The sequence below is a fragment of the Symsagittifera roscoffensis genome, chromosome 5 (assembly GCF_963678635.1).
Source record: "Symsagittifera roscoffensis chromosome 5, txSymRosc1.1, whole genome shotgun sequence".
NCBI lineage: Eukaryota > Metazoa > Xenacoelomorpha > Acoela > Convolutidae > Symsagittifera > Symsagittifera roscoffensis.
In genome coordinates, this window is record NC_087066.1 from 48,323,809 (window position 1) to 48,395,897 (window position 72,089).

The 72,089-nt window shown below is 39.1% G+C and overlaps 2 protein-coding genes across 4 annotated transcripts; both read right to left on the reverse strand.

Annotated features, from left to right (window-relative positions):
- Positions 1–2,071: 2,071 nt before the first annotated feature.
- Positions 2,072–24,603, reverse strand: LOC134845576 (uncharacterized). Of its 3 annotated transcripts, none has more exons than XM_063862527.1 (13): positions 24,133–24,603; positions 23,666–23,961; positions 22,980–23,105; positions 22,331–22,667; positions 20,871–21,035; positions 20,141–20,309; positions 16,630–16,834; positions 16,122–16,229; positions 14,883–15,023; positions 13,220–13,569; positions 11,372–12,925; positions 9,881–10,311; positions 2,072–3,440 (listed from the first exon to the last, which is right to left on the reverse strand). In XM_063862527.1, the coding sequence occupies exons 1-13, from the start codon at positions 24,554–24,556 to the stop codon at positions 2,911–2,913; spliced, it is 4,836 nt and encodes a 1,611-aa protein (XP_063718597.1). In that variant the 5' UTR covers positions 24,557–24,603; the 3' UTR covers positions 2,072–2,910. The 3 variants fall into 3 exon arrangements, with proteins under 3 accessions (XP_063718597.1, XP_063718598.1, XP_063718599.1); XM_063862528.1 differs by lacking the exon at positions 2,072–3,440 and adding an exon at positions 11,141–11,162 and having other exon boundaries at positions 10,130–10,311; XM_063862529.1 differs by lacking the exon at positions 2,072–3,440 and adding an exon at positions 11,025–11,087 and having other exon boundaries at positions 10,196–10,311.
- A 2,560-nt stretch (positions 24,604–27,163) lies between these two features.
- LOC134846165 (uncharacterized) lies at positions 27,164–33,646 on the reverse strand. Its single transcript, XM_063863405.1, has 2 exons — positions 32,777–33,646; positions 27,164–28,174 (listed from the first exon to the last, which is right to left on the reverse strand). The coding sequence occupies exons 1-2, from the start codon at positions 33,333–33,335 to the stop codon at positions 27,282–27,284; spliced, it is 1,452 nt and encodes a 483-aa protein (XP_063719475.1). The 5' UTR covers positions 33,336–33,646; the 3' UTR covers positions 27,164–27,281.
- Positions 33,647–72,089: the final 38,443 nt, after the last annotated feature.

A 72,089-nucleotide genomic window follows, 5' to 3' on the forward strand; every position in this document is an offset into this window, starting at 1 on the left:
CACTATTTTTTGATTTAACTTACAAAATTTTCAGTTTGTTTGAAAACATTATGATTCGGATTCAAAAAGGCATAGGACTAGCTTCAATACAATTTTCGTAGAACTTAAAACTTTTGGAAAAACAAGTACAAATTATGCGGTCAAAACTTTGTCAGTAAAATAAGTATTGATTTCAACGCAATTTTTTGTACATACGAAAATTGAAAAGTCACTGAAATGAAAAACTTTGGTATCCCAAATTTATTTGTATCAATTCGAGTTCTGAGACTTTTCATTCTACAAAATTATTGAACTCATCAATAAAAGTCATTGCTGGAGATCTCATTGCTGGAGATCTTAGACATCATAAGCTTAAAAGGCTCTCGCTGAAACATATGGTTCTAGATAAACAACTCACCTCAAGTGCCAACAGAAACATCGACAATAGACAGGTGGAAAACAGGTAAAAGTAAACAGATAAAAATACGAATATATATTTTTCAAAAATCTACATTTTCGAAGTTAGGGAAAAAAAACAGGTCTTTTTTTATAAAGCTCTTTGGTTTTGGAAAAATTTATGACTCTTTTTTGACAAAATTAACCAAATTTGAGAAAACTGATTTAATAGGTAAAATTCAAAATTTGCTGAAAAATTCGATAATTGAGGCGCACTTTCGAAATTAAAGTCAATCGCGTTTCTTGTGACCTTTACAGTTCAACTTTTTGATGGTGGAGTTTGCCTGATGAACTGCCTGACTTAGCAAAAATCAAACCGCTAATAAGAAAATTTGAGCCTAAACAATTTTTAGACTTTTCCTGGAAAAAAACGATAAAAAATTCATCGCGACACATATAAAGTGAGAACAACAATCATCGAATCCAAGTCAATTACTGAATTAACTCGAACAAAAACTTGAAAGATGCAAAATTATCTGTTTACGCCCCCAAAAAAATTAAAATAATTTTAAAGCTTTTAATATCTTTCACTTTACATTCAAATCGAACTTAAAGCATTTTTCTACCGTAAAAAATGTATGCAATCCATAGTAAATCCAATAATCAAATGGGTTATCGTAAATTGGTTTTTATACTTTACAAAAATCATTTCAAATCTAATCCAATCATCAATACGGGTGATAGGTACAGATAAAAAAAGTTATGCATTTAAATCATTTTGCTTCGATACCAATGAACTGACACGAAAACCACTTAGTTCTTCAGCGCTTAATAAACAGTTTATGTTAGTGTTGAATTAAATTAACCGTACAAACTGATCAAAATTAAAACTTCAAACGCGTTTTTCTCAAATTAGGTTAAGATTAGACAAAATTGAAGCGAACAAAAGAAGCTTAAAATTTAAGTTTTACCAGAACTATCATAGTGCAGTTTATTTTGTTAACTTCGGGGCTAAAAATGTCTCCCAAAAAACGTTTTTTTTTGTTTTTTTTTGCAGTTTATCAAGAATTACGCTAAGACTACCAAGTTAATTGATGACAAAATTTTATCAAAACAAGTCAACCAATTTCTAGAAGAGCATGATAGCAATAAAAGGTCAATTTTTGTAAATATAACTCAAAATCTTTGCCTAAAAACAATTTTTACACATTTTGCCCAAATTTTTGAAAAATTTACTTTAGTTGGACTCTAAAAAGCTTCTTTTGATAAAAATTTGTCATCAATTAACTTAGTAGTCTTAGCGTAATTCTTGACAAACTAAAAAAAAAATGACACATTTTTGGGGTACAATTTTGGTTCCGAATTTAACAAAATAAATTGCGCCATAATAATTCTGGTAACCAATCAAATTTTGTTATCTTCACTTTTTGTCCAATCTTAACCCAGTTTGAGAAGTTTCCTTTGTTGCTCGTTTTGCCCGGTTAGTTTAAATCAGCACTGTATAAATAGTCCGAAATAAGCTTTTGTGGTCATGCGTCCTGATTTACTTAACATTTATTTCCTAAGTTTGCTTTATGTTCTCGACTCTAATTGCTTAATATAGTATTTGTATACTTTTTGAACAGTACAAAATGAAGTTTGTCTATTTTTTGACCACCATCCATCTAAAATGCTAGTGTTTGACCGATTAAACTGCCCAAGGTCACCGATATTGCCAACAATTCGTCATTAACTGTACAATAACACAGGTCACAGTGAAAATGAATTCATCATTATTTGAAATAAATACACATAAGGAAGTAGGAATTTCAAACTCATCAGAATTTAGAACAAAATAGTTATCAAAACTACAGGTCTAAAATGAGTAATCTATACGCAAGGCGGGTAAGACTAAAAAACTAGAATTATATTGAGAGTGAAACTAAAATGAACTGCTAGCTGTGCATCAGAACTTAAGCAGCAATTTTTAAGCGGTTAAAACTATTTACAGATATTTCTTAGCAATTTATCTACTAAAAGGTTAGAAATAAATATAGAAACAGCTTGTTTCTAGCACTTTGAAAAACTCAACAGTGAGATGGTAGAAAACATCAAATTTGCACTCATCTTTTAGTTAATTTAGAATATATAAGTTGACAGCAACGGAAACAGCGAAACAAAATAACTGCATGGAAAATGCATCTGAAAAGAAGGCGACTTTTTCCCATTCAACATGTTCGCCATAGCACAAAAAGGACTATTCTAATTAGGAAAAGTATCAAACAAAAAAAACGCAGGTGAAGTGAATTAACGAGGAAGGTATTTTATTTACAAACTATGTGCGAATGTGACACGGTAAATTGACGATGAAGGTGGAAAAATATTTACACTCGGTTAACAGTATACTACAAAGTACAGAGGGCAACAGAGGTGTACATTTAGGCACAGAATTATTGCAGAAACTTATTTTTATCAAAACGCAACTGAAGTTGAAGGTAATATACAAAACATCCTCTCGTACAAAAAATTGGCGAACAAAACAACAATCCCGAGAATTTAAAGAACATGTTTGGCTCTAGATCTATGTTCATAGTTTCTTGAATGAGTAGTAGTTTGATTAGTATTAGCAGTTCCATTATTAGAGCTAGTTTTAGCGAGCTGTTTTCCATTATGGAAATCATTTGCTGATTTGCCTTCGGTGTAATACACATTTGAAAGCGTGTCCAAAGTCTGTGAAGATCTCATATGTCCGGGTGTCAAATTATTCGGATTACAAACGCCCTTGTTGAAACTTTGACTATGCTGATTTACACTAGAGTTTCCATTGCGAGACATTTCGTAGTGGTTTGAGGAGTTTGCGATTTGTTCAAACGCTTTCGAACGTGCCTGGACGAGTCCTTGCGGCACACTCTCCATGTGGTCGTTTGAACAGGTGAATGAATTGTCGCCAGGGTATGGGATGGCGTCATCATTGTGGATGAGTTGGGTTGTGATGTTGTTCTGCATTGAGATGGGTCGGAAGTGTGTTGGGGTGCGAGGCACACGCTGCTTCACTGCAAAATTTGGAAGGTTCGCAACAGGCGCAACTGGAATAAAAACATGAAACTTCTTAAGCATAGAATCATGAGCAAATTAAAAAAGAGCGGCCTTGCTCGAGCTGGTAAGGCGCGCCGCTCTTAAAATGAGGATAAAATATTGTTAATGAACGTTTCTGGGTTTTGAAAAGAGTAGGAGCCTAAGGTGGAGCAATAAAGCTGCTGCATTAGAGTTGAGCTTTTTGATTTTTTTTCGGTCGAAAAAACCAAAAATATCTTTGCCTTCAATAAATCTCTTTGTGTATGTGCGTAATACTCAATTCGCTTGCTACCCTAATCCTTATATAACGGCTGAACTAAAGGATTTTCATAAGTTGAAAAAAAAATCCGAAACATTAAGGGCAAAACGTAAAGACTCTAAAACAAGGCCAGTAAGGATAAAACATAGCCAACAGACAGTTGGAAAAGAGTCAATGAACGCAAAGAAAAAAAACTAACATGGACATTGAAAAAACTTCAACTTGCGAATTTTAAAAATATCCAATGCCCTTAAAGCTCTCTAAAAATATATGCCCTTAGATAAAATTTTCATTTTGCTGAGTGATCTGATAATTAATTCAATTTTCGAAATAAGAAGTCCATAAAATTTTTCGTTGACCGAGCTGTTTCGTCCCCCCCAAAAAAAAACAGATCACCTAGACATCAGAAAAAAATATTTAACCTCTAGCTCTTTGAAATTCAAGAAACACTCGTGATTTACGTTGTTTTCGATACAATTAACTCAATTTGAGACGACAATATCTATGGGTAAAGTTTCATTCCGCCGGTAAATCTGAAAATTGAAGTCCATTTTCGAAATTAAAAGTCGATCAACTTTTACAGGACAGTAACCTTCGTTTGCTTTCATTTTAACAAACAAAATGAACTGAACTTGAAATAAAAAAACCGCAAAAAAGGAAAAATTAGATTGCCTTAAATCTCTTTGATTTTGTAGAAAAATTTATGATTGACACTTTTATACAAAAATTACACAATTTGAGAAAACTGGATCAATAGGTAAAACTTTTACTTTGCTGGGAAACCTGATATTTATTTTCCATTTTCGAAATTAGAAGTCGATCAGGTTTTTCGTGACCTTTTCATTCTTGCTGTTTGATAGTAGAGTTTGCATTCCTTTTAACAAAACAAATGAAGTGAACTGAAAAAAAATCAGAAGTCAAACAGCGAAAAATCCAAATTTAGCGTGAACAAATTTTAAAACACTTTCCTGAAAAAAAAACACCAAGAATTATATAAGAGTACACACTACAATCACACTAAATGTAACAGTATTTGAAGAAACTGTATCAATGGATAAATAAGTAGTATTTTTTGTTGTGAAATACCGGAATCAGAAAAATCTTACTTATCGATCCAGTTTTCTGTGAAATACCTCTATAAGTTTTAAAAAAAAGTATCTGCCAAAAATCTTGAACCTCATTTACCTGCATATTACCTAACAAAATAAGATGGTTTTCAATTTTTGTAAAAACTGCTGAAACTATAACCACAGTCCTTGCGGTGGCAACTAAGCTGAGAATTCTCAGCAAAAAAACGATAGTGCGACAATCATGTTTTCAAGTTCAAGTTGTTGCGGTCAAAAAAATGTGTTCCGATTTACTAACGCATGCTAATCGCATTTGGGCACTTGCTAAAAACTAAATCGGGCCCAATTACTTACTGCACTTTTTTTGGACAGTCATTAACTATTTTACACAGAGGCAAAGCGGAGCTTCACGCCACCTGAGATAAAACCTATAAAAACTGAAAATACAACTGGAAACATCACTAAATTAGTTGACAGTTTTCACTACATAAGTTGACTGTCAATATCACCAAAATTAGGATTAACTATCCCATTAAAAAACAAAAAATATATATATTGAGATCCGAAATGATGACGCTTTCAGAAAAACGTCAGAATTTTAATTCACCACTCGCTACGCACGTTATCTACAAAGTTTTCGTTCATTAAGACATATACAAGAGCGTCAGTATTAGGGCAGAATTCTGAATGTTGACTGCACTATGACGCCCTTGGAATAATTTTCAAAACAAAAAATGATGAAAATTTACCGAACAAGAAAAAATTTTTCGTTGATACTTTTTAAAAATCATCCCTCTCGTATATTCAATTTGAAGCAACATTTGAGCCAAATTTTCCACGTTTTGTTCCAATTAACAATTTCAAACCGCCATAACCTTACAAAACATCAGAAGTACAATATAAACTGATGACATCACAACCAAAAAAAATAGCAAAACGCAGCCAATCAAAGATTGGAAAAGAGTAATGAACGTAAGTAAACATAAAAAAACACTGACTTAGTTGAAAAAATCTCAACTTTCGAATTTCAAAGAAAAAAAAATAGATGCCCTTTAGGCTCTTTGATTTTTAGAAAAATTTATGATTGGCACTTTTTTGCTAACATGAACCCAACTTGATAAAACTGGGCCAATAGGTATAGTTTTTATTGCGCTGGGAAATCTTAAAAGAAAATCCACTTTCGAAACTAGAAATCGTTCACGTTTTTTTGCGCCATTTCCACGTTCGTATTTGGAGAGTGCTCTTTACGTCACTTTCAGCAGATGAATTTCAATTGAACTCAAAAAGTGCATTATACCTAAGTGCATTAATATTTTAGGACTTTTTCCTGAAACAAAAAAAAATCAGCAAGGCCTACAAAAGAGACCTCACTACGTTCATTACTCTTAAAAAAAATAGATGCCCTTTAAGCTCTAATTTCTAGTCCAATTTGGGATGTACACTAAAATTAACAGTATTTGAAGAAACTGTATCAATAGATAAATAAGTAGTATTTTTTGTCGGAAATACCGGAATCAGAAAAATCTTACTTATCGATCCAGTTTTCTGTGAAATACCTCTTTAAGTTTTAAAAAAAAGTATCTGCCAAAAATCATGGACCTCATTTACCTGCATATTACATAACAAAATAAGATGGTTTTCAATTTTTGTGAAAACTGCTGAAACTATAACCACAGTCCTTGCGGTGGCAACTAAGCTGAGAATTCTCAGCAATAAAACGATAGTCCGACAATCATGTTTTCAAGTTCAAGTTGTTGCGGTCAAAAAAAATTTGTTCCGATTTACTAACGCAAGCTAATCGCATTTGGACACTTGCTAAAAACTAAATCGGGCCCAATTACTTACTGCACTTTTTTTGGACAGTCATTAACTATTTTACACAGAGGCAAAGCGGAGCTTCACGCCACCTGAGATAAAACCTGTAAAAACTGAAAATACAACTGGAAACATCACTAAATTAGTTGACAGTTTTCACTACATAAGTTGACTGTCAATATCACCAAAATTAGGATTAACTATCCCATTAAAAAACAAAAAATATATATTGAGATCCGAAATGATGACGCTTTCAGAAAAACGTTGGCGCAGTCAGAATTTTAATTCACCACTCGCTACGCACGTTATCTACAAAGTTTTTCGTTCATTAAGACATAAACAAGAGCGTCAGTATTAGGGCAGAACTCTGAATGTTGACTGCACTATGACGCCCTTGGAAATATTTTCAAAACAAAAAATGATGAAAATTAATCAAACAAGAATATTTTTTTCGTTGATACTTTTTAAAAATCATCCCTGTCGTTTATTCAATTTGAAGCAACATTTGAGCCAAATTTTCCACGTTGTGTTCCAATTAACAATTTCAAACCGCCATAACCTTACAAAAACATCAGAAGTACAATATAAACTGATGACATCACAACCAAAAAAAATAGCAAAACGCAGCCAATCGAAGATTGGAAAAGAGTAATGAACGTAAGTAAACAAAAAACACTGACTTAGTTGAAAAAAATCTCAACTTTCGAATTTCAAAGAAAAAAATAGACGCCCTTTAAGCTCTTTGATTTTTAGAAAAATTTATGATTGGCACTTTTTTGCTAACATGAACCCAACTAGATAAAACTGGGCTTATAGGTATAGTTTTTATTGCGCTGGGAAATCTTAAAAGAAAATCCACTTTCGAAACTAGAAATCGTTCACATTTTTTGCGCCATTTCCACGTTCGTATTTGGAGAGTGCTCTTTACGTCACTTTCAGCAGATGAATTTCAATTGAACTCAAAAAGAGCATTATACCTAAGTGCATTAATATTTCAGGACTTTTTCCTGAAAAAAAAACAAAAAAAATCAGCAAGGCCTACATAAGAGACCTCACTACGTTCATTACTCTTAAAAAAATAGATGCCCTTTAAGCTCTAATTTCTAGTACAATTTGGGATGTGCACTTTAAAACAATTTGTGATGTGCTCTAATTTCTAATACAATTTGTGATGTGCACTAATACAATTTGTGATGTGCAAAAAAATAGATGCCCTTTAAGCTCTATTTTCTAATACAATTTGTGATATGCAAAGAAAGTAAAAATAATCTAATACAATTTGTGATATGCAAAGAAAGTAAAAATAACACAAGTTCAAAATCAAATTTGAACAAAATTCAAGACTTTTCCTGAGTTAAGAAACGTAGTCAACAGACAGTTGGAAGATTTACTGAACGCATGTAAACAAAATACAGATTTGATTTTAGAAAAAATCTCAATTTTCAAAGAAAAAACATAGCCAACTGACAGTTGGAAAAAAGTAAAAAACACTTAGAAACTTAAAAAAACTGACTTGTTTTATTAAAAACCTTCCAATTTTGAATTTCAAAGAAAAATTAGATTGCCTCAAAGCTCCTTGAATTTGTAGAACAATTTAAAATTGACACTTTATACAAGTTAAACCCAATTTGAGAAAACTGGATCAATAGGTAAAACTTTTACTTTCCAGGGAAATCTGATAATTATTTTCCATTTTTGAAATAAGAAGTCGATCACGTTTTTCTTGACCTTTACACTTTTGCTGTTCAATAGTGGAGTTTGACTTCCTTTTAACAAAAGAAATGAACTGAACTTGAAAAGAAATGAAAAATCAAACCGCCAAAAATTAAATTTGAACCTGAAAACTTTTCCGGAGAAAAAAAGAAAAAATCATCGCGACCTAAATAAGAATCTAAACTAAGTTCATCAATTCTTGAATGTATGCCCTTAGAGCTCTTTGAATTTTGACACTTCTTTGATAAAAAATCAACCCAATTTGAGAGAAAACAAGCTCGAAAGGTAAAATTTTTAGGTCAAGTACCCGGTTGAGACACAGTAGTTATCGCAAGTGTAACGCAGAGGCGAAGTTGCACTTCGCATACACAAGCAAAAAATAAGACCAACAACGCTACTGGGAAAAACTGAATGAGTAAAACTTTGAGTCTACAAAATTTCTGAAGTGACGCACGCCAATTATGAGTCTACATAATTGCTAACTGACGCAAGCCAATTATGACGCATTAGCAGTACCAGTCAATTTGAAAAGAAATTTACCAACTAACATGCCTCAATTTATAGAGCAGACACATTTTAACTAGTATACGAAAAAATTCATTAAAAACATGCGACCCTGCTGAGGTTAGAACCCTCTTATTTTGCTGCAGTTCTCCTTCCCTACCTCTACGCTACAGAACCATAACACCTTGAAGCTAAAGTGCTATTTGTAATACAATAGTGTGTGTTAATATCCTTAGCATTTGCTGTACTTAATCGCTGGCTATTGATCCTATGCATATACTGCAGAAGAGCACTTCAAAAAGAGCACTAATATTTGCGACTTAGGTTGAAAAAAAAGAGAGTTCGTAATATCACAAAAGCTTTGCTTGTGTAAATATCAGAGAATTAGGCATCGAAAATATATATGTATTTCTCTGGTAACTGCATGTGCGTGATTTCATTTGTTACCATACTCCTGCTTAATTAAAAGGCCGAGTTGCTTTTCCAGTAAAAACAACAGGCGGCGAGCAGGTTCCATGGTACAATTTTTAAAATTAGGGCAAATATCTACAGAGACAATGGCAAAACATAGCCAACATACAGTTGGAAAAGAGTCAATGAACTCAAGAAAACTGAAAATACTGACTTTTTTAAATTTCAACTTTCGAAAGTCAAGAAGAAAAAAGATATGTCCTTAAAGATCTTGGAATTTCTAGAAAATTTTATGATTGACTTTTTTCATAAAATTAACCCAATTCGAGAAAACTGGATCAATAGGTGTTCCACTCGGAAACCTGAAAAATAATTTCCACTTTCGAAACTAGAAGTCGATGATCACGTTATTCGCGATCTTTACTTTTTCACAGTTCGATAGTGGAACTTGCTTTCCTTTTAACAAAGGAAACGCACTGAGCTTTAAAAGAAATCAAATTTCAAACCGCAAAATTAAATTTGAGCCTTAACAAATTTCATGACTTCCTGGAAAAAAATCACCACGACATTTATAAGAGACTGAACTAGCTTCATCGACTCCTAATAACTGCTTGTTAAAAGCATACATGTTAGAATAAAACATTTTGCTGCAACTCTGCTGCAGTAATGCTGTTTAACTCACTGTCATATCTAGCTACTATGGCCGTCCGTTTACTCCTGTTAGTTGACTTCATACTCGCAGGAGACAACGGGGCCACCGCAATATCCCACTCCTCCTCCTCCCCTTCTGCACCGCCTAAGGTGTGATCACTCCCACTGTACATTGAAAGACTTGTCTGGGACGCCGACCTCCCGGATGACAATGAGTTCAACCGATGTCTCTCTTTAGCCATTGTATTGTAAGTATTCGGATTACTGGTTCGACTTCGTGACTGTCTCGCTGTTTCTACAGCTACGGATGATAAGGATGCAATGTAATCTACGGTGTGTTTGTTTATATCATGTACATTCGGAGTTGAACAGTCTGTTCTGCTGAGTTTTCTATCTAAAGTGGAAGCGTTGCTTTCGCTGCCTCGGCTGTGCGTTGAGGCAGAATCGCTTTTCGTCTGTTTCCTGTAAATTAAAACTGAATTATTACTTTTCCATTTTCATGAACAGTTTATGATCTAAAGATGGTGATTCTTCAGTTTACTAGCCTAACGATCCAAATTTTGTTTCAAATAAGCGGTGCTGTGTATCTGAATATTAGCCCAGTTTATAAAGCGTCGTTTCCTACAGTTCATTCAAAAAAGCATTTTGTTAAATACACCATTGACATCGAATTAAAGACCAGACTTGAAGTTAAGAAGTAAAAACAGTCAGCCTTGAGGGGTTATGATGGTATGAATGATTGACAAAAAGACAGTTACACGATTTCAATGTGAGTCCTTTTTTCATCGCAAAGAACCTAAAAATCTAGTGAGCCTTTAATACAAGTAGACAAACACTCTCAGACTCTTTCTTAAACAAGAATACGATGTCAAAAATTATGACCCGATTCGAAGAAAAAAAACGAGCACGATTAATCATCATGAACTGATTAAAAACATTTGTTTTCCCCTGAAAAAAAACCTAATACTGCTCAGCTCAAAAAGTAGGTGCTCATGATTAGCAATTGACTCTGCAATCAAACAGCCAGATGTTACGATGAATTTTCAGCTTTTATATTTCAAAATGGACATTTCGCTAGTTGATGCACGTTTATCTGCAATTGAAAATGGTAATTTATGCGTGAAGTTAATTGGGTCTAGTTCAAATGGACGAAGGACACTTTAATGTCAACTTACTTGCTGCAATATCACAATTAGGAAAACAAATTGTGTTTTCCCTTAGAGGATAGACGGACCGAGCTAAAATTGAAGGCATGAGAAAACAAAAAATGGAATAACAGAAAATGATTAACCTGCATTTCACTCATCGGTCGGCTGTAAATTAATTACTAATCATATTATGAATACTCAAAAAATTATTCTTGCTCTTGAAAAAATGCATGTAAAAAGACTATCACTCTCAATGTGTTTTCATGAAAGGATTTTTTTAGATTCTTTGCTCATTCAAGACATCCTTGACTGTAATCACAATTAGGCAGATAGTAATTATAAAACGATACAGTATTTGTAAAATATTTAGATACCGTTTGTCTCGAGATTTCATTCCGAACAGGTTTTTCAGAGACTTGCTCCTCGTCTTTCGCTCCTCAGTTCGCCCATTGGCAAGAGGGGTTAACTCACACCCACTTGGGACCCTGTTACTCGAACCCGAAACTACTACCGTCCCGCTTCTTCTGTATTTGGGAGAACTCTTCGTATAGGGCAAGCTATCATTATCTTCACCATTCTGTAACTCATACATCCCTTCCATTTCATCTGGTGCTCTGCCATGTTCTCGTGAATCCGAATCATGATTTTGAACTAAGTATCCGTAAGTATGTGCCAAGTTCTGTTCTGATTTAGACATCCCTGAATCCTTTTGACCGGACTTGAACCCGCCACCACTCATGTTGTAATAATCTCGCAGATCTGAATTATCAGCAGACAGAAGCCCTCCGCAAAGATCGCTTTTGAGCGATGGTGTTCGAGATCTAACTTTATTCCATGTTGCTGACAAGCTACTTGTTCTTTGTTCATAACTCTCCAAATTAGTCGAATCGTCAACAATCAGTGCCTGAGACGTCGAACTCTTCTTCGCTTTACTTTTACTTCTACTTTGACTTGAAGTTTTCTTCTTCTTTGCTGTATCGTCGTCTTTTTGAGGCGGCTCGGCGACGTTTCTTGCTTTTTGATAAGGCATTATGTACCTGTGATAATACATTTTTGCATCTGTCAAATTTTTCTGCCCAGCTGAATTAGTATTTGCTGGAACTACATGGTTTAAATCATCCATCCATTGTTCGTTTGTGATATCTGTAATCTGATAGGCGTGCTCTGAAACGGGTTCTTTTTCGGGTTCAATTGACCGTTTTTCTTCAGGCAGTTTCTGATGAATTACCAATTGATCTCCCGTTTCTTTAATTAGTATGTCTTCATTGTTCATAACAGTATGGTCATTGCGAATCATGTCCTTTAGATCTTTAAATGGCAACAGACATTTTACAGTCATTTCAGCATTGAGGCAAATATTTTCCAAATCCTCGAACAACTGCTCTGAAGTAGCAGATTTAGTTTTAGCTTGCATTTCAGCCTGAATTTTCTTAGATTTTTCGAGCTCGTATTGTTCGAATTCGACCAAATTGTTTTCATACAACATGCTTGGCACTAATTGGTTATCCCTGCGATCTCGGTCAAAGCAAAGTTCGCATTTACAATTTGCGTAATGATCGTTCGGAAATAAGTCTCTTGGAATAGTTTTTAGCTCACGTTTTAGAGATTTGTTCAGGAACTCAGAGGAGGACGAGTGCATTAGCTTGTTTGTCGGTGTAGCGCAGTTGCTTACTTGAACCTGAGCGAAGTCCTGGATTGTTTGAGATTTCGGGATCCCTCTATTGGACATTTGCACGTCTTCCGATACCACAGTATCTGTACTCATTTGACTGTTTAGTATCTTGTTCAAATTTAAGTAAGAATTCATTATGTCTTCGTTTTGATATTTTTCACTGGATCCGTTTTGAACAAAGTTTAAGTTTTGAGAAGAAATGCCAAGTGGCATTTTTGCGTCTGGTAGAAGAGGCGAGGATTCAGAAGATAGACAGCTGAAAGAAAAGATTTAAAAATTGAAAGATCTGCACTAGCTTACCATTGCTTATCATTCGTGTAGTTTAAGTTGAGAATTGCCAACGAAAGCAGATTCAAGTACCTTAAATATATTTTCAAGCTAAATCCTATATCCGACCCTTTAATTTACCTTCTGTAAAAAAACTCTTCATTATGTTTGAAATGATTCTCAAAATCTTGATAAAAATCACGTGAGACATTCGAAGTTTTTATATTTAAGTGCGATTTGAAAATAATTAAATTGGGTTCTTGAGTTATTGTATAGAACTTACTTGTAAGGCTCTCCCCAGAACTCAGACGACAAATCACATTCAACATCTCTACAATTAATCAACACAGTCTCCGCATCTCGCATGCACTTCGAAATCTGAGTAGACACCTCGTGAATCATCCGAAGCACAGGCGTGAATCTCATTGCCGACTCACTGCAAATAAGACTCGCATTATCATCCACCCCGTTTGGCGTGCTATGCATGATATTTCCATTTTCTGTCGACGATATTGAAACCGCCTTGTGGGGTTGTCTGGACTCGCGTTGTGGCTGAGCGTCGTCACGTTCAGCGACTTCTTCGTGGTGCAAGTGTGATGGACAGGTACATTTTGTGAGGAAATTTGAGGCAGTCTGAAATGAAGCTCATTGTAGTGACGTGTTATCACGTAAATTATCATTACTTCACCTTCTATGACATTTAGATAAATAAGATTAAGGTATCGTTTTAATACTGAGCCCATAAAAGTTGGCCACACTATCCAAAAAATCGCTGGCACTTTTTTCTTTCCTTCTGAACTTTAAGCAGAATTAAAAGCACATTCCGAAAATTACATCATCAGAACAATGTTTCATTGATTTATCAGAACAATGATTTAAAAACTATACGGGGCGAAGTTGCACTTCGCATACACAAGCAAAAATATGACCGATAACGCTACTGGGAAAAACTGAATGAGTAACACTTTGAGTCCACAAAATTTTTAAGTCTGCATAATTGCTAAGTGACGCAAGCCAAATATGATGCCTTAGCAGTACCAGTCAAATTGAAAAAACAAATTAACAACTAACATGCCTCAATTTATAGAGCGGACGCATTTCAACTAGTATACGAAAAAGGTCATTAAAAACATGCGACCCTGCCCAGGTTCGAACCCTTTTATTTTGTTGCAGGTCTTATTCCCTACCTCTACGCTACAGATCCATGGGCCATTCCCCCGGACTGGCACAGTCGAACCCGCCGATTCATGTAAAATAAAACTTTGAAGGCGTTAGCACCGGAATGCTAATGAAAAGGAGGCTCAGAATGTTCTAGAATTTAAAATTTTTAAAATTTCGATTTGAGCTAGAACATTTCTGAGAAATGCAAGAAACGGGCATTTTGACCAAAAATTAGAAAAACAACACAACCAGACACACAACCGGATTTACAAGACGGAAATTAGTCGGAAGAAAATAAGAGAAAAACGAAGCCTCTTATCGAGATAGCAAGATTAGGCGCTTATCGGAAGAAAACTGAACAGAAGGAAGGTCCAGTGGGACACCCGGAACGGATCCGAACCCTCCTGTGCCACGAAATCGGAGAGATAACGACGTTATCTCCGGGAGAGTACGAAATTAGAGGCCCTATACCCAGAGACTGTGAGAGACTTGCTTGTACTTCATCTAATTATCTTTTTTCTCATTCAACATTTTGCGGGTGAGCCCAAAGATGAGCAATATTTTGGCCTTCTCAAGTACTTTTCAAAATCTTCCAAGAAGCCCTAAAACGATGCGTTCCCCCTGTTTTTTTTCCGAAAATTTGCCTGCGAAGCAAAAAATTTTGGTAAAATAGGGTTTTTGAGATCTTGGAAAAAAAATTTATTCGGCTTATAAAAGGTCGATTGAAAAATTCTACACAAAATCCGGAAACCGCCGCCTCAGGCAAAAAAATATACACTACGTACATCCAGGAAGGACTGATCCAACTTGAGCATGCGGTAGGGCAACATCATCATCCAGTGCATGACTTCTGTGTGACCTTGACTCTGACTAGGATCCCAGTGGGACAGCTTAGTCAGTCTAATTCTTGTACTCCTCGCTTGATCCTGAAAATATTCCAATTCTAATTTTGCCCATTTCAAATTGCAAGGCTTCCAACTGAAATGAGTGCACTTTACTCTTCAGGCAAACAAAAATTCAAAACCAAGAATAAAATAGAAAACGGTGTTAGAAAACCCTGCCAAAACGAAAATATGTAAGTCGACCATTTAAAATTAAATTAGAACCAGGAGAGCCGGTTGCTGTGCAAGTAGCACAGAAAATTCCGACCACGTAATAAAAAAAACTAAAATACCTCACCATGGATGTAACAAACTTAGATGCACGCCAATTATGACGCATTAGTAGTACCAGTCAATTTGAAAAAAAAAATCAATTAACGAGCCTCAATTCATAGAGCAGTCTATGGAGCAGCAATAATCTGAAAAAACTTAAATGTAATAAAAACAAAAATAATTTTTTTATTAAATTTGAGAATTTTTCTGAAATGGGTGCAAAAATCACCCATAAAAACAAAAATCGAGATCTATATAGGTGAAAATCACTTGGTCTTTTACTTTTAAACACACATGATGACAAATTTCCTATACCGCTTTCAGTGATCGAAACAATTAGCATTTAAGTTAATTAACTTCTGCAAGGTATTATTAAGGAGGGTAAGTGAAACTGCTGCATTTTAGTTTAGTTCATTCGAGTCATGTTAGTAATTGTTGTAACTTTACCATGTAACATTCAGTTGACATCAACCGCTCCAGACTAAACGTATTTAGAAGATAGAGACATTTAATACAATGCGATTTAAAGAAGAATGAAACATCTAAGTCTCATTTGAACTCATGACTTCGTCATACTTCAGAGATCCTGACAATCTCAAATTTTGTTTGATTATTGGTTTGCGCATAATGGACATTTATTTGAAAAAATTTTGTAAAATATTAAAGCAAAACAATGACACATACAATAGTATTTTAATTCTTTTGTGTAGGTAAGAATTCGCAACAATGAAAAATACAGGCAACTAAACTTTTATTGTGAAAAACATCTTTAACTTTTATTGGCTATGCTATAAGAAATATAAAATTTCGTTATCTTGTAGTAATTTATTAAGTTCTTCATGTTTTTGGAGTACTTTGAATTAGACTAACCTCGATGTAATTTGCGAACGTTGCACTGTTCTGAATTGATAGCTTGAGTTGAGAAACTGAGGTAGGAATCGATTCGAAGTAGCTGCGACACCCGTTGATGTAAATTTTCTAAAATTTACCAGAAACATTTTAAAATCATCTATCGTGCCAAAACATCTCGGCTTGTGTTTAGAAATTTGGTTTCATGACCTGAAATGAGTTCATTGTTTTGAGGAATCCTTTTCTACGTGGGAAAATATCGCCATTCTAGCTTGTATTATGACTCGACAATAAAACATCTAGTTTAGAAAAGCCGTAACTAGTAACATTTACTGAGGTCCAGTAGTCGATGATTCGTGAAAACTAATATAAGGTTGTTTTTAAAACAATTTGTCTTGAATAGATTTCAGTTTATTTTGCTTAAGTTGATTTTCAGTCAAATGTCGCATGCTACCAATAGTTTTTTTTTGAGATGACACGTGACCTGATCCCTCAAAAGTGCTTGTAACATTAACAGCTGTATACTTACTTCTAGATCATTGTCCATGAATAGTCTCAGTGCCGACAGCAAATTCTCGGCGAATGTCTCTCGTAAAACAATCCGTGAATTACCACCAGATACACTCGAGCAACTATTTCTATCTTGTAGACACTCAACACATGCATTCCAGCTCTTCCACAATTGCTGGTTGCACTCCTTAATAGCACGCAGGACACTCGGGAAAGTCAAGCGCCTACAAACGAAACCTATATGACTGAACCGAAAAAACAATTATTTACACAGAGGCAAAGTTGCACTTCGCATACACAAGCAAATCAAAGAGTGATTTGAACAATGTCAATAATGAAAAACTTGAACAAAAACCCGACGGATTGTTGCGACTGCGCTTAAACACTATGAACTAGTTTTTGGAACAGAAGATTTGATAAATTTTCACAGAGGCGAAGCGGAGCTTCGCATCACTTGCGATACAACGAAAGTGTACCATTGCAAGCTACTAAATGGTCAAAGAGATGGAATAACTAAGTGGAAAAAACTGGAATTACCAAAATTTCGATCAAAAAAACACAGATGACAAACACAACCACTAGCAATAAGCACGCTTTTAGTATTTTCCGAGCGTCCACTAAGCCACAACACGTGGTTAGACGCCAATTGATCGGAAAACAAAAAACCAAAGGAATTGATTGTCATAAAAAATCAATAAATCAAGAAAGACGAAAAATCAATCTCTGAAAACGACGAAAACCCAGCCACTAGCATAAAACAAGCTTCTAGTACATTTCAAGCGTTCAATAAGCCAATAACTCGTAGTGAGAAGCCAATAATTCCGAAAACGAAAAATGTCATTCTTCGAGAAATGTCGAAAAATTATTCTCAAAAAATAGAGCGATTAAAAAATTTAACTTTCATGTTACCAGCCGAGCTGCTTTACTAAAAATATGAACAATCACTTTTTATTCTGATACCGATGCAAAATAATTTCACTAACCGGACAAAAGAAGAGTCGGAATCATTTAAACCGACAAAACAGGAGCCGATATCATTTAGGCCTAACAAAATTTCTAAGCGAAAAGAACACCGGGAAATATACCAGTCAGTGATAGAAAATTTGAAATATTACAGGAGTTTATGAACGATACTTGAGACTTTGTGAGAACTGGTTACAGCGCAAATAAAAACTAGTGGGGTGGCAACTAAGCAGACAAAACATAAGCCGACCAACTAAAACCCGACTGACCAATATTGAACTTTCAACCAAAATTTCAACTTGAAACACTAAAAAAACACGTCCAACCGGGATTCAAACCCTCGACCTTCGGTTTCAAAAGCAACTGCATTACCTCCAGAGTCCAGACCAAGAGCGATGAGGCCTTGAAGTTGCTAAGGTTCGATAATAAAGCAACATCGATTTCAATTACAAATGTGTAAGAAAACTTGTTTACGGGGGAAATGAAAATACACTTTAAGTTACAAAAAAAATCTTAAGAAATGTGGCAAAATGTGGCAACTAAGCCGACAAACCATAAGCAGACAACCCATAGGCCGATCATTTTTGATATTAAATATTTTAGGTTTAAAAAGCAGGCGCTGACCGGATTCGAGCGTAGTACTTTAGCCGTCTACTGGTACCTTTCGCATCCAGTAGTTAAATTTGAATTTTCAAGAAATTACGCATGTTTGGTTGCTGCAGAATTGAATGCTGCAGAAATGATTCAGTGATTTTGTTAAACTTGTTGTAAACTATAAAAAGTCTATATTCAAGTTTGATAACGCTTGCTAAATGAAAGCATAAAAAAGAAATCAAAAATGTTTCAAATTTTTTAGTTCCCCTCATACTGATAGAAATTGATAAGTTTCAGGCTTAGTAACGCATCAATAAGACCAAACAGCTTGCCTCATATCAATTTGGAATGATTTCTGAACCGTATTGATTCATCGCCTACGCTCTGCGATGATTGAAAAGGGGTAGTTAGCATGCATTAATTATCTAACTTGTCCATTTTCATTTCCAGCTCAAGAAAACCGTATCTTTCGGATATACGAAAATCGCTCCAAAAGTTTTCAGACAGTAGGTGTCAGTAAAAAATGTCAATGAATGAGCTCCAGCAGACTTAAAAGATAGCCAACCACCAGCTGACTTAGCGGGTGCAGGGGGGCGGAGCGGATGCTCCCCTCAGGGATTCGACCCCTGCCGACCCAAAGGGACCCCCTTTGTACTATTTTGAGACATCCATTTTTGGCTGACTGACCCCAAAGTTTTTCTAAAGGCGCCAAAATATACTAATAGAGGAGCGCGCGCCAAAAAATTAAGATTTTTTTACCAAAAATTTCAAAGTGCCTGAAAATGCCCTTTTTCAAAAATTTGCCTGCTTCACAGACAGTTTGGTCAACATGGGGTCTTTATAGTGATTTGAGAGAGCCCAGAAAATCAATTTGGTCGACTTAAACAAAAGCCTTCCAGAAAATTCTAGATCCACCCCTGTACTTCGAATTTCAAAGGAACGTGACACTTTTCCTAAAATTATACAATTAAGAGAAAACTCGCACAAAAAGTTTTTTATTCCGCTGCGGATTCAGAAAATTGAAGTCCGTTTTTGAAACGTTTTTTGTGCCCTTCACAATTTTGCAGTTCGATAGCGGATTTTGCCTCCACTTTAACAAAGGAAATGAAATGCTCTTAAAAAGAAATCGAAAGTCAAACCCACAAACAGAACAATTTTGAGCGTGACAACAAAACGAGCAAACAAAAAAATCGTAAAACGAACGTAAAACTCTTTGAGATCTCATTTCAACAATTTTTGATAAAACTAACCAAGGAGAAAACACGTACAAAATAGCAAAGGGAAGCTTCAAATTGCAAGAAAATGCCAAAGTAATTTAATAAGCTTTGAAAAAGAAGAATTTGCCGCCTATAGGGTTAAAACTTTCACCCTAGAGATTTTGGGTTTAAAGTCCTTTATCTTGCACTATATGACCTTGCTGTTTTCCTATTAACAACCTATTTTTTTTTTGGTAATTGCGCAGAAGCCGACTCTGCTGGTCTTGATGACTTCGATCTGAGTTTTATTTTCGGATAAGATCGGACTATCTGTACCATTTGAACAGCAAGCGGCTATTCTTATGACACTTTAATTGATTAGGAACCATTTACATTTTTATTCCCTTCGTAGTTTCAGCAGAAACGAAAGCAAGCAAGAGACAATACAACGTTCGCGACAAAACTAAAATACAAATACTCAGTCTGAAAAAAATTCTTTGGAAAAAAAGTAAAGCAGACAAATCTTCACATGCAAAACCTGAATGAAAATGCCAAATAAAAAAATGAATTAAAAAGCAACAAAACTCTCTTGAACGTCGAAATTTAAGTACCTTGACAGAAATTGGACATCTCGCCCTGACTTTTACTAGAATAAAATGATATTTTGAGCAAAGTGATATTTTGATAATACCGGGGTAATTTTTTCTTTGCTTTCGGAAAAAATGAATATATTTTTGAGCTAAAAACTACAAGGGTTAAGAAAGACTGATTACTCACGCGTTGAACTGTGAGTACTCTGACTTCTGGATACAGCTCTCCATCTTGCGAGAAGTCTTCAGGTAATGTCCGATATAATGATGGAGTAGCTCATACAGTTCAGTGTGCATCGAAGCAGACTTCATAAAGCTCTCCTTGATCGACTTATCGAAATTCTCTGCTGCATTAACTAACACAAACAGTTCAATTTTAGCTCAGTACCATTCATACATTGTTCGACACCATAAATATTATCATATGCTCAAATCTATTACCCATGAGAAAAATATTTTTGACCGAGGCTAATACATTTCTACCTAGTAGCAATAACCCAGAATCATTCCACTCCATAAGCTTTAATTATCAACCTAAGAATTCCAAAACGCCCTCTGACCATGAAAAAGCTGGTTTCAAGCACGATGTTAAATGATTGAAATAAATTTGAGTGTTAGAATGCAGCTAAATTTAGAGGGCGTGAAGTGCAAACACATTGGGTTAGGCGAATTTAGAGGGTAGGAAGGAAGGAAATATGCCAGGCGTTATATCGTATGGTACCATTTTTCATAACTCAATAGAAAGATCTAGACAACAAAATACCTCAACTGAACATCAGTCTCAAATTAGTCTAGCAGGTCTAACAAGCCTTAGTATGAAATTTAAACGGTAAATACTTCCAAAAAATTTCTGTCGTATTTTCCTTAGTTCTATTCAAGAGAAATGAGTTTATTATATCTTAAAGAAAACAACTTACTATAGTCTGCCCTGGTGATTGTGTTTGTGAGGTGTGATGAGCTGCTGTGAGTGGATGCTGAACTGGGATAGGCACCACAGTTGTCCATGTTAGTAGTAGAGCCCCCAGCACCAGCAGCATGCATTGTGGATGACTTATGAGTTGCCGAGGTAAAACTGACGGTGTCTGAAGGAAAAGATTATAAAGCCAAACTGTATTAAAATAGACTGGTCAATAAAGCAAAATTTCTTTGAAAAAGGCAATGTCTACTTCAGAAAACTTCAGTGTAAGCCAGGAGTGGTCATCATTTTTGCCTTAGTGTATCCCCTGCAGTATCGCACAGTTGATGTATTTATTTGAACAAAAATTTAAAATCTTTTTTCACAATCGCCCAAAAAAAATAATTTTCAATTCCAGAAAAGGGATTTTTAGAAACTGCATCCCGTTGAGTTACTATCCCTAGGTGCTTTTGTGGTGTTTCAACAGCAGTGTGCAAGTTTCATCTACAGTCATTTCAAAAGACATTGCTGTTTAAACCAATGAAAATGGGAGGAACTTTGTATTCGGGTGTTTTAGTTTTTTCTTTTTGTTTTCCACGCACAATCAAGTACCACAAACAATCATCGGAGTGTGCTGAGTGATATATATATATTAAAGCCCTTTCTGTCGTAATTTGAACGACAAAAAATCCAAAAAAAATCCCAGTGTCGAGAAAAACCGTTTGGAAATTTTCGGTTTTTCGTCTTGTTTAATTGATCATTTAGGCTTAACAAGTAATTGATTCTTCCAAACGGAAACTAGTTTTGAAAGCTCAATTTTGCACTCCCATGGCAAAAAAACTAACTTTAAAAACTATTGTTCAAAAACAATTAAAATTTCGAGTTTTTTGAAATTTAGTTTCTTATTCTTTTGTGGAGACAACTATTGTCGATTATGCTTAAATTACTAGCTATAGTGTTACACAGAGGCAAAAATTTGCAAACACTAGCGCGAAAACGAAAAAAATCAGCTCTATAAAGTGCAATATAAAGTAGAAATAAAAAGACACAAGACTCGAATTAGTAAAAATTCGGCAACGCCGCGGATTCGATCTGCAACCTTGAAATTTTGCGTCTCACGCACTAACCACTCAGCCAAGGATATTTAAGGATTCACAAACACTAGCCACAAATGAGGCAGAGAACAAATGCTATGAAATTTCCAATGCTAGAGATCGTGATTATAGCAATGGTGTCACCAAATAAGTGAACAATTTTAATAAACACTTTTGTTTGCGCCTTAGATTAGAAAAAAAGGTTCGCAGCAATACACTATGCTCGAAGCTCTTTAGTGTGATCATTACACCACGTATGAAAAGCAACACTAATTTTGAGAACTTAATAATTTGAAGATTTGAAGAGTAGTTTTTTATGAATATGGTCGGAACATTCTGTGCTACGTGCACAGCAACCGGCGATTCTTGTTATCAACTGTTGACGTACCATTATTATCTGCAACAGACGCCTTTGACAGCGTTTTGAAACTTCGGATTGAAGACAATCGTGAGTTCGCACAATTATACTTCGGAGACAATGCTCGATTCATATCTTTATTCACTCCACTACCACCCATAGCATTATCCAGACATCCAGAAGAGGCTCCGTCGCCTTGTCTCCGAGTGATGCTATTTGTGCTTGGTGGGACAAGCGAACTTTCGCTGGCTGTTGAGTAGCGGATACCCAGTTCCATCTTCAGGTCTTTCATTTCACTTTCGAGACGCTCTTGGCGAGAAGTCAGAGTGGACATATCGCTCCGAAGACCAACAGCCAGTCGACACACCTGGAAAAAACGTTCAAAAATATTGTCAATCGTGCTTTAAAAATTGACGTGACAACCTTTGTTGATTATCAATGCGAATAGGAATCGTCAAAAGCTATATCTCGACGAACTGAAACGGACATATTCCTGTCAACGACAATTAACTTGCATCTCAATTCTATCTAAACTGTAATGCTTAAATTTGAATAACAAAAATGATAAAATTTCGCTGAGTCAATTCTATCCAAACAATTTGTCCCCATTATTAGTCAACCTTGCGACATATAGTTTCAACGAAACAATGATGAAATTGTTGCATCAGATATTACTCACTTCAGCCAGCTCTGCTCTATGCGAGTCTAACTGTTTGGCCAGACTGGTGTCCCCGTCCACTATTTTGTTCAGCTGTTCGAACACCAGACCCAGACCCTGTCTCAACTCACCAGCCACCGCTTCCAACTAAAAAAATCAAGATTAGAAAAAAAAACAATTTTATTTGGATTTAACCGAATTCTAAATGCCATTGACAGAATAAGACAAGCATTTAGGAGCTGATATTGACCTGTCTACTCTATAACTTGCTGATTACTCATTTAAAAAATATATATATTTTTTATGACCTACAAAAATCCTCGTTCTAAAAATCGGGTCTAAAACAGTTTTAAATCAACACATTAAACATCCAAAAAATTGTCAAGGTAATTTGAAACTTGCCAGGATGACTTTATAGCACCGGTAACAATGTTCTAACTGGTCAGAAAAGACTTTCACAATTACGAGTTCCAATCGCCATTTTTTCTTTCTAGAAAATCTGAATGTCTTGAAAATTCCTGCTAAAATAAGCCCCAGAAGAAAAAGGCCAAGCTTTGAGAGAAACCAGATCTACACTCACCACATTGAGATTGGCAGTTGCAATCACCTAACCAGAAATAAAAATAATCAAATAGCACTGAACAAATAATTAAAACATTGAATTAGTATACCATAAGCCCACTGAGATCAGACAAATGGAAGATTACCTCTTCCGCGTTTCTTTTCACTCCACTTTCCACGTCTGAAATTGCGGCTTGATCTCCCTTCCTAGCTGAAATGTTGTCGCCAGCTACATTAGTTCCACCACAAAGTTCATCATTCAATGATACCGCAGTCTGTCTAGCCGAGTCCATTCGTGATGATCTTTTGGTCGATGTAGTTCTGACGTTTACTTGGGGTTCGACTCTCGCGAGATTCCGTTCACTGTTGCTTAAAGGCGTGGCAGACTGGTTTGCGTGGGTTTTTAAGGCGGGCAGAAGTGTGTTTAAGCTTGCTGATTCATCTAAGGCAAGCCTCACAAAATTTTTAACCTATCCAATAAATTTGCAAAAAAACGAAGTCAAATTTACTATAAATTCCCTAAAACCGTATAATTAGTTTGATATTTTTAACTGAGACAAAACTTAAGCAAACAAAATTCTTAGCTTAAAAACTCGATAAAGGAGATACCTACCAGGATACTGAGACAGAACACCATTAGCCAGCATTGGCCATTCTGAATGATGAATATCTTTACTCTCCGTTACAGTTTTGTTATCTACAGAAGCCAAACCATCAGTTGCGCTTTCGAACTCCGAATGATCACTGCGTTCTGACTGCAGCAGGTCAACGTCATTGTCGTTTTTGTTCACATCAAACGAGGCACTGTTTTCATCTTTGTTCAGGTCGAAAGAGATACTGACGTCATAATCGGCCATGAGGCCGGAAGGAGCGCTTCGCGTTGACACATCGCCTTCGTCCTCATCATCGTCGGCAGGAATTTCAGAGTCAACAAATAGAAAATCGGCATCTCTCAGATCCTCTTTGGGGTAGTTAGTTTCCCTCGCTGAGTTAAGAAGCAACAATGAGTCGGTGGAGGTATCGCTAGGTGCAGCCATGCTTCAAATAGTTATCCTGAAGTTGCCATTTTCATGTTTGTTAATCATTATCTGAAAGAAAAAAGACTTTCTTAATGTTAATTTGGTGCAAAATTGGGCACCTCATACTAGTATGTGTAGAAGCAAAGAACATCGAATTGTATGTAAACTCTGATCATGATTTTCGGACCACTGAAAGTGGGAAGGCATTTTCATTCAAAAGTTTCAGTTTTTTCGTTTTCAACTTTTTTCATGCAAAACGTCAGTTGTGCAAGCCGACAGATGCGTTTGAGTTATATATCATAATATAGCTGTCAAGAAAAACTTTTTTGAAATTTTTGATTTGTAACCCAATGAGTGAAAACGGCAAGCAAGTAAGAGCAAAAATTAATTCAATAAACCATATAAACTAATTTTTTGCTTTTATGAAGATGCATTATGCGCTTTCCATGCGCAAAAAAGAGAATTTTTTGTGAGTTTTTTCCGTTTTGGTTATGAACTTTGCATTTCGCAAAGATAAGATTGGCTCTCGCTTATTTACAGACCGCATCAAAAATGAAAATTTTAGCAAATGCGAAGCTGAGCTTCGCACCACTTGCTATACAAATTTAAATACAAATTTTGAAATTCGAAAAAATTAAATGCGAAAAAAGAATTATGTTAAAATTGTCCACTGAAATTCCTTATTGCCACTTTTATATTAAAAAAATAGTTAAAATATACAAATGATTCATGCTCCACAAACTACATTTATTTCGTTCTCATCGCTATAAAAGATGAAAATGAAAAAAAAACTGATGTTGTGGTCAAAAAATACAAATCCAAAAAATCAGCTAAAACTCTTCGAGCCAACCAAAACACACCAACGGGATCATATTAAAACATTATCAGAAATTTTCTGCGAACTAAAAACAAAACAACAACAAAAGTGATGAATGAAGCTCATAGCTGAACATAGCCGACACAGCCAAAAGACAGAAAAAAACTGCCTTTTTTCGAAAAATCCCAATTTTCGATTTCAAGACAAAAACAGAGCTCTTGAAACTTCTAGAACAAATTAAGATTGACACTTTTTGATATAATAAAACAAATTTGAGAAAACTAGATCACTAACTTTCGAAACTAGAAGTCGATGAAGTTTTTGTAACCATTACACTTTTGCTGTTCGATAGTGCAGTTTGCCTTTTTTCAACCAAGAAAATGAAGTGAACTTAAACTATCAGAAGTCAAACCGCGAAAAGCGAACTTGATTCTAAAAAACTTTAAGACTTTCCGATCTATACGAGAGTCTGAATTATTTAACTACTCTTTATAACTTGAAGACAAAAGTGAAGAAAAATTCCCAAATAAATGAATTTCTAGAAAAGAAATTATTATTAATTGAATTTCTAGAACATTGAAAAGAAAATTGTACCTGTAAAATGTATCAAACGAAAATTATTATATCAATATTATTAAATATCAAGTTAAAACGCAACAACAAAGATGAATCACAACAGAAAAAAAAGATAACGAGAAAAGACGCGCGAATGGAAAAACAGCAATTAAAAAAAAAAAAAAAGCAACAATTTTCAAACAAACCAAATATCTTGAATCATGTGCATCACTACCAAAAAACTTCGTAGCTAAAAGAGTCAAAATTGCAACCAAAAATTTTCAGAAAAAGAGTTTTATAGCGGATCTGAGGAGGCGTCCATGGTTGATCTCTACTTCGCACAATCTTACTATTCCATCTGAACCGGGAAACGTACAAAGCACCCGTCACAGGGGCCAAAGGCAGCGGGCTTAGTCCATTTTCGTCGTTGATTGAGTGTAGGCAAGTATTCGCGTAGAAGTCGTTTCCAGAATTGTTCAGTGAAAGCTTGTGCATTCTTCCATGAAGTCATGTTTCTTATATATCGCGGCTGAAAAAAAAACAGTTGGCAGCTTCACAGATGGTCGTCCAAGCAGGAAATGGTTGGCCGTGAGGGGTTCGGAATGAGAGAGAGAAAGAGAGAATCAGCAGACAAAAATTGGGACGAAATCCAAAAATATATTCAACTCTCAAAACTGTTTCAGCTTTAGAACCAAAACTTTTATAAAGGCTGTTAAAAATTTTTTTTAAAAACTGTTTATAAAAGCTTGTCTAGAAGTGGGGATCCTCTGAAATTTGAGATCCTGTTAACAAAGTTGTTTAAGGGAAAAGTCTAGTACGCGATTGCAATACCCTTGCTTATCGCAAGGGTAAACAAAGAATTTTTAAAAATCGTTTTTTTCCCAAATTGTCCAATTGTTTTGGTCAGCACCTTCTAAGCTTCTAACCGGCTACACTTGCTCGAAGAAATTTTTTTTTTGCAAAAATTGAACATTTTCCAGGCACCACTATAAGCAAAAAAAAAAGTAAGTACAGCTAAAAGTTTATTAGTTTTCCTTTGATAGGTCGACTTAATTCCCGTGGATCACAGAAATTGCCGAAAAACTGCAAGGTGGTCTACGAAAGACTATTTTTCATTATTTCCCACCTATTAAAGCAAAAACTATTTATTGTATAAAGAACTTCCACGAAGTACAACTATTTTGCCGATATTATAGTAATTTTCCCTCCTAAGCTTATCTAATGTCTAATAACGCGAAAACTTAGAAAAAAAACAATGATATAGGTCAAATTTGAAAGATCATCACTTTAAATGAAGAACACTAAACTACAGTGAACAATGGAAAAGATAGACTAAGAATACTGTACTCGGTGATAATAAAATATACATTTCTAAAGTGGATGAGCGGCTTTTGCTTTTGAAGGTACACTCGTATTTTGATTGGCAGTAGCTGAACTGCTTTGCTTTGAGCTATGTCCATTTTCCTTAATTACTACTGCATCAAATTTAGCACCATTACTTAATCTATTTTTACTAGCACTGTTTATATTCGCAGGAGGGGTTTGATTCATCGCCTTACTGTTATTACAATGCATCTGACTAATTTGTTCTTGAAGCTCCAAAATTATTGCTTCGTAGTCATGGCGTTCATTACTTGCACTACTTTCCGCCATTTTGATTACGTGCTTCAATCTTTCGTTCTCTGCTTTCAGAATCTCAACTTGGTTTGTCTTCTGAGATAGCATTTCTTCCAGGAAACTCTTTTGGTTCACGAGATCAGCAAACACACTAGAGTTCAATGAAATAGCTGAGACGCTTCGAGATATCGCGCCTGATCCATTGTTGGACGGAGGGTGCGGACTATGAACTCTTACAGTTTTCGACCTATGTAACTCATCATTCGCAATTGTTGGGGACCCCTGATCACCATGCAGCCTCAAATTGATGCCTAGTGGCACATTTTGCATACCACCAGATGCTCCGTCATTTCCACTGTCAGGCCCGAAGAAAGTTTCGGGATCCAACAAGCTATCATCTTCATAATCTGGCTGAGAAATATCCTCGGAAGCTATTGACTCACTGATCCGAACATCACTGGACCTTCTGTTATTACCATTCAATCGAAGCCGACTCAGTTCAAGGTCATCAATCTGTTGGCTTTCAGGGCATTGCGAGAAGTTAAGATATGGCGAATAGTCAATGACGAACAGGTAGTCGAGATAGTTCTCGTCTTTCAATTGAAAAGTAAAATCAAGTGCATTCAAGCCCATCAGATCGTCGCACACTAAAACAAGGATAGCCGGTTACTGTGCAAGTAGCACAGAATGTTCCGACCAGTCTTACAAAATTATTATGATTTTTTTCAAATTGGTGTAGTTTTTTCGGCGTGGTGTGATAAAAAACTCTGAGCAAAAAAATAGAGCTTAGGCAGTTTCGTCTGTCATTGTAAAATATGCAAATTCGAAAACAATTTTTGAAGACAAATAACGAGAAAAAAATTTTTTTAAGATGAAGATAAAAACTCCAAAAACAAAATTTGAGTAACGAAACTTCATTCGAGTAAAACTAAATTTTCAAGGCTTAAATTAAGCATGAATAAGCTAGTGTAAGCCTGCTCACTCGCTCGAAATTAGACGAAAAATCAAAAATTTCAAACCGGTTTTTCTCGACTGAAAGGGCTTTAAAATGATATATCACTTCAAAACAGTCCGATGATTATTTGTGGTAGATGATTTTGCGTGGAAAACAAAAAAAACTAACCACAAAATAGCATTGCAAGCAAGCAGACAGGAAAGGAAGCAACTAAGTCCAAAGAAAAATAAGTTTAAAAACTTCAAAATGTTGTCTAGAATGATGTTCTAATTGCTGAAAACACTTCCAGAACCACATTCGATGGCGTTTAAAAAAATTCAAAAACAATTTCCGACCGAAAAAACGTTGTCATCAAAAAAATGTGAACTATAAATTCTATTCTGAGAGTTTTAACGTTTTGTTCGATCCGGAGGAAAGCATACAAATTATGGTTCCCTCGAACGGTCAAATTAGGTTAGTAAGCCGATAAAAAATAAGCCGAAATCATATAAGCCTAGAAATTTTTTAAGCAATAAAAAATTAAAAATACGAAGTCAAGGCTAGAAAATTCCAAATGAAGCATAAAGCAAAAAATTTCTAGGATGAGGCAACCAAGCCGACAAGACAGTAGCCGCCGCCTAAATATGTCGTTAAGACAACTAAGCCGTTAAAAAGATGTCTACAAATAATAAGCAGACATGTTTTAAACCGAATATTTCCTGTTTGAAAAAAAAGGTCCGGGCCAGATTCCAATCCATGACCTTTGCCACACCAGGTGTATTCGTTATCTCCAGACTAAGTGTGCCCGAGACGCTTTAATTACTAATTATTCTACCTATTTCTAGCAACACAGAGCAGCCTTTTCTGCATTTTAATTAACTACAGCAAATCATAAAATTATAAGCAAGGACAAAAACACTTCAATTAAACTAGCAGGCAACTTGCAACTCCGGGGCTTCAAACAGATTGAAAAACTTGAAAACTGCTCAGATATAAATTATATGAAAAAACAACGAAATAAATATACTCAAAAGAATTGAGCAACCATATTTTGACGTGAGTCACATCTGCAACAGCTGGTAGCACCCTGCCATCGCCCAAAAAGGTGGTTTTTTCAAATCTCGAAAAAGCGTTGGGCGGTCATATTCTGAGTCCAGCTAAAAACCATGTTAGAGTACCTTGACAGCAACCAGAAAAATGCCAGCCATAGAATTGAGAATTTCAAATGCTGAAGCTTTTTAAATTACGTTTTTTGAAAATTTAGGAAAAATCGTGAAAAACGCCACATCTCGGAAATTAAAAAAAGACAATATTTGCAAATCTACAAGTTTCACAAATTCTCACAGTATTTTGACAGCACTCAACTATATGGTTGTATTTTCAAATTTTGTGATTTTTAAATCTAACTTTTGAAAAATTAAATAAATCGTCGCCATATCTCGTAAACTAAAAGAATTTGACTACTCACGAAATATCACCATACTCGCAATCCCTGATAAAATCCTGACAGCATCCCACTATAGAAAAAAATTTATAGAGGAAAATTAATTGAAAAACTAGGTCACATAAACTTTCATGTCTCGATAGAAATTCATTCCAGGCAAACATGTCAGACACTTGAATTTTAAATCAGCAACAACGGAACAAAATTTAAGAAAAGAAACAAAGCCGACAATCTTTTCGCAGACACAACTTGAGCCGAAAAAAATCTGATTTTATTTTTAAAAATCCCACCTTAAACAACAATGGAAAACACTTGCAACTACAATGGAACATTTTTACAGCACAAGAAAAATTGGTGTTGTGGCTACTAAGCCAACAACCTTTAGGCTGAAACTAATTGAACCGAAAAAAAGAATGTTTTTTTTTTAATCTTTCAAGTCCCCCTTGTAACTAGAATGAACAGCAGTCATTCATCCGCGCTGTTGTGGCAACTAATCAGTGATGTGGCAACTAAGCCGACATCAGTAATGTGGCAACTAAGCCGACATCAGTAATGTGGCAACTAAGCCACATCGGTAATGTGACAACTAAGCCGACAATCTTTGAGCATTGAGCAGACACCAATTGAACCGAAAAAAAATAATGAAGTTTTTTTTTTAATTTTTCAAGTCCCTCAACCCCCGAAATTAGAATGAACACTTGCAAATACAATGAAAACTGTCTACAGCACAATCGAAATCCGTTGTGTTAAGTTTAAATTTCCAAAAATTGAGCATGCCTGTCAGCAGCATAGTCAGCAAGTGACTCAACTGATTTTGTTTAAACTAGTTGTTAACTAGATAAATGTCTAAATTCCAGTTTGTAACCCTTGCTTATCGCAAGCGTAGTAATTTCAAATTTTTGAGAAGTGTTTCAAATTTATCTGAAATATCATTTAAAATCTCCGAAAGATTTGATCAGTCACATTTGGAGGCAGGATTTTAATCCCCTGAAATGGAGTTGAGATTTAAGGAGTACCCGATTGGATAGGAGAGCTTTTTAGAAAATTCTCAACAGTCAATGTTCAAAACCTTGACTTTCTGAAATCCATAACTTTTTTTCTGCTGACAGCAGGTAGTGGTCGACAAAGTAAAGAGGATTCCTAAAATCGGGTTTATTGATTGAAGATCTAAGCAGAGAATTGGCACGGGAATTTTCGAGTAGTAAAAAAAATTTCCAAAAAAACAAGCAAATTTTCAAAACATTCACTTGTTTTAAGGCCATACCTTTTCTCTAGAAAAACACTCAGCGTAGCAAATTATTGAGGTAAGCTTTCAACATCCTGTTGAGTCGATTAACCCTATGATATCAGATTTTGCTGGATAAATATAGAGATAAGTCCAAAAAACGGTCAACAAATCATAAAGTTGACATTTCCCCAGATTCATAGCTTTTTGTTTAAAAAATAGACGTAGCTGGTGATGCAGAAGAGATTCACCCAATCTGTAATTTCAATTGAACCGAAAAATTCAGGTTTTGGGGGGGGGGCAGTTCTCGAGAAAAGTCAAAAAATAAAACACGGTTAAAAAATCAAACTTTTGATTTTTCCGAGGGCCATAAATTATTGTCAAAAAAATTGGGCGCAGTCGTGTATACAAAAGATCTTCCCACAACCCGTCCTTTGGATTGAACCCAAAACCTCAGATATGAGAGGATATTTATAGTAAAACTCATAAACTTTAGAAAAAAGCGCTCAAAAAATTGTTTTTCCGAAGACGGTAACTTTTTGAGTTAAAAATGTTAGTGACTGGTAATGCATGGAAGCTTCCCCCTACCCGTTATCTCCGTTGAGCCCACAACTTCAGATTTGGGACGTTAGTTTTCGAAAGTAGATTCAAAAACGGTCAAAAAAATTATAAATTTGACTGTTCCGAGGGCCAAAACTTTGGGTGTAAAAATTTGGGCGTAGCCGCTTATGGAGCTGAGCTTCTCAAAATCTTTCATTTATTGAACCCAAAATCTCAGATTTGGTAAATTAGTTTGAGAAAACGAAAAAAAAATCAAAAAATGTTGGTCAAATAAACCCCCACAGACTTTTTCGAAAGCTGTAGACAAAGAAGTAAATCAAAAAGAGACCTCGTGAGTATTCGGGAGAAAATAGGCCGTATTTCTATGGTTACCACTTTTTTAAAGAAAATAAGTTTTTGGCTAGGGTTTTTGAGAAAAAAGCTATTTTTTTTGCTTAAAAAAATTTGCAAAGCGTCTCAAAAAAAGACCCTATCCCATACTTTCATAATACCTCTGTTGATCAAACAAGAATTCTAGGAAATCAGGCCAAGCAAGACTTGTGAAAAGCAAATAATCAACTGAACAAAACTTACGAAGCGCACAAAAGGCCGACAATCTTTAAGCAGACACCAGTTGAGCCGGAAAAAAAAAGATTTTGAAAGCAAAACTTTAAAAAGTTTCAAGTCCCCTTGAAACTACCCTGTACTAACTAGTTCCCACACAATAGTTAAATTTGAACTTCCATGAAATTTAGCATGTCAGCTGCATAGCGTCTGACATGCTCAATTTCAAACAATGTGCATGACGTGCAGCATCATCAGCGATTTAACTGACTTTGTTTAACTAGTTGTTAACCCGAAAAAGTCTACATTCCGATTTGACAAGGCTTGCTAATCGCAAGCAAAGAAATCAATAGTCAAACCGCGAAATGGTAAATTTGAGCCTGAGCAAATTCTTAAGACTTCCTGAATAAAAAAACATTGCGACCCATATAAGGGCCTGAATTACGTTCACCGACTCTGAGTAATATCGATAGCAAATACTAGTGTGTATGAGCCTACAAATGCGCATCTTCGAGCGTGATCAATCACGAAGTCAAACTTACAGATAGCCATTTGATCTCTCAGGTAGAACATAGACAACGAGCCATAGAAACACCTCAGAACTTCGTCTGACCTTGCACAGAACATCCTGAAGTGGTGTGAAAAGCGCTTATGCATGAGGCAAATCCTAGCCCATGTTCTGACTCGACATTGATCTGTTGTTTGCTTTGCATCCAAAGAGAGAACCTGTTCGAAAATCTCGCAGCAATTTTCGTCACTTCTTGTTTTTGTTGTAGATCCATTAGAGGCATTCTTATGTCTGGCGAATTTACAAAGCACCGAGTCACAATTTTTGATGAAGGACCAAACGGTAGGATATCTCGGAGATGGTTTAAAATCAAACGTCACTAACTTTTCGAAGATCACAAGTAAATTGTGGAGCTCAGCTGACTGTTCAGTTAGTTTGTTCACAAAGTAGAGGTCAATGACCGATTTGATTGCCATTCTAAAAACCGAAAACAAATTGCTTCGGCATATTTCTACTTCCGTCACTTGTGTCGGAGTCAAGTTTCTCGAGGAATCCATTAGTAGATTATATGTACATAAGTAACTGAAACTCATGAAAATTTAAAGGAAAACATAATTTTCAAGTCTTTTGTAACTGCTATTATTCCAATGAGCTTCTTCTAATGAGAGGTGTGATGATACCAAGGTTGCTGAAAGTTTGGTCCAAGTTTTCTATTGTACAACCAAATATGACCATTAGACAAATCGTGAAATCTTAATCAACAACAACAGTGAAAGTCTGTTTAATTCAAACAATTTCAGCATGTTAAACAAACGGGAGAATGAATTGCATCTTTATATGTTACTAAATATCTATTGCCTTTTATCTTTTCTAGAATAACATAATGTACGTTCTAAAGTCTATAAAATATTCGAGAGGGTCACGTTAGGCAAGGGAACACTGTTGTTCCTGGTATTGGTGCTCGTAGAAGCTTCATTTTCTGTAGTCGACGCGTTGCTTTGAGCCGATTGGTTCTGTTCAAACACAACCGAGAGAAAACTGGACGATCTGATTGTGTTCGAAGCATTTAACCAGTAGTAGTCTCCAGCAGTCGTTGGACGGCCTCCTAATGTCCTTGATGATCGCAACACCGCAGGTACGCGGTTCCTGCTGGCACTTGAAATAGGACCCGAGGGTTGCGACGTTGATGATGGTGGCATAGCTCCGAGACGTCTCCCGACAACTGATCTGGGAGTTGGGGATGTTGTTCTGTGTAGAATTTGGCACGGGTCTGTGAATCTAACAGTAACGAAGAAAAATAAAGTAGGAACTGGAGATAGCGCCAGGAACTTGATAGTCTGTAGCAGGGATTCGTTCCGAGTTACGGATACAATAGCAAATGAGTGTAAACACCAATGCAACAAAACCAGCGCGATGATGCGTGGCGGAGGAGGGGCACACATTTTGAGGATGCTCCGAGAACATCTAGAATATTCCAAGCACAGATTGAAGGCTATTGAAGAAACGGAGAAGACAAGAAATAGGTAAGGAAACGAATAGTAGAGAAGACCTGCTCCGATAGCGTAAATCAGCATCAACACTGGAATGAAATAAAGGGCAAGATAGGTAACCATGTCGACACTGCAGCTTAATTTCCACGTCAGTAAAGGTCGAATTATGATCATACAGACTAGATCAGCAAGTAAGAGGGTGAGAACCACGCTGTACAATGGATAAACCATTTCTTGTGTACAATATAACGTCGATGTAAAATGCACATCTGGGTTGAAAAAAATAGGGTACCAATCTGCGAGTTCTTCGCTCCCACATGTCTTCAAACTGAATGTTCCCATTGGTTCATAGATTAGCAAGGTGAAGATGACACTGCATGAAAGTTCGATAATTACGCTGAAAACAATTATAGCAGCACAATGAATTTTTGAGCGCGGTGAAAAAACTGCGCGTGTAACATTTTTCATTCTTGAGGAGCCATTTTTATGTCGTTTTCCTGGTTTAAAATGATTTCTGATAGTATAATCCACTATATACATGTGAGAGATGAACAGAACGATTATCACACTCGTCAAGTAAAGCCAGTCATAAAATGAAGGTTGTTCATCACACGGCTGGCAGACACCAGAGTCAGGATTTACTCTGCTTCCTCTTGGACATCTTCCACAGCCGGTAAAATAATTCTCTTCAAAACTTAAGTTTTGGTTTAAGGACGTTACACAACCGCAATACTTCCCCGGACAGAAACAATCGGACATGATTTCTAATTACCGTCAATATCTGTTGAAATTTGCTGTTGCATCTTGCTCGAGTCTGAAAATGCACATTCAAAAGTGTAGGTCAAAGACGGATAACTACAAAAAAAATGAATGCTGTTTCTTATACACTAGTGGACAAAACTAAACGCAAACTCAAGTTTTTACACTCAAAACTAACTTAACTTAACTTAACTTAAAGGACCATTTCTCACAACATTTTCTTCGACTTTTAACAAAACTTTAGCATCAATGTGACATTCGACCAGAATGGCCAAAATGCAATTTATGCAGACTTCGAATTTTTAGCAGTAAGCCTTCCGGATTGATGATTAGTAAGAATTAAGAACGTTATTGGAACGATTGGCCAAACGGTGAGGGCTAGAATATTCTGGTATTTTAAAATTTCAAAAAATCGAATTATGACGTCATATTTCTGAGAAACGTCAGAAACGGCCATTTTGACAAAAACGAGAAAGAAAAAGAGAACAACATTAGCTGCGCTAGCAACAACAACGAAATTGAGATCGGAAAACGACAACGAGTTACAGAATAACAGAAGAACACTCCGAGTTGCAACTATTGTGCTGCTACAATAGTTGCAAGGCCGTTGCGAACAACGGTGAAGGGTGAGAGACGGCCTTCCGGATTAAGAGAAAATCAGGATTAGCGAGCTTGATCCAGCGGATTCATCAATCCGGAAGGGTAAAGGAACTGAAACTTTTATCCTGTTGCATAAACTTTTAGCTTCCTGTCATGTCCTGACTTGAATTTAATTAATATCTAGATTCATTTTGATAAGGATGAGAAGCTAGGAGTTGGGGGAAAGGGTTGATCCATCTTCGATGGAGATGATGATTTTTATCTACTGAACAAAAACAATAATAATATAAATAGTAGTAGCCCTGTTTTTAGGAGTGACCTCGTAGTCTGGGGATACTGAGACCCAGCCATGAGCTCACTATTTCTGCATGTAATCTAGTTAATTTGAGTGTTTTGACCGAAGCCGAAAGCAGTAACGTTTTTGTCGACCCGATGTTAGAAAAGACCACCGAAAAGTACTGGCTTGGTAGAGACGGTGGCCAGCATGCAAAGCTCTGTTTAGACGTTAGCCAGTCGTCTTAAGACTTAGTTTTGTTTTCCGTCGATATGTATCTTCCGGGCGAATGTTACATGTATGTTTTTATGGCGCTCCTGGGTGTTATTCTTTTTTAACATCATGACCGGCAGAACCGTTAACGAGCACTCCGCGCCGAGCGGATGCTCACATTAACGCCCTTAATAGGCCTAAACTGCCGGGGCGGAAGGGTAGTTCGGAACGCGGAAGCCTTCCGGATTACCGTGAATAGTTTTTTAACCTAGTTAAGACCGAAAATTCACGAACCAGGAAGGGTGGGGGGAATCGCGAACCCCTCGTCCCCTGAGTGGTTTGTGACCAAAAGATATAAGTAAAACCAAACAAAAAGTAGTATATTACCCAAGAAAAACAAAAAACATAAAAAATAACCTAAAATTCCGGATTACCGTGATATCTTTACGGTAATCCGGTTTGTGACCAAAAAAGTAAAAAATCAGTAGAAATCATCCCCCCAGACAAGATGTGATCCAACCCCCCCGTTTGTTGTTGATAGATATATTGTTGTGATAGATTACCGTGAATAGTTTTTTAACCTAGTTAAGACCGAAAATTCACGAACCAGGAAGGGTGGGGGGAATCGCGAACCGGATTACCGTGAATAGTTCCGGATTACCGTGAATAGTTTTTTAACCTAGTTAAGACCGAAAATTCACGAACCAGGAAGGGTGGGGGGAATCGCGAACCCCTCGTCCCCTGAGTGGTTTGTGACCAAAAGATATAAGTAAAACCAAACAAAAAGTAGTATATTACCCAAGAAAAACAAAAAACATAAAAAATAACCTAAAATTCCGGATTACCGTGATATCTTTACGGTAATCCGGTTTGTGACCAAAAAAGTAAAAAATCAGTAGAAATCATCCCCCCAGACAAGATGTGATCCAACCCCCCCGTTTGTTGTTGATAGATATATTGTTGTGATAGATTACCGTGAATAGTTTTTTAACCTAGTTAAGACCGAAAATTCACGAACCAGGAAGGGTGGGGGGAATCGCGAACCCCTCGTCCCCTGAGTGGTTTGTAATCTAGTTAATTTGAGTGTTTTGACCGAAGCCGAAAGCAGTAACGTTTTTGTCGACCCGATGTTAGAAAAGACCACCGAAAAGTACTGGCTTGGTAGAGACGGTGGCCAGCATGCAAAGCTCTGTTTAGACGTTAGCCAGTCGTCTTAAGACTTAGTTTTGTTTTCCGTCGATATGTATCTTCCGGGCGAATGTTACATGTATGTTTTTATGGCGCTCCTGGGTGTTATTCTTTTTTAACATCATGACCGGCAGAACCGTTAACGAGCACTCCGCGCCGAGCGGATGCTCACATTAACGCCCTTAATAGGCCTAAACTGCCGGGGCGGAAGGGTAGTTCGGAACGCGGAAGCCTTCCGGATTACCGTGAATAGTTTTTTAACCTAGTTAAGACCGAAAATTCACGAACCAGGAAGGGTGGGGGGAATCGCGAACCCCTCGTCCCCTGAGTGGTTTGTGACCAAAAGATATAAGTAAAACCAAACAAAAAGTAGTATATTACCCAAGAAAAACAAAAAACATAAAAAATAACCTAAAAATTACCGTGAATAGTTTTTTAACCTAGTTAAGAAAAAACATAAAAAATAGTTAAGTAAAAAATCAGTAGAAATCATCCCCCCAGACAAGATGTGATCCAACCCCCCCGTTTGTTGTTGATAGATATATTGTTGTGATAGATTACCGTGAATAGTCCCCTGAGTGGTTTGTGACCAAAAGATATAAGTAAAACCAAACAAAAAGTAGTATATTACCCAAGAAAAACAAAAAACATAAAAAATAACCTATAAATTACCGTGAATAGTTTTTTAACCTAGTTAAGAAAAAACATAAAAAATAGTTAAGTAAAAAATCAGTAGAAATCATCCCCCCAGACAAGATGTGATCCAACCCCCCCGTTTGTTGTTGATAGATATATTGTTGTGATAGATTACCGTGAATAGTTTTTTAACCTAGTTAAGACCGAAAATTCACGAACCAGGAAGGGTGGGGGGAATCGCGAACCCCTCGTCCCCTGAGTGGTTAACGAGCACTCCGCGCCGAGCGGATGCTCACATTAACGCCCTTAATAGGCCTAAACTGCCGGGGCGGAAGGGTAGTTCGGAACGCGGAAGCCTTCCGGATTACCGTGAATAGTTTTTTAACCTAGTTAAGACCGAAAATTCACGAACCAGGAAGGGTGGGGGGAATCGCGAACCCCTCGTCCCCTGAGTGGTTTGTGACCAAAAGATATAAGTAAAACCAAACAAAAAGTAGTATATTACCCAAGAAAAACAAAAAACATAAAAAATAACCGCGATATATAAGTAAGATATAAGTATGACCAAAAGATGACCAAAAGATATAAGTAAAACCAAACAAAAAGTAGTATATTACCCAAGAAAAACAAAAAACATAAAAAATAACCTAAAATTCCGGATTACCGTGATATCTTTACGGTAATCCGGTTTGTGACCAAAAAAGTAAAAAATCGCGAACCCCTCGTTGATAGATATATTGTTGTGATAGATTACCGTGAATAGTTTTTTAACCTAGTTAAGAAAAAACATAAAAAATAGTTAAGTAAAAAATCAGTAGAAATCATCCCCCCAGACAAGATGTGATCCAACCCCCCCGTTTGTTGTTGATAGATATATTGTTGTGATAGATTACCGTGAATAGTTTTTTAACCTAGTTAAGACCGAAAATTCACGAACCAGGAAGGGTGGGGGGAATCGCGAACCCCTCGTCCCCTGAGTATATTACCCAAGAAAAACAAAAAACATAAAAAATAACCTAAAAACAAAAAACAAGAAAAACAAAAAACATAAAAAATAACCGTTGATAGATATATTGTTGTGATAGATTACCGTGAATAGTTTTTTAACCTAGTTAAGAAAAAACATAAAAAATAGTTAAGTAAAAAATCAGTAGAAATCATCCCCCCAGACAAGATGTGATCCAACCCCCCCGTTTGTTGTTGATAGATATATTGTTGTGATAGATTACCGTGAATAGTTTTTTAAACATAAAAAACATAAAAAATAGTTAAGTAAAAAATCAGTAGAAATCATCCCCCCAGACAAGATGTGATCCAACCCCCCCGTTTGTTGTTGATAGATATATTGTTGTGATAGATTACCGTGAATAGTTTTTTAACCTAGTTAAGACCGAAAATTCACGAACCAGGAAGGGTGGGGGGAATCGCGAACCCCTCGTCCCCTGAGTATATTACCCAAGAAAAACAAAAAACATAAAAAATAACCGTTGATAGATATATTGTTGTGATAGATTACCGTGAATAGTTTTTTAACCTAGTTAAGAAAAAACATAAAAAATAGTTAAGTAAAAAATCAGTAGAAATCATCCCCCCAGACAAGATGTGATCCAACCCCCCCGTTTGTTGTTGATAGATATATTGTTGTGATAGATTACCGTGAATAGTTTTTTAACCTAGTTAAGACCGAAAATTCACGAACCAGGAAGGGTGGGGGGAATCGCGAACCCCTCGTCCCCTGAGTGGTTTGTGACCAAAAGATATAAGTAAAACCAAACAAAAAGTAGTATATTACCCAAGAAAAACAAAAAACATAAAAAATAACCTAAAAGACCACCGAAAAGTACTGGCTTGGTAGAGACGGTGGCCAGCATGCAAAGCTCTGTTTAGACGTTAGCCAGTCGTCTTAAGACTTAGTTTTGTTTTCCGTCGATATGTATCTTCCGGGCGAATGTTACATGTATGTTTTTATGGCGCTCCTGGGTGTTATTCTTTTTTAACATCATGACCGGCAGAACCGTTAACGAGCACTCCGCGCCGAGCGGATGCTCACATTAACGCCCTTAATAGGCCTAAACTGCCGGGGCGGAAGGGTAGTTCGGAACGCGGAAGCCTTCCGGATTACCGTGAATAGTTTTTTAACCTAGTTAAGACCGAAAATTCACGAACCAGGAAGGGTGGGGGGAATCGCGAACCCCTCGTCCCCTGAGTGGTTTGTGACCAAAAGATATAAGTAAAACCAAACAAAAAGTAGTATATTACCCAAGAAAAACAAAAAACATAAAAAATAACCTAAAATTCCGGATTACCGTGATATCTTTACGGTAATCCGGTTTGTGACCAAAAGATAAATTCCGGATCACATAATTTCCGGATTACCGTGAATAGTTTTTTAACCTAGTTAAGACCGAAAATTCAAGAAAAACAAAAAACATAAAAAATAACCTAAAAAAGTAAAAAATCAGTAGAAATCATCCCCCCAGACAAGATGTGATCCAACCCCCCCGTTTGTTGTTGATAGATATATTGTTGTTACAGGCATTTATATCAGTCAGGATTGTTACGATCAGTTTTGTAGCCCGTTTGTGAGGCTTGTACTGTAGGGTTATTTGAGCATTTAAGCACGTTAATGATAAATTGCGCTCAATCCGGAGGGGTCAGCTGATTTGCGCTCAATTCGGAAGGGTCTTGGGAGAAGACTGATCCGGCAAGCGGTACAAGGAGCAACAAGAAGAGGCTCAACGACGACAACAATCGACTGTTGGGTATCGTTAACAAGTTTTGTAGCCCTTTTGGTACAAAAATAAAGATAGTAATCTGTGGGGGGCTCGACAGTGCTGCACTGTAGTGACCCTTCACCGAACTGCGAATATCCGAGTTAAGCACCTTAATTCGGATATTAAGGAAACCCGGAGGGGTATAGTATTATTAATATTATTATTTATATAGCCTATATTAATAGTCTTATATCGTTTTTCAGTGAAAAACAACGAAAACAGACCGGTTTTTAGGGTCAAAATAGCGATATTTTGATCCCCCCACAAGTCGCGATTTTTGAAATATCGATAGTTTTTGAAACGGAAAAAAGCGCTAAGTTAGTGTGTTTCATCGTAACTGCACTACCATAATAGATAGAACCGGTTAAGTTAAGTTCGGGAGTGGTTGGAACTATTTTGGTACCGAAAATCGAAATTTCGTGATTTTTGAGAAAACGAAACACTATAAATTCAGAAAATTTTTTGAAATTTTTGAGTTACAACAGCAAAAATAGTTGTTCGGACAACGTCCACTAGTGAATCTACAAGTTTTAAAACCCGCTACCCGAAAGCCTTCCGGGTTGCAGAGAAATCGAACTTAACGTGTTTGATTTGGTGGATTCATCAATCCGGAGGTGTACAGGTAGCATAGTTTTTCGCAAAATTTTTCAGCAAAAGCGTTTTAGATCGGGTCTTTTGCATTGAACTAGAAGAGTATAGGCCTTCTGAGCTCGGATCAATAATTTTTAAGTCGAAAGGACCTGATTTGCGGAAAAAATTAGGCAGAACCTATAAGAGAGAAAAATTTTTGAGTTTAAAAAAAAAAAGTTTTGGTTAATAACTTTGGAACTACTGAGCATATCGAGTTGATCTTGGTACCAATAGATCAGAAATTAGCTGAGCTTACTGATAGGGTCAGAAATTTTATGGAAAAGTAAGCGTGAAAATTTTTTGAGATTGTTTTTAGCAAATTCCTCAATTTGGAAGGGTACACCCTTCACGTTTTACAAAAATTTTTTAGAAGAGACCTTATACCCCTACCAAAAGGTAATAGCGGTTGAATAAAGTAACTTTAGGCCGTTCTAGACGAAAAGGGAGGGCTAAAGGCACAGCAAAAGCTTAATCGAGCCGAAGTTAGGCGAGTAATAAGACCCTTCACCGTTAGTGTGAATTGTCAAATAGGAGGCTTAACTTCAATCCGGAAGGGTCTAGGAAGGTAGAACATACCCTTCCCAGTTAATTGAAAGAGCATAATTGCATCGGAGAACGTATCCGGAGGGGTATAGGTTGAAAAAAGGAAATCTCCGAAAAGCTACTTTTACAAAACCGGAGGGCTCCCAATCCGGAGGGGTCAAAGATTTTTCAAGTTAGGAGGGGTCTTTTGCATTGCACTAGGAGAGTATAGGGTTCTGAGCTCGGATTAACAATTTTTAGGTCAAAAAGATAAGAATTGCGGAAAAAGTTAGGCGGAACCTGTAAGAGAGAAAATTTTTTGACTTGAGAAAAAAGACGTTTTAGTTAATAACTGTGGAATAACTGGACAAATCTGGTTGATTTTAGTACCATTAGATCAAAAATTAAGTGAGCGTACTTATAAGCCATCAATTATCTCAAAAATTAAGCGTAAAAATTTTTTTAAGATTGTTTTTAGCAATATTACCAATTAGTGAAGGTAGACTCTTCTCTTATTTTTTTTTGAAAAAAAAATTTTTGGAAAGACCTTATACCCCTACCGAAGGGTAGTAACGGTTAAATAAGGCAAATTTACGCTGTTTTAGACAAAAAGGGAGGGCTAAGGAACCCAGAAAACCGATATCGAGTCGAAACTAGGCTAGTTATAAGACCCTTCACAGTTAAGAAGAATTGTCAAATAAGCAGCTCAGCTTCAATCCGGAAGGGTCTAGGGACGGAAAATACACCCTTCCTAGTTAGTTTCTACAGCATTATAGCATCGGAGAACGTATCCGGAAGGGTATCGGGCGAAAATTTTAAAAGTCCCGGAAAAGCTATTTTTACAAACCCGGAGGGGTCCCAATCCGGAAGGGTCCCAAACTTTGCCAATCCGAAGGGCTCCCCAATTTTGCCAATCAGAGGGGTCCTGTTTTTGCCAATCTGGACGGTTTCTATTTTTGACAATCTGGAAGGGTCTTGTTTTTGCCAATCCGGAAGGGTCATATTTTGCCAATCCGGAGGGGTCCTATTTTTGCCAAACCGAAGAGGTCCTAATTTTGCTAATCCGGAGGGGTCCTGTTTTTGCCAATCCAAGGGGGTCCTATTTTTGTCAAAACTTAAGTAGACAAAAGAAAAGTAAATAGTGAAAGGTATTACGTTATTAGGAGACAGGCTAGGAACCAGTGACTGCACTGGTAAATTGTCTTTTATAAAAGACCAGACTAAAACAAAACAGGTCTAAACCTGGATATTCGTGACACTAGGTCTAAACTTAACAAGAGTTTGTCACTGATTTGTGTGGATTGAAATCCAAATCGAGTGTTGGAAAAGTGATTGCTTTGAGGATTTTAGTAGGTCTAGCTCGGGCAATCCGAAATCAGATAGGTATCACAGGACTCGGTGGGTGCAATAGACGCCCACTTGAGAAAATTACTGCCTTCAAAGTTTTGACTGTTTGGTGCAGCACCGAGCAGGGAAAGCTTTTTCTTTAAAAGACAGGTTCGACTATTGTACTGCGACCGACTAAGAGTACAAGACACATACGTTTTTTTTATATATATACATTCATATTGTGTCAATATATAATTTTTGTTTTTGATTTTAAATCAACGTAAACTGTGCTTGATTGGGTAGTGAATACACTATCTTTTAAATTGACTGATAACATCATATTGTGCTAATTTCCAAATCTTTGGACCGATAATTGGTAAGTGTGAATAAATTTGATACAAACTGTACTCTAATAACATACAGGGATTCGTGGTCACTATTTAATAGAATCTTGTGGAATTTATTGTGTTGTGTCATTATTATTGTCAATAAAACTATAAGGTCTCTAGCAATCGAGTTAAGTGTATAGGCATTAGAAAGTGACAAATAGAGAATGAGTCTAGACAAGTCAAGGATACCAAAACGAGGTAATAGCTCTAGGAAATTCATACCTGAAGAGCAGAGAAAAACGATGACCGATCCTTTTGTGGATTGGATCAAGCGATCCCGGTCTGATAAAAAGGGGACGGTTTCAGGCAGAATGGTTGAAACGAGAAGTCAGAAGACCTCAGAAGAGCAAAGAGAACTGTTAGAAGAGGAGGTCAATACAGACCATACCATGAATGACAACCAGGAAGTAAATGGACTGGAAGGGAGAGGCAGAAGGCTGGCGAGTGAATCTACCCCGGTAGAACAAGGCCATGATTTTGCCACTTCCACCGGGACATTGGATCGAGAAGAGATGTCAGAACTGTCCGACATCTCAACTGAAGTAGCGGCGACTAGAAGATCTCCGACAGACAACACTATGATGACAGGCGGAACTGGGAAACAAACAACATCATCATCGTTCTCAGAAAGAATGAAGAACACCTTCGGAAACATCTTTCCATTCAGCATGGGAGGAGGAGCAGGAAACGACGGTGGATCCCAGGAGGAAGAGGATGAAGAGGAGCAAGGGGACTTTGGATCTCAAGTCAGCCTCAATAGTTCGATCCAGGAGAGTGAGGCACACGTCGGAAGAGAGACTGGAACCAAGGACAAATTTGATGTAGTGACAACGATAAGCAAAGAGGCGAACACACCGGGCCAGTCAAAAGACTTCGCGATTAGGACAAGTTCGGAGCCACAACCTGGAGAGAGTAGAACCAGAGGGCTCGGCAACGCGTTAATGGATCCTGAAATAAATAATGAAAAGACGTTGAAGCAGAGAGTCAAGGCCCGGATCTCGACAAGCACGAAGTTACCTGGGACCGACAGGGTTACACCACCACTAGTGACGCCACTCGTGGAAAACGGGGCAGCACTAGAGGAAGCCTTAAACAACATAGTGGACAGTTTAGGAGAACAAAACGAGCAAATGTCAATAAGGATGAGTGAACTAGAAAGAGCAGTTCACATTGAAAGAGAAAGTCTGCGGGAAGAAATAAACCGCAACAGACAAGAAGTTGGCAGGAGCAAAAAACGCTTGAAAGAAAGAACGGACGAACATATGACGAGGAACTTGTCGCGAATGACAAGAGAGGCGGAACAGAGGGAGTTACGCTTAAGAGCCGACATGGAGAAGTTAAGAATTCAGCAAGAGCAGTCTCTTGGGACTCTTGACACAAAGATAGATGCGATGATGGAGAGGCGAACTCAGGCTATCATGGATAGGTTGGACGGGCTACTAAGCAGCAATAGTGGACCAAAAGAAGGAGAGCCGAACTCGGGAGGTCCCAGCAGGGAACCGAGGGTGAACTTCAATGAACATCAAAGGAGGAAGACGTATGGATCCACTAGAGGCAGGGGCAGTTCATCAGGCTATGCCACAAGGGGTAATACAGCATGGGGCCCGAACAGTAGAGCAAGTTCAACGGGGAACAGACAAACCTCTAACGAACGACCAACGCAAAGCACACATGCGACTGGGAGAAGTGATTCCGGCAACAGGGGGCATGCAAGCCCGAGGAGGAGTCATGTGGGCCAAGCGGGAAGCGCTCACGGTGATTCGGATTGCAGGGATGCACCGCACACAGAGCCTTCGACGAGGTGTGAGGACACTCAAGCGGGACACTCAAGGGATGCTACGGCAATGGCCACAGCATTTGAACCCCTGAACAGGTCTTTAGAGACATTCCTGACGCGGTTATCTAGAACCAATGAACGCAGTGAGAAGTCCAGAAGAGTCTTTAAGAAGCCAAGATGCTACAAAGACGAATCTGATGGCTGTATTGATACCTGGATAGAGGTAATGAAGCTGCATTTCGAGGAAGAGGACTTGTCGGAGAGACAGGAATGCAGCGCGCTCACCAGCAACTTAGAAGGGACAGCCCTGAACTGTGTCATGGTCAAGAAACAGTATCAACGTGACACTGCTGAGAAAATCTTCGAAATCTTGTTAAACCGTTTCGGATCAGGGGTGCAGGGGCACCAGGCGATGATGCGCTTCGAGAAACGGAGGCAACGAGAGGATGAAACCATAGACAAGTTTCTCGATGATTTGGAAATGCTGAGAAGACGCAGCCAACCGGGCGGCAAAGAAAATGCAAGCGGTAACAAAGAAGGCACGTGAGCCGGAACCAGCAACTGCGGCTGACGACTTCAAGATTGATTATAAGGCAGCCGCAAGGGATGCTCTAAATAGAGTACAACAGGAATTGGTGACGAAAGAGATCGAACAAAAAGTGAAACTTGAACAGTTCACTTTAATGCATTTGGACACATATGCAGATTATCTGAGGCAGGTGGAGCCACGCACCGAGTCGAGAGCTGTGCGAGCACTACTAACGACGGGTGGCCCTCGCATGAAGAAACTTCATGGACGCTACCTAGAGGTCTATGGGCCGTATCAAGTAATGCTGAATGTGGATGGAATCAGTATTTACACCAGGACTTATGTAACAACAGATGATGACCAAATGGGGCAGATCTATTTGGGTGAAGAGGAACTCAAAGTCCGCAGGATAGGCCATGACGCCATGATGGAACAAGACGCGGTACACATTGGATATGAAGCAGATGTGACAGCAAATCTGCTCGACACCAACGGAACAAAAATCGGAGTCACAGGGCTTCTGGACACAGGAGCGGTGGTGAGTTTGATGCCGATAAAAACCTGGGAAAAGATGGGCTTCACGCGAGAAGATCTAATTCCAACGAATCTCCGACTGGCCGCAGCCAATCGAGGAGCTATCTACGTAGCCGGAAGAACACCAATAACGGTCCTCCACATGGGAGGACGGGATCTTTGGATGAGCTTCCTGGTGGTAGAGAATCTAGACGACGCCACATAAGGCGCAAGGCGCAAGGCGAATGACGCCACATAAATCGGAAGCGTGCCGAGCGGAAATAGAAATGTTGCTTGAATACGACATGATAGAACCCTCGAAATCGCCGTGGGCTTGCGGGGTAGTAATGGCGAAAAAGAAAGGGGGCAGCTTAGATTTTGTTGCGACTTTCGTTACTTGAACGCGGTAACGATTAAAGATGCGTACCCGATACCGCGAATAGACGAGAGCCTATCTAAACTTGGTGATGCCAAGTTCTTCACCACATTGGACTTAGGTTCTGCCTTCTGGCAGGTCCCTCTGCGAAAGAAGGACAGAGAGAAAACAGGATTCGCGTGCGAATTGGGATTGTACCAGTGGAAGAGGATGCCCTTCGGCTTGTGCAATGCAACGGCCACTTTTCAAAGACTGATGGCTCAGGCGTTGACGAGAGTGACCAAGAAGTACGGGAATCTCGTGATGTGTTACGTAGATGACGTAGTCATAGCGACACCGACCCTGGAAGACCACATTGATAGGCTCGATGAGGTCTTTGGATGCATGAAAAGAGCAGGATTAAAGTGCAAACCATCGAAATGTGAAATCCTTAGGGATTCGATAAAGTACCTAGGGAGGATGGTGGATAGGCATGGCGTGAGGCCGGACCCGGAAGCAGTGGAAGCAGTGTTGACATGGAAAGCTCCCAGAACGGACACACAGCTCATGAGCTTCCTAGGGTTTGCCAATTACTACCGAGAATTCATTAAAGGATATGCGGACAAGGTGTATCCGATGCAGAAGCTGATGCGCAACAAAGGGAAGAAGTTCGAATGGAACGATGAGGCACAAGTTGCTTTTGAGAACATAAAGCGGGAACTGTGCGAAGCGCCAGTGCTGGGCATGCCTACAGAAAAGGGCATGTATGTTCTCGACACAGACGCATCGGTGGTGCCCATCTCAGGAATCTTGCATCAAGAGCAAGAATGGAACGGAAGAACGGTTCTCCGTCCCATTGCATACGGCAGCAAGGTCTTGAGTGACACAGAGATGATATATCGCGCACCGAAAGCAGAAATGTTTGCAGTAGTCACCTTCGTGGAAAAGTACCGTGCATACTTGGGGAGCGCTCCCTTCAAGTTACGCGTGGACAACAGAGCGTTATCCTGGTTGAAAACCTACTCGATGGATCAGAGTTATATTGGTAGATGGATAGTAAGATTGGATGGCTACCATATGATAATCGAACATAGGATGCGTGATAAACACTAGAATGCTGACAGCCTCAGCAAGAAAACTGAGTTCTATGAAAGATTGGAGCAGAAACAGGCCAATCAGGCGGAAATAAAGGAGGGATTCTCGTTTCTGGACAAAGAAACTTATGAAGCGCTTCCCTTGACGAGATGGTTGGATAAGTCTGGACATCCAATTCCAGGGCACCCTGAACTACCTGTAGAGAAAGCAGCCGAGATAAAGATCCTGTCCAAGGAGGACCCGGTCCCCTTGGATTTGTTGCTGCGCTCGAACCTGGTCCAGCAAGAACTCTCTCGCATGAATATAAACAGCCTCTCATTATTGGATAAAACGGTGCAAGTCACACCACAAGTGATGCGGATGCTGGGTGGATTGTTAGAAAGAGAAGCGACCAGAGATGACCCCGAGTGGACAGCAGCAGTGGCATCGCTAACAGTCAGTGAGAAGGTGAAGATCATGCCGTCCAGACGACAGCACGAAGAGAACGAGAGGGATTGTAGGACAATAGTTCAGCAACTAGTATCCTCAAAACCCCAAGAGATTTTAACCAGTACTTCTTACGGACAGAAAGAACAGGGGAGCAGCAAGCGAAAGAAAACCGTCACCTTTGTAGACCGGGATAAAGAGGGTGAAGAGGTAGAACACAATCTGCTGCAAGACTATTTGTCCGGGGAGAAGGATGATGAGAAGAACCAGCGATCACAAGATCAACACCCGGGACGAGAAAATCTGTCCGGGGAGTCTGAGATAGACGAGAAACTTCCTGATGAGAAACAGGACCTAGAGAACAAGGTTTTGTCCGGGGAGTTCAGATGGATGCGAAGAAGATACAGACATGATCTAGAGGAGCGTGCAGTCTCCAGCACAACCTCTTCGACAGATTATAATTCAGGAAGCTCAGGAATGAACACCTATTCAGACAGGAATTCGACCTCGGGATCAGAACTGTCAGAACTGGCGATACACACGCTACTAGTGGAAACTCGGGCGAGAGACCTGGACAGAGAGGTGTACCAGGATCCTGACAGTGATCGCTACCTTATACCGAGCGAAAGAGTCTTTGACAACGCAGCGGATGACTTGGAGACAATAGCGGTATCGAAACATTCGATAAGCCTATTGCCGCAGAAAGCGGTAGTCAGGACTGATCTTCTGCCGTTTGAACAAGAAACACAACCGTTGGCGAAGGTTTGGTGCGTTAAGATGGAAGAAGACACACATCAACCCAACGAGCTGAATAGTCAGATGAGGGTCATGAGGACGTACTTGAAGGCGAGATACAGACTCTCCGACCTTCTAAGGGCGCAGAGAAATGATCGCATGACAAGCAACCTGAAAAGGTGGATCGAGAATGGTTCTCCGGATAAAGGGGACCTCGAGGAAGATAGTTATCGCATCCTGAGACAATACTTCATGCAGAAGGAAAGGAGGTTATATTTGAACAAGAACGGGATTGTGGCTTGCAAAAGAAGGGAGGAAGACAGAGTCCTGTACAAGTATAACGCGATAGTTTTACCGCAACTCTATCAGACAGAACTATTATTCAGGTCACATGATCAAATGGGCCATCAGGGGATCGACAAAGTATATCAGAGGATCCTGAAGCGCTTTGAGTGGCCAGGGATGAAAAAGGCATGCGAGAAATGGGTAACAGCATGTCTGTCATGCCAACAGGTCAAGGATCCTAGGAAGTTGCGATTTCCTTTACAATCGATTGAGTCGTCTGAATTCAACGAGGTGGTGCAAATAGATCACCAAAAGATATGCATGACAAACAATGGTTACAATCAGGCGCTGGTCATGATAGATCATTTTACGAAGTATGCAGAGGCCGTGCCCTGCATAACTGCCTCGGCGGAAGAGACATGCGACCACCTGATCAATACATGGATAGCAAGACATGGTTGTCCGATGACGTTTCAATCGGATAATGGAACAGCTTTCGTAGGAGAGCTTACGAAAGAGCTTATGAGACGCTCACAGGTCGCTCAGGCTCACTCCACGACATACCACCCTCAAACGAATGGTTTAGTGGAAAGACAGAATAGGACGTTAGTGTCGATGCTGAGAGTATACTGTTCCAGGTATATGACCGACTGGGACAGATACCTTCCACAGGTGATGGGGGCATATAACAGCACGCAACACTCCACCACTGGAGTCAGTCCACACATGATGCTAACTGGACACGAAAAGTCTTTACCCTTAACCTTCTTCTACCCAGAATATGAGGGAAAGAAAACGTCCCCACAGGTCTACGTGAGGGATGTGATCAGACGCCAACAGGAGCTGAACGATTTGTGTAGACGAAACACTCAGCAGGCACAGGCAAGGCAGAGGAAAAAATTCGACAAGAAAGCAGCTGGTGCAAAGGCTTACTCGGTGGGAGACTACGTATGGGTATTTCAGAACGTTATACCACCGAAAGGGACAAAAAAGCTCCTAAAAAAGTGGAGGGGACCCTTTATGATTACAGAGGTGCACCAGGAGGGACGCTTTTATAGACTGAGTACTGGCCGAGCCGCCCACTACGAGAATATCAAGCCACACAATCCATCGACAGAAGACTGGTGTATACCTGCAGACATGGAAGAAGGGGATTATCTAATGATGGATCCTGCTTGTGAGGTCAATGAAAAAGGCACCAGGGAGAAGAATGATGGAAACGAGGTCGTAGAGGAAGGTACGGATACACCGCTGGACCTGGATCCAAACGAACAGATCGAAGCGGACGATGAAACCTTACCCTACGCAGAGGAAGATTGGCAAGATCCCGAACAGATAGAGGTTCCCAAGAACTTGGAACCGGATCTTCCGTTCACCATACAGACTCGTCAGAAGGATGGGATGAGACCAAGAAAGGAATACAATCCTTACGGTGACGACTTTGTAGTGGATAGGATAGATCTAAAGAAGATAGTGGAGGAAGTAGTGGGTCTAGAGGAGATAACTGTGTCGCAAGACATTGACATAGTCGATGATCACGACGATGAGTGGGTTGACGACTGGTCGAAACCCGAGGTAGAATTCGACGATGAGCAACAGCAGTCATATGAACAAGACTTGACGAACCTGCGTGTCTTAGAGTGGCTGAATGAAACGACCTCGGATCCAGAGGAGACCAGCGTCACGATTCAAGACGTAGATCGTGAAAGCATGAAATACATCAAGACTGAACGAGATGATCCTTCCTGGGCTGCCCAGGAAGGACGATTACTCATTCCAGCTTCTAACCTTGACTTGATACCCGGTATGCGATCGACGGGGACGTCGATGGATGTTTTTGTCCGGGGAGTGGGGGTAGGACTTACCCACACTGAAAACTTGATAATAAAAAAATTAAGAATAGCAAGAGAAACAGGAGACTTAGAATCAAAAACAGGCGAAGAGCCTAAGAAACCTGACATAGGCAGGGTAGTTGAGTCATATTTTAACTTAACAAATGAATATTCAAGTAAAATAATACTAACAGACAGTGATTTCATACTCACAAACAGAACATGTGCGATAGCAATCACCGCAGACATGAGTTTTAGGACAGCGTTAGCGGCAGGTTTTAAGAGAGAATACAAAAACGTGGAATTCCTTTGGAAGCAAAGACCACGGATAGGGGGCGTAGCAGCCTTACCTCCGGCGGTGTCGCAGATACCGGGAAAGTACTTATGCTTCTTGGTAACGAGGGCGACAGAGAAGCAGCACGTGGACGCAGAAAACCTAGTCTTGTCTTTGACGAGGCTGAGGGACTTCCTTGTGGAAATGGACGTGAAGGAGCTCTCGCTTCCAGTGTACGATCCAAACAGAGGAAGACTGCATCCTCGGGAATTGTACGCGCTTGTACACGTGATATTCTCTGATACGAACATACAAGTATATCTACATAAGAAATATTACTTAAGTATAGGCTGAGTGATGTGCGAGAGGGTGTTAGGCCAAAGACTAAGTTGTGTGTAATATGTGATATGTGTGTTATGTTATGTTATGTGTTAGGTTATTAAGATCATGGGTAAGCAGGGGTTAGTGACCATGAACAACTAAATGACGATCTTGAGAATAGATCCACAGTTTGGACTGTCCAATCTTAGGTCGAATTCCAAAATTTTAGAAACCAATTGATTTTAATAAATTTTAGGATAAATATCTTTTTATCTGAACTGTCTTTAAGCAAATTTTAACGATATATGTTAAGGTGAAACTGACAAGTGTGACATTCGTGATTTCTTTTCTAGATCCTGATTGAGCATTTAAATTACTCACTTGAGTCAAATTATCAAATCGAATCAAATCAAACTTGGAAAGAACAGTATGGACAATTTCAACCTGGATGAATTGATGGACCTGGCAGAGGCATATGTGGGAGCGATGGTAGATGCGATCTATCGTCGGTTGATCGAACGAGACTTCGCTCTGGAGGACCCTGAGGTGGTCATGTTGCTGACCGCCCTGATCAACATCTTGGGGCACGACAACCGTGGGGACCGCCCCACGGAAGTCCTGTTGATGGCAGCATATGGAGAAAGAGGAGTACTAGACAGCCCGAACATGAGAGTGATGAGGTGGAGAAACGGGGCTCTCTCAGGGAGTGATTTGGCGAATGAGCCTGGATTGGGAAGTTCTAGGACTTACCAACCAGGTGAGATGCCAATGCCCTCTAAGCCTAAACCTGGGCTGACGAGAATGCATCGGGAGATGAACAGCGAGGCGACCTCGTCTGGTTCACCACTGAGGGCAGCTGTGCCACCAAAAAGGGCGAAAGTAACACAGAAGGTTCAGACGAACCAAACCATACAAGATCTGGACGAGATGAACGATCAGCTGAGAAGTACGAAGAAGGAGCTGGACGAGATGACCAAAAGCATGCTCCAGATGGAGGAAGATCGAGACATGTGGAGAAAGTTGTTTGAAGACTGCAACAAAAAGCAGGGTCAAGAGATCGAGCGCTTAAGGCAGGTATACAAAGAACGATCGGAGCAGGTGGCGTTGACAACGGCCGTGGAGAAAGTGATACCTGCAAGGGATATTCCTCGTGGGCAGTCCCCGATGGAGCTCTTGACACCTCGAGAAATGAGTCAAACAACGGAGACACGGCTTCCAGCAGAGACGAATCGAGTAACATTCCTGATCCTAGTGACACCTTGGGTGATCCCGTCGTAGAACAGACAGTGAGGAGGCTGATAGAGACAGCTGGACGACTGGTCGCTAACAAGAATGCGCCAGGTTCCGGGGTGACTGCACCCTATGGAACGATTGACGATACGGGCAGAGTACAACTCTCCCAGACCGTGATCAGACAAGGGATAAGTAACGTGACACCACTCATGGGGAGCTCGAGAATCCCAGAGAGGAAAGTACGAAAGATGCCAGCGAAGAAAGTGTCTCGTATAATAGACGTGCAGAAGAATAATCAATTGAAGTATAATTTCACGGGAGTTCCGGAGACACATCCGAGGGCCTGCTTCAATCGAGCTACCTGGAGCCCGGGTGTGAACCTGCAGCAACCACCACTCGGGACATCTCACCTGATATTGGGAGACAGCTTAGTCAGAGTGCTGTCGAATTTGAGGACCCCGTGGGTCACCACGGTGATGGCCTTTGGAGGCGCGACGATAGCCCAATTATATCGGATGGTGGAACTGATATATTCATCCTAGGAGAAGGATCGGACCTGTCAACCAACCAATCGAAGAAGTAGCAGGCACATCTAGATCGGACACTAGATCGGAGACGACGAGTACCAGTCGAGAGGAAAGACCGAGCAGAGGCTCATTGTTGTGGTCGAGATCCATACCGTCTCCTTGGCATATATACAAAGACGAACTAATGAAGCTGGACCTGCAGAGAGTAAGCTTCATCGAAGATGCAAGGAGGATGCTGAATGGAGCGATGCTATCCGTCAGCAGATTATACTCAATAACCGGCGTAGACTGGTTGATAGCCGCTAGCATAAATTTCAGCTCCACAACGGCCTTGAGATTTGCTGATTTGGAGGGACTGCCCTCTAACAACACGATGGGACCAGTGAATGCGATACCGTTGCAAGATGTGAGATTGAACCATGATGAGAGGAATCGTGAAGAGAGACCAGGAAGATTCCTGACGGCGAGAGCGCCGATTGGACAACACGTGAAGATATTTAGGCAGCTGACGACACCACCTGGTCATGTGAAGGAGAGAGTGTACCCAAAACTAGTGAACCAAGATGGTGATGCCCAGAGATATGGCGGATTGACAGCGATAAAGAAAGATGAGACCATCTTCGCCGCCTATGACAAAGCAGAGATGAGGAAGGCCAAAATCATGGTAGTAGCGAATTCAGAGTTCGTGTACACCTCCAAGTCTTTGTTTTGGCCGGACGTCATAATGTTGGCCGCGGTTGACCTAGACCTATTGCAATCAGTGTCTTTGGCAATAGGGGTACAAAGGCAGACAGACATGAACCCAATAACGATTGTGTTTGCTGGCATCAAGGACCATCTACACAGTAGAGGTTTTCTGAGCAGGCTCAGAGATCCTGCAACAGCAGAAAACGCAGTATGGCCAGCAATAAAAGACATCCTGGAGTCGATGGGTGAAGTGGTGGATGCGACGAAGGAGGGGTCATTCAATAAAGTGGCGTTGAGAGTAGTATTCGCGTTGTCTCCGGGATATGCACATCTCCCGGATGGACTGAAGTTTGTGTATGCAATGGTAGCCTTACTTTCGGAAGGAAAATATGATGTGATCATATCGGCCCCGAATTGCATGATAGAAATGGAGAACCTGAGGCCACTTAAGGCTGAACTGCCTGCAGTATGGTCAGATATCTCAAACGCGATGAGAGGATTCAAGGACCACAAGCTACACATGTTAGTGTTGGACGAAGTGCTGGGGTTGGAATTGTCCAACTTCAGTCGGCAACTCAAACTGAAACCGGGAATAGACGACGACCATCGAGTGATCACGGCAATGTCCAACGACTTATGGTTCCGAGCAATGGAGGTGGCAAGTGAAGACACAAGAAGAAAAAACTCACTAGAGACGAGAGCTCATCTGGAGGCGATGGTTCTGAGAACCAAGCCGGAAGCCAACCAGTGGCTACACCTGAATCCTAGAATAGCGGCATTGGGTGCAGATGCTTTTCAGCAAGGCCCCGTAATGATCACGAAGATACATGCCTACTTGTTGAAAGAGGTGAACCTGGCGGAAAATGCCGGAGAAAAGACCGCTGAGTTTGTGAACAGAATGTGTCAGACTACTCTGGAAACCTTCTGGACCCAGGAAGTGAAAGGACAGGAGGGATTTGAAAGGACAGACAGCATGCTAGAAGGGTTGGGAGCCGGATGGACCGCGTCCTTCTTGGCAAAAGTTTACCCGAAAGTCTCGCACTATTTGATAAAGGAATTCCTCCAAGCAGTAGTGAGAGTATCGATAGTGGAATTAATAGCCTTGTTCGTGACATTCGGAGCGGAGAGTTTCGTGAAAGGACCGGCGATACTGCTCACGGATGGAATACAGAACCTGCGACTAGATGGACTTCTGACATTGATCGCAATAACCCACGGAAACTTGGGAGGACTAATGAAACTGGCACGTTGTCCAGAGCAGATGAAAGAGAGAGTGAGGAACCTGGATATGAAGAAATCCACGGACTCGTGGAACAAAATAAGAGATCTGAGACACACTCTTATCCAATATCTCTTGCAGCAAAATCGCTTTGGAACCGGAGAAGACGAGACAATTGAAAGAGAGGAAGATGTTAGACGACATGTTGGAGGCATGCCGCTATTAACGGATCTGAGCTTGGCTATGAGGACCGATCCATTGGCGCTGATCAGAGGAGTCACGGAGTTCGTGACAGTGATCTATGGACCAGCAGTCACCTTTGCGTTCCCTTACGTTAAAGTGGAAGCATATAGGAGGTCGGTGCTGCACCTGAACCTCATATCGGCAGTGGACGGTAGTACACTGAACTGGTGTGAGCAGAACACATTGCGGGAGCTCAGGAGTGAAGATCTGTTATTTGCGAAAATATCGGAGCCAGAGATGACAGTCATCAATTTTGACGATCACTTCCGTGACCGCATGGGAGAAGTAGAAAGAGGACACATCGAGGTGTTTCCAAAGCTTTGGAATCTGAGACCCTATGACAAAACGAATGGTGAAATAACCAGAGTGCCTCGTCTCACTGCAGCATATCACAAGGTGAGAGAAGAGACGAAGGACTGGGGCGATTACAAGAAGCTACCGGAGGCAATCCCTGAATTCCCTCTAATAAGAAGGATGTTGCTCGGAGCAGTCTCCGTGGTACAAACTCCTAGGTTGAGAGCATTCGAGACCAATGAAAGGAGAGTAGGGAATTTCTCGGTGACGATGGATCCATACTTCGTGGGGAGAAATGCCGCCGTGTTACAGTACACACGATTTGCATACACGGATCAAGCGACGAGAAGGCGAATAAGCAACGCCGCTACTCCCAAGCCTGGAAGATTTGATGAGGAATGGAAGGGACTAGGCTTAGCTCCGATGAGAATGAGAGGCAGGACAGAATTGCTTGAAGCCTCATTGATCCTGACTAGCGTAAAACAGGAAATGAAAGTGGGAGGAGTACTGCAGACAAGAACTTTCCTAGCACCCTTCGGCTGCGAAGAAATCAAAGTGGTCCATGGAGAAGAGGAAGATAAATCGGCCGGTACATTGCTCATACCGAGATTCCAGGAAGAAGCCGACAATGACGAACAAGGACCATCGAGCTCGAACAAGGATAAGTCAGAAGGAGATGACGGACAGGGTGGAAGCCGTCAGACTGAAGAACCCATGCAACAAGATCAAGCTGGTGGGGAAGACGACAGGGCATCGACAGGAGGAACATCCAGCCTGAATTTCAATATCTTCAGTGATCTTGAGAATAATGCAGACACGTTGGAAACGACTGAGCAAGCGGATGAAGGCATCTCGACACTGGAGCCTCCGTCAGCCTTTGAGGAAATGAAACGGAATTTGCCGGAGAGCAGCTCTCCTGGCAATTCAAGAAATAACGACCAGAGAATCCTCATGGAATCACCTCGGAGGAGAAGAATAGAGGCCTCAGCCAGAGTACCTTTCTTGGGAACGCTGCCCGAAGGGGAATGGGAAGTACATCACCGAGACCACGAGAGTAGGACGGGATGTAAGCTGGACAGAGTGGCGTTTATGGAAGAAGTCTGGACCGTGATTCAGAGCTATGGGACCCAGTCCATCCTCAAAACAGGTCTCAATCAACCCTTGATGAGAGAAGTACTTGACAAGCTTGATGAGTGTGAAGGGAGACTGAGTGAGTTATTGATCGACTCAGCCACTGATGAGAGTGAAGCGAATTCTCCCATCAAGATGACACCGCAGGACGATGAAGGAGAGGTGGTGTACCTGTCAAGAACCAGGAGAGGGACGATGCGATCGAAAATGGTGATTGATAAAATCAATGCGATGAAAATGAAGTTAGGCAGCAGAGTGATGCCGAGGAGAATTGGGAAGACGAAAGTGGATTCAGAAATATCGATGAAAGCTGGTAACTCAGCGAAAAGAAAACGAGTCGAGGAGGTCATGGATTTGGGGCAAGGTGATTATCAATTGTCTGGCACAGATAGAATATTAACTGATATAGCGATGGTGCCACCCATTCTCATGGCGGGGATAAAGTCAACCGGTTATAAATCCAAAAGGAGTGACCGCACTCTGACTGGAGCAACCTTAGAAATGGAAATACTCAGCCAATGTGGAGAGAGCAAAATGAGGGACTTCAAGCCATCTCCCATGAATCATGGAAAGGGAAGTGTTGCAGGACAACTAACACCAGTGGAATACAACCGACTAACCGTGTCGGAGACAGTGTCGATGGATGAACCCACCGGTTGATACATGGAGATGTTGGAATACCGAAACTCGGCTAGAGGGCATGTGATGGCCCTGGAAGACGAAAAAGCCATGGAGGGTTATCTGGAAATGATGTTGCAAGGCACCACCCTCAAGCAGAAGGCGTATGGAACTTTGGCGTCGTCTGACGTACAGGCGGAAACGATCGAGCAGTTAGTGAGCCTTCCATGGAAAGCAGTAGTATTGAGGTATTTCGAAGAAGAAATGAGGACTACGCCAAGAATACATGCTCTCGTGGCAGTACCTTACGTGAGGACAGAGTTACAACTCAGGTTCGCCTGGTGCATGATGGGATTGACTCACGAAGAATATGATTCAGAAGAAAGGAAGAGATCAAAGGAGGAAAAAGTTTTCCTTATGACGAATCTGAGGGATCTGATAGTCCAGGAAAGGAGCAGCAGTAGCGTGTGCGAAGCGGAGAGACGCTCTCTGTTTCATTCGATTCCTGATAGAGCAGATTTCAGTACCTGCATTAAACACTTGTGTTAAAATGTTGAGGGAAGGCGATGAGCGAACGAAAGCCTTATTCTTGCTAGCACTGCTGGATATGCAGCAAAGTAAACCGATGAGGGTAAACATGAAAGAACCTGAGGAATTGGAACCCATGAAAAAGATAGACGAGATCAGGAGATTCTCAAACAAGGAGCTGAGACTCACTAAAGAATCCATGGGAACATTGCCGAAATCCAGTGAATACTGTGGACCGATCAAGAAGAAGTCATATAGCTACGTATCCGGGATCATAGGGATAGCGTACAATCCTTTCCTGAGTGAAGACATACGCGATTGCTTCTTTGATTATGAGCAGGCGGTGTTACTAAGATTCTGGACGTCCAGAATTGTAACGATTAAGAGCGTTAACAATACAAAGGTCAAATTGGGACTGGTCTTGGAAGAAGAGGTGACTGCACCTTCAGTACCAAAATCCGACAAGAGAGTGGAGTTTGGGTTGGGATTCTCAGATGAATTACTGAAAACGAGCTTGATGGCAGTGTGGGAATTGATGAGGCCATCATGGTGTCCTAGTCCCAACGCTGACTCAATATTACGGGCGACAGAGGACATACAGAGGGAACTGAATGCAGACTGTAACCTGCGTGACCTCAACATCATATATAATGTGATGATAACAGCCTCTAAGAGCAACGGAGAAGCTAAAGTAGAGTTGCCTGGCTGGGGACCAGAAGACTGGGTCAAACCTGGTAGCTGTCTGGCGGAAGTCTGTGGACTGGAGGGTCACGTTTGTGGAGGTCTAGACTGCGTGAAAACACTGGAGAAACAACACAAGCAATTGACAGTATTGTTTGGAAACGTAGTGATGAAAGCAAGAACTGAAACGGAACTGATAGCAGATTGCCATGGAGGAACCGATGTGAATCTAGTGACTGCACTAGGATTCTACAGCATGTTTGGTTCTTTAGAGTCACTATTGAATCTAGAACAGAAACATGAGATGGTCACAGCCATCAGCGTAGAAGTATTCCCAGGAGTTCTGCAGACTGAGCAGAAATACATAGGAAAATGGAGGGAAGCAATCGAAACAGAAATGAACATCAGACACAGCGAAACTTATTGTAGACCATCAGGAGCACGATATTTGGTGGGTTCGACGTTGGCTCCAATGTGCAAGAGCAGATATCCTGTACATTTCGTAGCTGTGGACGTGAAGAGTACAAGAACGATTGTGGATCAAACCTTCTCACTGCCGAAGTGTGTGAGATTGGCGAGAATGTCTGAAAAGTCTTACGAGTTACTATGTAAGATGTTCTCAGTAGTCGCAGAGAGAACCAAAGAAGAATTGGAGTCAATACTAGGAAAGAAGTTCATGGGATATGTGAGCGGGAACTTCAGTGACTTTGAGAAACAGAAGCAGAGAGGATCAACTGTCACAGATTACAATGCAGTAGATGAGAATGATGAAGTCCACCGAGTGATGATGGAAGTGGAACCATTGCTGGAAGCTTCAGGAAGACGTAATTGGAGGAGCATCATGTTGACACATGACGAGTTTCCTTGCCACTGCTTGCTGCAGACCTGGTGGTATCCCAAGCGTAGTAATCTGATGTTGATCTGGGACTCTGGAGAGCTGCTCTCCATGGGTTTACCAGATTCATCACAGCCCGTAACAATAGTGATAGTGGGAGTTATGATGGCGATACGATGGCTGGAAGCTCATGTGAGAGAAAATAATAGACAGGAGGCACCAACGAGAGAACAATTGCGGAAATTAGATTGTCTAAAAGATTTAGATCTTTTTGAGACAATGTGCAAAGTTCTAAACATTCCGATGGAAGTGAAGAAGATATGGGCGAGAAAACGATTGATGCCATGGTTCAGAGCTAACATGACTGCATGGTTGTACGAGTATGCGAAAAAGCATATGTAGAAGCACGGCAGGGTGTACAGTGAATATCAGCTGGACATTGGAGCAGGAGCTTTCAAGCGAGCTCTCGTGACTCATCGGAATGCAGTGACCACCGCTGTGAAAAGAATTTCCAGGACGAGTGAGCGTAGTGGAAATCAGAAGGCAGAGATGCTGAAAGAAGATTTGGAGAGAAACGTGACGTTGTGTCTCCACAACAGCTTCTGCAGAAACAGAGAATCCAACGTGGATCCCCTACCTTGCTGTAAACAGAGGGTAGAAGAGCAGAACTGTTGGAGGACGGCTTCCAACAGCGTCAGGATAGCCAACGATGTGCTACAAGACACGGAAACCGAAAGTGCGGAGTCAGTATCACAGGAGGAAGAGATGGAACATTGACGAATGGTCGAGAGAACAAGAGGCAACAAGAAAGAAAATTAGAAGAATTTAGAAGTTTTAGAACTTCTAAACGACGAAAAAAGAAGAAAACAAAGGAGTGATGAAGAAAAGTTAAAACTCAGAATTGTTTTATGTGTGTGAAAAACTCAAGTGAGAAACCGAGCAACCAAGTTGTAATTGAAAACTGAAACATTTAGTTGAGTTTTGAAATTGTTGCGTTTATAAATTTGCATTTTGATTTTAGTTGAAGTGGCTTTAGAGACACTCACTTATTATTTATTTAGAAAGGCTTAAAAGAAGAGTATATTTAAATATTCCAGCCTGCATGATTGTTTTTAATCACTTAGGAAGACTGATCACTTTATGGTGACATGGAAGGCTTGAGTAATCTCTCGGAGAGGGAGATTGTTTCATTGTTCTTTCTAACCACAAAGTTTCTTAGTTTTAAAATTCAGGAAATAAACAAACAAGATTTCCGAAGGGAAGGAGCATAGTAGGATAATTTTAGCTTGTTGGTTGGCAAGACTGTCCTGCAAGCCAACACCTTTTAAATCAAAGAGAAAAAGTTTTAATCGGGACATTGACACTGGGAGTCAGAAAATATGTTTTATCTTAGGTTAGATCCTCAATGTGCAGATTAATGAAAGAATTTGAAGGCTATAGTGATGTAGTATGATGCCATTTATGTTCTGCAGTGAGTCGATGTGACGTGGATAAAAGTGATTTCGTGCATTTTATAAATTCTGTTCGATGACACTGTAACCATTTTACGAACATTGTGCGATTCAATGAGGAAATTGACGGGACTGTCCGGGGAGTATGTGACATTCGACCAGAATGGCCAAAATGCAATTTATGCAGACTTCGAATTTTTAGCAGTAAGCCTTCCGGATTGATGATTATTAAGAATTAAGAACGTTATTGGAACGATTGGACAAACGGTGAGGGCTAGAATATTCTGGTATTTTAAAATTTCAAAAATTCGAATTATGACGTCATATTTCTGAGAAACGTCAGAAACGGCCATTTTGACAAAAACGAGAAAGAAAAAGAGAACAACATTAGCTGCGCTAGCAACAACAACGAAATTGAGATCGGAAAACGACAACGAGTTACAGAATAACAGAAGAACACTCCGAGTTGCAACTATTGTGCTGCTACAATAGTTGCAAGGCCGTTGCGAACAACGGTGAAGGGTGAGAGACGGCCTTCCGGATTAAGAGAAAATCAGGATTAGCGAGCTTGATCCAGCGGATTCATCAATCCGGAAGGGTAAAGGAACTGAAACTTTTATCCTGTTGCATAAACTTTTAGCTTCCTGTCATGTCCTGACTTGAATTTAATTAATATCTAGATTCATTTTGATAAGGATGAGAAGCTAGGAGTTGGGGGAAAGGGTTGATCCATCTTCGATGGAGATGATGATTTTTATCTACTGAACAAAAACAATAATAATATAAATAGTAGTAGCCCTGTTTTTAGGAGTGACCTCGTGGTCTGGGGATACTGAGACCCAGCCATGAGCTCACTATTTCTGCATGTAATCTAGTTAATTTGAGTGTTTTGACCGAAGCCGAAAGCAGTAACGTTTTTGTCGACCCGATGTTAGAAAAGACCACCGAAAAGTACTGGCTTGGTAGAGACGGTGAAAAGCATGCAAAGCTCTGTTTAGACGTTAGCCAGTCGTCTTAAGACTTAGTTTTGTTTTCCGTCGATATGTATCTTCCGGGCGAATGTTACACAACCGAAAGCAAATGATCTGAATTTCCCTCCCTGAAAGTATCAATTTTTAATTTCAAGCACTCAACAATTTTAGCAAACTATAGTTTAGCTGCTGTAATGTCCTGAACATATATATAATTTATTACAACATTATTTTAGTATTTCAGAGCATGAGCAGTTTGAGTCGAGAAGAGTCAATTCATCTCTAATGGATTTAGTATATAACTGTCACTAAAAACACATTTAATTGAGTTTTCTAGCCGTGTTTTTAATAGAAATCACGTTGTCTGGGGATTCGATACCCAGCTATGTGGTTATTTGTGCGTGTAAACGAAAGCTGATCAAGGCCTGATAGAAACAAAATTAGAAAGAGGCCCTTCCGTTTAGTTACGGTAAATGCACAAGCTGGATAGGGCCACACCAGCGTTATAAAAATGCATTTATATCAGCAATCTCTATCCTTTTATCAATGAAGTCATAAATCAGCATTAAATGCATCGTCGTAATGTTAATTTTTCTTAGCCGTCCTTCCTCTACAATAGCACTAATGGAGTTGTCGATAAAGTGAACTTTGCGCAGCCATCTGCACCCACTTATACGAAGTAAACAGCTCCTCAGGAGCGCGAAGCTTATTTTAGTTATGTAGTTTACCTATTCTGGATAGCTTTCTTGTCTTTTTTAACTTAATTTTTCGGCTGATCGCTGCATCGTACGCGTGATTGTTCGAGCAGCGCCACCGGTGCAACCGCAAATTAGCGTGCAGAAGCTACTGTGCTCTACGTTTGAAATTCTTTGCTGATATTTGGAGTTCCTCAGCGTTTCGTGATATTCAGTGTGTGTAAACGCTCTTTGAACAGTGTAGCGCAAGTGTCAAGTTGAAATTAGCACCACATGCATGTATGACAGCGGGTTTGGTCGGTTCCCATCCATATCTTACTTAAGTAGATACCATCTCTGAATTCTGATTTATTCAGTTTGAAGTTGTATTTGCCCAATAGTAAAGCGTTGCGCCACTTAGAGTCTCCTTTTTCAGATGCCAGGTTGATTGCATATTTATCTGTTTCATTTAGGGAGTTTTTGAGGTTTGTTTTTTTTCGGTTTGTTATATCAGTTTTTAATTTTTTGATTTTCATAAATATATTTTTTTGTGCTGTATTATTGCTGTAACAGGATCTTGATTTTCCTGTACTAGTGATGTTTCCCTAGACTATTTTACGTAGTTTTCATAATCGGATGGCAACTTGATGTTAAGGCCGCCCATTTTAAGGGGTAAGGAAGATATCTCACGGAACGGAGGTTCAATGTTTCTTTACAGACTAGGTTATGTATTAATTGTTCTTTGATTATCTTTTCACATAATTCCATATTTTCCATACTGTTAGGCGCTGTGCTCGTAGTACAAGAAAATTTTAGTATAGCAGGCATAATCGTTTAGGTGGGAGGTTTTAGCAATTTTCGTTATTTTGGTTTGCTCAATTGCAAAACTTTGGAGCTCGAGGAATTTTTTACATTCAAATTCTGTTCCTATAACTTAATCAAGCACTCGGGCGCCTGCCTTCATATTAATTACTGTGTTTTGAAGATTTTCTCAGCTTCACCGAGTTTCTGATCTTTGACAAAAAGCATTTAACATGGTAGCCAAAAAATTTACCGAGTGATTTAACTTTATCGAGGATGGTTCATAGATTGTTCAATTTACTGACTGCCTTTCCGTCGTCTGTTTACCATTTCTAATTTACGTTGTCTACTGATAAAAGTTTTACGAGGGGAATTATGGCTAGACCGTACATGGCCATTGCTAGTTGATCCCCCTGGGTTGTCCCTTCTTGAGAGTAGATGGTGTTTTTGCTAACGAATAGCTTAGATGGATTGGAGTAGGAGTTCTTAACGCTGTTAAAAGAGATGGGCAGGTATTTTTGGTATTTTTAATGCCAGCTTTCGATTTAGCGAGTTGAAAGCGTTTCGGCTACTATCAGTAAAACAGCATCGGCGGAGGTTTTGCTGTATTGATCTCTTAGCGTGTGGATTGCATATTCAAGGCCACAATTTTGTCCTGCACAGAGTTGATAGATTGAACCGAGCGACATGAGTTCGTTTTTCAGGCATTTGGTTATTGTTTGTCCTGTTATCCTACGCATTACTTCTTCTATGCCTATGGGTCTTACTCCTGGATTCTTATCTAAGGTTATTAATCTACATGAGTAATATGTTTACGTTAGTTCCGGTTTTAGTTCTGCGATAGCCAATTTTTTGGCACTTTTAGCCATTTTTTTTTTTGAAATATCCACTGATTGTTGCCCGAAGTGTGATAAAATACGTCTAAAAACGAGGTCTAAAAACGGTCAATGCCTAAACAGCAACATAGTACTTAGCACTTAACAGACCAGAAAAACAACTGGCTAGGTCAAGATGGTTAGAAACGAGAAGAATTAAGGTAACTGACATCAGCCAGTTGTCAATAGGTACTTTTTCCACGATCCGTCACTGTGTATTGTCTGAGCAAATTTTATAAGACGTTTTAAGGCTTAAGACAATCCTTGGTGGGCTTGTTAAAGTCAATAGACCATCAGGATCACCAAAATTTCAGCGAGGAACCCTCCGCTCTGTGCGTATCCCCGAGTTAGAGGCCTTATTGTCCTGCATTGTACTAGACGGAAGGTTCGAACCCTCTGACTAGTTTGTTTTAGGTTTTTAACTTGATTAAGACCGAAAATTCCGGGATCGGAGGGTTAGGTAGGAATTCTGAAGCCCACTTATCCCAAAGCTCTCGGACCAAAAAGTATTAAATAGAAAGTGTTGGAGGTTTGTGATGTGGGCGAGCAAGAAGATGAAGCCATGAATTATGAGTTGACGAAGACGAGACGAGACAGAAGTGGGGAGAAAGGAAAAACTTAATTGTCACTGTGTGTGAAAAATTGACCACGACAACAAAGCTTGATCATTGAAAACTTTAAATTTTTTGTTTTAATTAGAATCTGGTCAGACCAGATTTTGGAATTGTTGATATTGTTATTTAAGCAGGTCGAATTACAAGGAAAAGTTTAGTTTGTTACTACTCAGTTATGCAGGCCTTTAATTGATTTTATTAACTTTTTCAAAACTGCGGCAAAATTTTTGACCTGCATAGGACACAAATTCACTTTGTACCGACCTGGTAAGATCTGATTACGTTCGCACGAGAAAAGTGGGTACCTCATTTCTGTTTCTAGCCACACAGTTTCGTGGTTTTAAAATTTAGGGCAAGAGCCTGAGTAAACGATCATACTTTGTGATTAACTCTTAGTTATTTAACGGGTGAGTGGTCGGGTCACGTCCAAAACCTTTTTAAACAGGCAAGAGCGTAGAGAAATTTTATGATGGAATGAAGCGAGTAGTCAGAAAAGATATTTTACCTAAGACACTCCTCATGGTGCATATTTCGTGAAAATGTTAGAAGGCAGTATTATGTAGTATGACGCCTTTTATGACACGCGGTGAGTTGAGGTGACGTGGATAATTTTAACTTCTGACGCGGTTTGTAAACTTGTTATGTAACACCGGATCACCACTTGAGGATAACAGAGTTTTGCGGTCAATGAGGGAGGACATTGAGGGGACTGTCCGGGGAATATGTGCCATTCCCCAGATTGGCAGAGTGGAACCTTTCGTTGCAAGCAGTGCACGACGATTAGGGTGGTAATTACGAATTAATGATGAAAAGGAAGCTCAGAATAATCCAGAAATCTATTTTTTTTTTCAAATTTTCGACTGGGAGTGAAATATTTCGGAGAAACGTCAAACACTGTCAATTTTGACAAACACAACCTGTCAATTACAAAACAACCAGATACAAAAAACAGTCGACAAAAAGAGAGAAAAGATGTTATTTCAAAATGGAATGCAGCCAAATCCTCCTATCATGACATGCCGACACGATAAGGAGCTTTCTCACAAAAAAAAAATGAAAAGTGGAACCAGAAGGTCCACTGGGATATGCGGGAGAGCTCCGAACCCTCCCGAGCAGTAAAAAATAAGACGTATGGTCGTTTTTTCTGGGAGATGTTGAATTCAAAGGCCCGGTGCCCATGTACTCTCCTAACGAACATTAACCTCCTTTTAGCTACTGTAATGCCCTGAAAGTATTTGATTTAAATCAACAACTGATTGGATATTTCAGAGAATGAGTAGATAGGGGCGAGAAAAGTGTAAATCCAACTATAATGAATCTATCACAAAACTGTCATTAAAATCTTTTTAAACACGGTTTTAAGCCCTATTTTTAGTTTTAATCGCGTTGTCTCAGCTATGATGTTGTTTTGCATGTAAACGGAAGGTGAATAAAATTAGTGTGGCTGATGGCCTAAAAACGGTAACGTGATGGTCAGCCCTTAAACAGACCCGAAAATTATCGCGCTAGGTCGAGACGGCGAAAAACGAGTAGAATTAATGTAACTGAAGTCAGCCAGTCGTGAATAGGGACTTTTCTACGCTCTGTCACTGTGTGATTTTTGGGGGAAAGTTACGCAGAAAGTTACACAAAAATTCTGGCCTGCTGGTGGGCAGCTCTTGTGTGATTAAACAATAATTGACCTCCTAGCTCCTAATCGAATAAGCACATGCTTGGTTTGTAACCCGGGAACGACATTAGCCGAGGCGGAAGATCACAAATCTGACAATGACACCGATTTAATTAATGATATACATTTTTCAACCAATAGTTTTTGCAGTTCAAATTGCCACCGGAACCAGCAATGAGCTTGTTCTGAATAAGCTTTGTAAGAACTTGAGCAAGTGTACCGAGGAACTCATGGCAGGTAGTTTTTTGTAAGCAGAGAATTTCCCTCGCAATACAGGTTTGTACTCGGCACTATTGTTGATAGAAACTTTTTTCGAAGAAACTTTTATTTATAGAGCCACGGCGAAAAAATTGCAGCTTTGTATAAGTATACGATAGACCCGTAGCCTCTCGTTACATCAATTTTGTTGAGTGTCTTTCAAATCCGGGTTATTCTGTGCAGGTCTTATTTCTTACGTTATATTTTAGCTTTCCTTTTCTAGAAAACTCTTAAAATTTCGACTGGAAATAAAACTCCTGACTGTATTCTTGGTTGCTATGATAATTTAGAGAAAACTATATGGTAATTTAGAGATGAATTATATGGTAAGAAAATTATATGGTAACAAACTCAACAAACAGAGAAAAGACCAAACATCATTTTAAGTTCATCGAAACTCTGGGACAAGCTATGCATGATGATGATTTTTGAATTTGTTGAACTAATGTTGGATGAAATAGGTATTACAAAAATTTAGTCTTCGCCTGAAACTTTAGGTCCAAACTCTCAGATTATTTCAATCTTACTTCGGCAGGAGATTGTATAGATCAAAAAATTTCGATATTTGAAATTTTTCCTGAAGATATAACATTTTTTGTACAAAAGTCAGGGCGTAGCTGCAATACTACGGAGGTTTCGCAGATGGAAACAGATGAAACTTGTGGTATGACGCTAAAACCACAGAGCTAATTTGCTGTCGTGTTAACAAACGATGAATTGCCTTTCTAATCAGTCGGCAAACACTAGACCTGTTTTAACCTCAAACTCATCTGGCCGCTATTTAGACCTTCTTGTCTTCTGGATTTTTCTACGCTTCTGTCCTCGATGATTCGTTCAACAAGTTTCTTAAGCCTGTTGGATTTTCTGGGGTGTTAGGGTTTTCAGCAGACCAATTTTCAGCATTTCATTCTTTTAGCGAGCTCAGAACAATTATCACGTCAGAAAGTTAATTTCAAACACCGCATAGTCATTATGCGCGCAAATCTTCGTTTGGCCGCTAATTCAGACTATTATGTTTTTGAAGTTATAGTTTTGTTGACAAATTGTGAGATAATTGTCCTAATTGGGGAAGCTTGACAAAAAACTGGGCGTTTTTGTTTGCATGTCAGTCAATCATGCGTCAGTTTTTTACTCTAGCCTGCTAAAAGATTCGTTTTTCTTTTTTTATGCTAAAAATTTGGTCTGCTAAACTTTCGGTCCCCATATTCTCATTTTTTTTCTCTGTAATTGCAAAATTTGGAACAGCGGTACGTCTTTGCGCTGATATGGGTAGTGCAACTATGTAATTAGTGCTATAAAAAAATTTTCTACTAACTTTATGACTGCAATTTTTCAAGTGTTCGTGAAACGGCTCAACCGGAATTAAGCAAATACCTAATTTTTTATTACGATTCAAAATTAACACGCTTTTAATTAGTCATAATTTTTTTTTGTTGCTTTACGGAGCTTCAAGTAGATTAAAAAAATAACTGAAGTCAGCTTCAGTTTAAAAAATTATAGTTTGGTCACCAACTGATACTCGAAAAGTTTAAAATTTTGATGGTTTCGGGTTTCGCTCTGACAAGGAGTTTAACTTAAAGACGTTATCATTAATTCTTTTTCAAGATCTAACCTTTGCTTTTCCAGAAAAAAACCTCTCCGGCTCTCTGTATTATTCTCCTCCTTGAAAATAAGTGTTTACATTCATGACTGCGCTGCATATTGGTTTTGAGCTCGGCTCATTGGCGAATAAATAAAATGGAAATCATCATTGATTAACACCTTCATAGTGTTTGACATTTTATTACTATTATAACTTTTAAATGACCAATTCGCAGGTCAAAAAATCTCTCGCAGCCTACAAACTTCTTCTTTTGAATGTTTTTCTCGCTTCTTTATTTCCAAGTTTCTACTCCGCCTCCACCAGCATCTTGAGGTATTCTTTTTCCTCCCTTACCTAGATGGCAGAGTAAAGAAAGGCTTCTATAATGCCTTGCTACATATTTGACTCGCGCAAGTGAGTCGGCAACCAAGAGACCTGTTCAGTCTTTAAACTCTTTTACCCCCTCATTAAACCTTTCTACTAATGAAGTTTTTTCGCTTTTTTCTCTTGTCATTATTTCCAATAGTTGTTGATGCCTGCTGGGTAATCTGTTGTTTTTCTCTGTAATTGCAAAGTTTCGTTCACCGGTACTTCTTTGCGCTGGAATGGTAAAAGCTCTTCTCTGTTTGTTACAAGATGAAAAATTTCAGCAGTACTGAGATTTCATGCTTGCAAAAATCCAAAAGTTGAGTCGGAAGTCAGCAATTAATACAATTAAATAACATTTTAAGTTTGATACGCTTTGAATTAGTCACATAAATATTTAAAGTTAAGCTGAGGTTCACTTCGATTCAAATACAAAACTGAAACTAGGAGATTCTGAATTTTGTTTTTTTGATTGTACCGGGTTTGCCCGTCTTCCTCTTGCATATCGCTAATATCAGCTGAGCGAGATTATGAATTTTCTGAGCTCCGTGTTTGCATGCTTGCCATATAATCTCCACAATTGTATACAACAAATTTCTCTCGCTTGATATTTTTCTTAATAACATTATTGTTAACTGCTGATGTAAATTTTCAGTTATTAGAAGGTTTCGAAATAGTTCAAGGTTTAAATTTGACTTTTTCCCTAAAAAAAACTCGGTGTCCCTATTTTAATCTCCGCCTTGAAAAAAGACAGTTCGAATTCACAATTGAGCTGTATAATGACTTTGAGCACTATTTTTTGGTAAAAATTTAAATTATTTTCCATAAGGCCGATTCCATGAATGATTTGACTGCTCTGTAAGGTCTATGAAAATATTTTCTTTATAGAAAAAATTTGAAGAAATTTTCAGAATTTTTTTAGACATGCCTATAAATAGTGGTATGTCTATTTATAGCCCCGTCCACAAAATAGCCCCGTCCACAATTGCGGTAAAATTCTACAACAAACTCAATTACTTAATTAATCAAAATTTTTGTTCATCATACAACCTTTCAAGTACTTTTTAAAAACTTTATTTCGTTATCGCGTATCAATTGACATAACGTTTACCCGGAGTCACTTAAGACGATTATGCAAAATCGATCACGCGTACTGACAAGAAGTACATTACAATCAATCAATTTTATACAGGTAAAAAGACAGGTAATACCATTGTTGTTTTTCACTTCACGAATTTTGAGTTTAGGCTGTTAAAGAGAGCTCACTCACCAAATCAAATTGATTGAACTAAAAAGAAACCCCGACCCGAGTCGACATTTTCAGCCCAGTTTCAAGCAAGATTTGGACGTTTTGAACATGTTTTTATGACGATTACGCGGTTTTGAGCCGTTTTTTAGAGAATTGAGCGCACAAGCTTTGAGCAGCTTGAGTGCAATCTTCTGAAGAACTGCTCAAACCGTTCAAATCATGTGCGGTTTTTGAGCGGGATCTCGGCTAGGAAAGGGAATCAGTAGAAGAGTCAATCCTTATTCTCGCAATTCCCAGAACCTGAAATAGTAAATCACATTCAAATGTTTTCTCGATGTCGATTTTGAAGTGACTTCTCACAAAGTCCAGTTCCAATTTGCTTTAGGGTTCAAATAAATGGGCATGGCTAAAATCAGAGTTTATAGACAGATAGAATCCGAGGTTCAAAATACACTTGAAGTTCGATATTAAGCATCTGTCATTCCTTAACTGTTCACTAATTGTAGTTTGTGCTAAGATGTGTTTATCCGACCCCGGATTAATCTTGCAGAGAAAATCAGTACTGTTGCAGTACTGTTACATTTAAAAAAACAGTACTGATAAATCAGCATTGTACCAACACTGTTACAGAGATAAATCAGCATTGTAACAGCACTGAAAATTGCAAAAATAGCCTTAAAATGCAATAGAAATTCTGAAAAATCTCAAAAACAGCGCCAAAAATTGCAAATACAGCGCTGAAAGAATGAATTAAAATTACTTGCCGTTTTTTTTCCACCATAAAACAACCTTTCCAGGCAAATCTAGTTGCTCAAGCTTTCTGATTATCAAAGCTTATTCATTTCTATTTTATTTAGCATCAAAACTGCGTTTGCAGGCGGTTTTCAGCTGATTTTAGTTGTGGGGGTGAATCAAAATTTTGAAAAAAAATGTTTTGCCTTTTTTTTATCCAAAAGTTACCCTTTCCAGACTAAGATAATTGCTCAGGCCTTCTGACTATTAAAGCTTACGCGGGTTGGAATCGCAAGGCAATTCAGAAATTTATTATAGATTTTTTATTTTTGCATCCATATTATTCATTATCGACTAATATTTTTCCATCAAAAAAATTGTAATTCTAAGATTTTCCGAATCTTTTTTTAAAAAAACATACAAAACTATCGGTTTTCAAATTCAGTTATAAAATAATTAATAATTAGACTAATTATGATTAGAAAAAAGACAAATGAAATCATAAAATCAAATTGCAAAGTGAAATTATAAAAAATCAATGAAAATGTGCGCATAACCAAAAATCATCAGAATAAAACACAGTGGAAAAAATTTCAGATGGTTATCAGTGTCAGATTACTGCAAAAAAAGCAGTCTTTAAACTCGGGTTTGCTCCCCGGTTGTTCCTTAATAACTAGAAGCTGCGGGGCTTAGATGTCCCCACTGTAGTATCGATTAAAAACTAGAGCAAGACTTAGAACGACTAGTTTCCTTATTTCTGTACACTTCAGAGGCCTCATGCATAATAACGAAGCCATTACGAGGCCAAACTGTGCGTTCATTTCTCAACGATCGACATAATAATTTCCATCAAACATTTTTTATACCCCATTGAAGATATTGACTTTCTGAGTTCAAATGTAGGAAGATATTTTACCTCCGATCATTTTTTGTAAAGTTCTGGGGGTTTGAAAATTGCCAATTTAGCCATGTTCTGGACTAAGTTATGCGCGCGTTAAAGAGTTTGTTCATATTGCTCAGAGCGTAACGCGAATTTTTTATGCGTGGCGAATTATCCCGCACAACAAAATAGTTCCAAATTGAATTGAGGCTAGCTAATTGTTGATCGTATTAATTTCGTACGAAACAAAGTTTTACAATTGATATTGTCCAAAATGTATAGA

Coding starts and splice junctions, on each gene's coding strand:
- LOC134845576 (XM_063862527.1), bottom strand. CDS start 24,556: ATGGCTGCACCTAGCGATACCTCCACCGACTCATTGTTGCTTCTTAAC. Junction 21,036..22,330: donor GTCTGTTGCAGATAATAATG/GTACGTCAACAG, acceptor CTTTTCCTTCAG/ACACCGTCAGTTTTACCTCG. Junction 12,926..13,219: donor TTCTGGGGAGAGCCTTACAA/GTAAGTTCTATA, acceptor CTTTTCTTTCAG/CTGTCTATCTTCTGAATCCT.
- LOC134846165 (XM_063863405.1), bottom strand. CDS start 33,335: ATGAGTTTCAGTTACTTATGTACATATAATCTACTAATGGATTCCTCG. Junction 28,175..32,776: donor GAGAGATCAAATGGCTATCT/GTAAGTTTGACT, acceptor TCCTTGTTTTAG/TGTGCGACGATCTGATGGGC.